This window comes from Musa acuminata, chromosome BXJ3-10 (genome assembly GCF_036884655.1).
Source record: "Musa acuminata AAA Group cultivar baxijiao chromosome BXJ3-10, Cavendish_Baxijiao_AAA, whole genome shotgun sequence".
NCBI lineage: Eukaryota > Viridiplantae > Streptophyta > Magnoliopsida > Zingiberales > Musaceae > Musa > Musa acuminata.
In genome coordinates this window covers 18,790,229-18,860,693 of record NC_088358.1, presented here as the reverse complement: position 1 = coordinate 18,860,693, position 70,465 = coordinate 18,790,229, and the positions used below count along the sequence as shown (strand labels likewise).

Here is a 70,465-nt window from a genome sequence, read left to right as displayed (position 1 = left end):
GCTGCATCCATCATATGGACGGGTATTCAGCACACCAGTCTATCCGGTTATCACAATATCCCTCTCGAGTAACCTATGACCGGGATTATTTAGGATATGTGTTTAAAGGTGAATCGATCTCATTATCGTGATCTCATCACGATCCGATTCCCATTGCACAAATCCAAGGACATCACAATATATATATGCATATATGCAATAGTTATAAAGTGATATACGCCAAAATATAATAAGTAAAAAGATTATGCATCAAGTCACACGTGCCATCACTCACATGATTGGCTTGCTGGGCACCTATGACTAGCACCTTAGGACCTACAAAAGAGAGAACGGGATAGAGAAAACGCCTCATTCGGGATCCACAAGCAAACATTTCTGAAAACACTTCATAAACAAAGCAAATTACAAATAGACTTTACAAGCTCTGAACAGTTACACAACAAAGGGTAAAATGGTCTATTACAGACCAAATAAAATGGGACTATTAAGCCTTCAACTGTCCTTCTACATGCTAGTCAAAGTATGAACATACCAATAGACACGGACATACATAAGCATTACATCAAACATCCTATTTAGAAGTTTGTCCGTGACAAGGTACAGCGCAATGGTTGGGTCTCGAGCTTCGTAGCTTCCATTGACATGTCCCGCCACCAGTTGAGAGTCGCTGAAGGCCTCGAGGTCATCCACATGCATTTCTAGGGCGAGGCGCAGTCCGTGGAGTAACGCCTCATACTCGGCTTCATTGTTGGTGGCCATGAATCGTAGCTGAAGCGACCATTCGTAGGTTTCTCCAGTTGGGCTTCTGAGGATGAGTCCGGTCCCTGCTCCCTCGGTGGTCGCTGACCCATCCACATGTAGGGTCCATGTGCGCTCGCCATGTTCTTATCCAACGGTATTACCCTCGGGGGTTAGTTCGGAGATGAAGTCGGTCAATACTTGAGCTTTTATGGCCGTCTTGGGGGCGTATTAGATGTCGAACTCGCATAACTCAACTGACCACCATAGCATCCGACCTGATGCATCGAACTTTGAGAAGATTTGCCGTAGGGGTTGGTCGGTTATCACCTTGATTGTGTGAGCTTGGAAATATGGTTGTAGCTTTTGGGCCATCTTTATCAGTGCGAGGATCAATATCTCAATCGGGGGGTATCGTACCTCGAGTCCGATGAGAACATGGCTGACATAATAGATGGGTTGCTATGCCCATGATGCATATCGGGTTAACAACGAGTTGACCACCCATTCCGCGGCCGCCAAGTACAGACTAAGGGCTTCGCCCGGCTCTGGTGACACAAGTCAGGGCAGTTGAGCGAGATGCACCTTGAGTTTCCGGAAGGCCCCCTCGCATTCCTGGTTCCATGTGAAGGTGTCGGTCTGTCAGAGTGCTCGGAAGAAGGGGAGGTGCTTGTCTCCTGATCGTGATATGAACCTACTAAGCGCTACCAGCCTCCCGGCGAGGCATTGTACTTCCTTGATAAAGCGCGGAGGCTTCATTTCTATTATGGCCCAAACCTTCTTTGAATTTGCATCTATTCCTTTCTGATGGATGATGAACCCAAGAAATTTTCCCGAATGGACCCCGAAGACACACTTTGATGGATTTAAGCGCATGCCGAACCGCTTGACGGTCCGGAAGGTCTCCGCTAAATCGGCCAGGTGTGTGTTTGCCAACTTGCTTTTTACGATCATATCGTCGACGTACACCTCCATATTTCTCTCGAGTTGTTTGAACAGCTCATTGGCCATTCTTTGATATATTGCCTCAGCGTTCTTCAGACCGAAGGGCATTATTTTGTAGCAATATACTCCCCTATCGGTATTAAAGGCGATGTGCTCCTGGTCTCGCAGTGCCATTCGGATCTGGTTATATCCCGAGAACGCATCCATAAACATCAGAAGTTCATAGCCTGCGGTGGTGTCAACCAACTGATCTACCCTCGGGAGTGGATAGCAATCTTTGGGGCAAGCTCGGTTGAGATCGGTGTCGTTAACACACATCCTTTAGCTTCCATTATGTTTCTTAACAAGGACTACATTTGACAACTACCGAGGATATTTCACCTTGGGTATGAATCCTGGCTCTTTAAGGTGATCGACCTCGTCACTGATTGCCTTTTGTCAGTCGGGAGTGAACTTCCTCGGCTTTTGCTTCACTGATCTAGCCTCGGGGTGGATGTTGAGGTGGTGCTGGGTCACCCCCGGGTCAATTCCAAGCATATCCTTTGAGGACCATGCAAACACATCAGCATTTTCCTTTAGGAAATTAATGAGCTAGAGCTGGTTTACTTCGGGGAGTGTTGTCCCGATTTTCACGGTCAAGTCGGGTCAGTTCCTCTTCAAGGGTACCTCGGTGAGTTGCTCAGGGGGCTGCAAGTGCATCGGTCTCCCGGCTTCCTCACATGGATTCGGGACTTGACGGGGGCATGACTTCTCCAAGAGAGTGACCGCTATAAGGTAGCACTGCCTTGATTCTCCCGCATCACTTCAGGATTCCCCGACCCCTACCGAAGTTGGAAATTTGATGGCTCGGTGGTAGGTGAAAACCACTGCTTTCAGTTTGTTGAGTGTAGGGCGACCGACGATGAAGTTGTAGGTTAAGGGTAGATCGACTACCATGAAGGTAGTCATTATTGTCTTGGCTCTCGGTTCTTCCCCAATAGTGATAGGGAGGATGGTGGTCCCAAGGGGGGAGATGGAATCCCCCATGAACCCGGTGAGCGCCAACCCCATGGGGGTGAGGTCCCCATCAGTTAGGTTGAGCTTTTTGAAGGTGTCGAGGTATAGCATGTTGGCAAAGCTCCCGGCGTCGACCATTACTCTTTTTACCCGTGCGTTGGCGATCCGGATGGAGATCACCAAAGCATCGTCATGGTGGGAGCGTTCAACCTCTTCGGTTCCAAAGGTGATGTCGGGCTCGGACTCGGGTCTGGGGCATTTCTCCACCATGCTGGGGCATAGGCCTTCCTCACATTCGTGCTACTACCGTCGACCGTCGGTCCACCGACGATGACATCGATTTGTTTCTCGACAGGGCCCCTGAGATGCAGGGATGCTTCCATCGGTTCCTTGAGGTAGCGCCCGAGGTGACCTCTCTGGATCAATTCTTCAATCTGATTTTGGAGGTCGTGGTAGTCTTCTGTGTCATGGCCATAGTCCCGATGGAACCTGCAATATTTAGATCGGTCTTTGTGAGTAGCCTTCAAGGGGTTGGGTTGTCATAGGAGACCTTTCTCCCTGATCTGGAGGAAGATCTCGATATGAGATGTGTTCAGGGGGAGAGGCGGAGGCCTCGGGAGTAGCTGATCGGGTTGGTCGGGCCTCCTATAGGGCTATACCGATGGTGTCAAAGTTGCTCCTCGGGCCGACTCCACTCTCGGCCTCTTACTATCCTCGCACCTTCCTATCATCAGGGTTTCGACAACGATATACTGGTTGGCGTGCTGGAGCATCTCAGGGATGGTTACGGGCGGCTTCTTAATCAACGACCAAAAGAACCTAGAGGGTCTCAGGCCCATCAGAAATGCCTACATGATCAAAGAGGGATGAGCATCTGGGAACCCCCAAACTTCAGCGACGAAGTGCACCATGAATTGAGAAAGTGATTCATCTTTGCATTAGGATAATGCAAGCAGTGTGACCATGGAAGGTCGAGGTCGCACGCTAGCTAGGAAGTTTTGCTAGAACTCCCTTGCAAGTTGATCAAAGGATGAGATCGAGGACGGCCGCAGTCGGCTAAACCACGCCCGTGCCAGTCCTCTAAAGGTGGTCGGGAAGGCTCGACACATCAGGGCATCGGAGGTGCTGTAAAGGGCCATTTGAGACCGAAACATGACAACATGCTCCTAGGGGTCGGAGCCGCCATCGTATATTTCCAACACCAGGAGTCTGAAGTTGAGTGGCACAGGCTTATCTTGGATTTTCTGGATGAACGAGGATCCAACCGAGCTACTTTCACCCATTTCGTTGCATGATTTGTGGAACTCACACCGGAACGTGTCTAGGCGGCAATTAACCATGGATAGCCGGACCCTTAATGAGTCATCCATCAAGTCTGATGACAAGGTGTCGGGCTCGAGGACAGGTGTGGCAGCTCGGTGAGGTGCGGGCGGGCTTTGCTCGAGAAGACTCCTTGGGGTTGATGCATGGTCTCAGGCTTCTCTTGTCCCGACTCGTTCCCCGCTTAGCCTTTGCTGTGTCGGGTCAGTTGGGGGAGCTAATAGCTACATGATCTGCGGAATGAGCAGGACGATCGTCTGCATCATTCCCACCAAAGTTTGTACTTGCTTGGCCAGGCCAAGGAACGCCTCGGGCGAAACGACCGAGGGTCTTGTGGTATACCCGGGGGGAGAAAGCCCTAGATCATTGAACAGGCGCTAGTAGTGATCCGACGTCGGGGCCGGGATCCCCCCGTCCCTAAGGACAGGGAGGGGCTGATCTCCAAGTCTGAAAGGGGGGTGACCAGCCGGTGGTTCTCTCTCGGGGTGAACTCCTGTGGGGTGCTCCTACGACATCGACCCTCCTTAATAAGCAGATAAGATTTTCTCAAGGCAGTTGAGGAAATCTCTAAGCAGTTGAGAAAAATCCTCCATGCTGAATGTGTATAACCTCCCTATTGAGTGTGTATAAATAGCTATTAAGAGCTCACTATCAAAATGAACTAGACAATTATATCTTATACATTTCATAGTTTCTTCTACAATTTCTATCTTTCTATATTCTTCGTTTAATTTTTATCATGGTATCAGAGCCTTCTTCCTTGCGGATGTAGGTAGCTCTGCTGAAGCCTTCTACTGCTCCTCTTTTCTATTCAGTTAGAAAGGGCAGTGCTGCTGCTTACCTCTCCTCCGGTGTCGCTGCTTCCTGTTCCGGAGTCGGAGACTGCTCGGCCACCTCCTACCCTCACAAGAACCTCACCTATACTACCATGGTGGCCGTCGTCCTTACAATTGCTCCTCGGCCACCAACGAGTCATTTGCCAATTATGTGATAAAGTCGGACACTCCACAAAAGTCTGTCGGTCTCACCCCAGAATCCCTGCTCCATCACAGTGGCCTCAAGTGAATTTTATGGCTACTCCAACTCCTACCTAACCTAATTGGATTGTGGACTCGGGCGCTTCTCATCACATCATATCTGATCTTCAAAACTTGTCCATCTACAACAACTATGACAAAAATGAAGATATCATCATCAGTGATGGTAAAAGAATTCCTATTACTCATTCTGGTTCCTCAATACTTAGTTCACTTACCATAACTTTTACACTCGATGATGTTCTGTGTGCACCTAACATTAAAAGAAACCTCATTTCCGTTTCTCAATTCTGTAAACAAAATAACACCTCAATTGAATTATTTCCTAACTTTTTTTCTTGTCAAGGATTTGAGCACAGGGGCATTCTTAATCCAGGGCCAGAACAAAGACAACATTTATGAGTGGCCATCCGCTTCGCAAATTACCCTTCCTACTGCTCACTCTTCAATCGTAGCTCCGGTTGATGTATGGCATCGTCGTCTTGGTCATCCCTCCCCTTTTATCCAGCAAAAATTACTTTCTTGTTATTCTCTTCCTACCTTGAAAATCAATAGCACTGTCAATCATTGCGATGCTTATCTTTGCAATAAAAGTTATAAACTGCCTTTTGGGACAACCTCTATTTCTTGCTCTAAACCATTTGAAATCATTTATACCAACGTGTGGGGCCCTGCCTCAATTCGTTCTTTTGACAAGTTTCGCTTTTATGTCATTTTTGTAGACTATTTTACTAAATACATATGGTTATATCCTTTCCACCATAAGTTTGATGTTTCTATAGTATTTACCAACTTTCAAAAGTTGGTCGAGAATTTTTTTCAATCTTCCATTAAAACATTTTACTCTAATGGCGAAGGCGAATATCAAGCCCTCACATCCTGTCTCTCTGCTTGTGGTATACAACACCTCAAGTCACCCCCACATACTCCCCAATTGGTTGGCTCTGCCGAACGCAAACATCGGCATATCGTTGAAATTGGTCTCTCCCTTCTACATCAAGCATCCGTGCCACCACCTTTTTGGTCAGTAGCTTTTCAAACTGCAATTTATCTCATTAATTATATGCTCACTCCAGTCTTACAATACCAATCACCATTTGAAAAATTATTCCACAAGCTTCCAAACCTTCATAAACTTAAAGTTTTTGGCTGTTTATGTTATCCATGGCTCCGTCCCTATGCGTCACATAAGCTAACACCACGGTCTAAGCCTTGCACTTTTATAGGCTACTCTCTTGAACATAATACTTTTTGATGCTATGAACCCCAAACTAAAAAAGTCTTTATATCACGTCATGTTATTTTTGAGAAGTCTGTCTTTCCTTTTCAAAATAATCCTACCATGCAAACTACTCCGATAAACATGCATCACTGGAATATCCCTCCGATCTCATCACATGAATCTCCAATGACACCATCCAGTCCTTACCCTCAAGATCTGCATACTACTATTACTCTAGTTCAACAGCTTCTTACTCCTTCTATTTCTCCACTCCCTTCCTCACAAGTTTCCCATATTAATGAAGTAATACCCTCAGCAACATTGCCACTGGCTTTACCTTCTCCTAGACCTAGTGACATTGTCGTGCCGACGGTTGGCCCGGTCCATGACAGTGACTCGCCCTCGGCTATACCACCAACATAATCTACCACTTCTATCCCCCCTAGACATCCAATGACAATATGCTCCAAAAGTGGTATTATCAAACCACGTCAAGTCCTTGACTTACATGCTATAACAAGTTCCTCCACTGAGGCTAGTGAATCTACTACAATCACTCAAGCTCAAAAATCTTCTTACTAGTGTAAACCCATGTGTGACGAATATGATGCTCTCCTCCATAACTCTACATGGACCTTAGTACCCTTTCATCACACACAAAATATCATCAGGTGTAAATGGGTCTTTCGAATTAAGCGAAACCCAGACGGATCCGTTGCTAGATATAAAGCACATCTAGTCGCCAAAGGGTTTCATCAATGATCTGGTGTCGACTTCACAGAGATATTTAGTCCCATTGTTAAACCCACAATAATCCGTCTTATCCTGAGTTTGGTCATCTCAAAGGGCTAGCACATACAACAATTGGATGTTAACAATACCTTTTTACAGGGGACACTTACTAAAGATGTTTTTATGCAGCAACCTCTTGGTTTCGTTCATCCTCAATATCCGAGGCATGTCTGCAAACTTCAAAAAGCTATTTATGGACTTCGTCAAGCTCCAAGGGCTTGGTATAATGAGCTTGGCTCGTTTTTTACCTCAATTAGCTTCATCAATTCCAAGTCTGATACCTCATTATTCATTTGTCAGCACAATGGAAGCATAATATATCTTTTAGTATATGTGGATGATATTATTGTCACAGGAAATGATCCTTTGAAGACTCAGGCATTTCTAAAGCACTTGGCCGATCGATTCTCCCTAAAAAATCTAGGAACTTTAAGCTACTTTTTGGGAGTGGAAGTAACATTTACATCTTCAGGTCTCTTCCTATCACAAAGAAAGTATATTCAAGATTTATTATCAAAGACAAACATGTAGGATGTGAAAGAGGTTTCAAGATTTATTATCAAAGACAAACATGTAGGATGCGAAAGAGGTTACAACTCCTCTCTCTACCAGTGAATCACTTAAATTATGTGATGGAAGTCTTACTACAGATTCGACTCAATATCGACAAGTCCTTGGCTCCTTATAGTACTTGGCTCTCACCCGTCCAGATATTTCATTTGCCGTCAATAAATTGTCGCAATTCATGCATCGACCATCTACTACGCATTGGTCTGCGATCAAACGAATTTTGTGGTATCTTAAAGGGACTCTTAATCATGGTATTTTTTTTCGCAAAAATACTTCACTCCATCTCCATGCCTTTGCTGATGCTGATTGGGCAAGGAACTTTGATGATAGAACATCTACGTCAGGATACATTATCTTCCTTGGAGCTACTCCAATCAGTTAGAGTTCTAAAAAACAAAAGACGGTTGCACGATCTACAACTGAAGCTGAATACCGTGCCATTGCCACCACCGTTGCTGAACTCAATTGGGTCACAAATCTGCTCAAGGAACTCAACGTCAACTCCACAGTTATTCCTACAATATATTGTGATAATATTGGAGCTACCTACTTATGTGCTAATCTAGTGTTTCATTCCAACTAGCAGACTCACTCACAAAGGCTCTCGCTTGTAAACTTTTTTCATCTCATCGGTCCAAGATCGGCATCCTTGATGGAAGCTCAATCTTGCGGGAGCATGATAAGCAGATAAGATTTCCTCAAGGCAGTTGAGGAAATCTCTAAACAGTTGAGAAAAATCCTCCATGCTGAATGTGTATAACCTCCCATGTATAAATAGTTATCAAGAACTCACTATCAAAATGAACTAGACAATTATATCATTTAATTTTTATCACTTCTAGCGCCAAAAATATTAGTGAACAAATGCACCGTGGCTAGTGAGTCAGCACGACTAGGTCCACGGGTCGATGTCGGGAGTCTTACGATCGATCGAACGGGGATCCGAGGCTGATCACACCCGTGGGTCGGGATACCACGTTCGTCTAAGGGGGGCACCTCTCGGTCTGAATGCCGATATCGTCTTTGGGAGGGCATCGCTTTCGGGGATGATCGCACTCCTGCACAGAAGGCCCTCATTGGGTGGTCCCTGACTTTGGCCCCTCGATGATTAAGTTAGTGCTTCGTCCTCTCTCTTTTTTCTCCTCCTCTTGGCCAGATGCCGGTCATGTGTTTTTATACTATTGTACGAGGGTCAGCCATATGTGGGTTTGGCATGGTGGCCGATCCTCGAGGGGCGAGGTAGTACCTTCATGTGGCCGTCGTCCCGGAATGCATGGAACGGTACCATACGACATTGTCCTGAGTTTTCCGGGATGAGATGTGCCGAGGAGTGCCTTGGTACGGATCCTATTTGGTGCATGGAAGTACTCCTTGTGCTAACTTGGCGAGGGCATGGTGTGCATCGATTGCGACGTGGCTGAGATCTAAAATATTCCTCATCACTGTGATAGAAAGAAGTCCGCATAGTTAAATACTATTCCTCTTAATAAGCAACCCTTTAGTTTTCTCTCCGATGGATAAAACCTCAGAATATGAGTTGCATCCATTTTGCTTGATTAATATAGTTTTCTTTTCCAGAAAAGACAAAAAGGATATCAGACACTCACTAGCAAAAGCAGATGAAGACCATTCTTTCACTTTTCTGTTTGTTCTACCTGTTCTTCAACTGGTCCGTCTTCTAGGCTTCTATCTCCTTCCAGCTTTTATTTTTATGATTCCTCAAGCCTGACACTCCAAACTGTCATTGTCAAAACCATTTTTAAGATGATCTTAGGTGATCGAAAGTTTGAAGCTCCTCTTAGCTTTGATGTTTGCTGACTTAGTTTGAAGATTAGAATATTACTCATATCAATTCAAACTCTGTATGTTGTTTTTGTTCAGTGTCTTTTTCACTTCAAAATATACAAATGATCGACTCTTTTCTTTATATTTTATCCTATCTAATACAAGTGAAGATGATTTTCTCAATCTCATCTCATCTTGTATTTCCGCAACACTTCTAATTTTGTTTCATATAGGAATTGAAAGTAGAATTGAATAATTTTTTAACGACTGATCATAAACTTTGGAGTTGAGTATTTTAAACCAATGATTCAACACTTCTAATTTTGTTTCATATACGAATAATATAGAGGCTTTAGGGTGGAGGAGATTGTGACACTCCAAACATAGTCACATATCAAAGTTGAAGTAAAATTAAATGAATTTGTAAGGATTTGATGAGTCTACTACTATAATATTTTGAAATCTTCGTTAAGATGACTTTAAATTATTCGTTCGGTAAAATTTGCTCAATAGATAGCCTTTGTGAGAAAAAAAATTAGAGGAGGTTAAGAAACATTGGGGTAAAAAGAAGAAAAACAATAATAATTAAAAAAACACAGATCATACATACAGATGTAAAGTCTTAACAAAATCATTACTTCATTGCCAAGCAAGTGCCGTAAGACTTCATTGCCAAGCAAGTGCCGTAAGACTTTGACGAAGCAATAATTTTGTTTCATATAGGAAATGAAAGTAGAATTGAATAATTTTTTAACAACTGATCATAAACTTTGACGTTGAGTATTTTAAACCAATGATTCAACACTTCTAATTTTGTTTCATATACGAATAATATAGAGGCTTTAGGGTAGAGGAGATTGTGACACTCCAAACATAGTCTCATATCAAAGTTGAAATAAAATTAAATGAATTTGTAAGGATTTGATGAGTCTACTACTATAATATTTTGAAATCTTGGTTAAGACGACTTTAAATTATTCGTTCAGTAAAATTTGCTCAATAGATAGCCTTTGTGAGAAAAAAAAATTAGAGGAGGTTAAGAAACATTGAGGTAAAAAGAAGAAAAACAATAATAATAAGAAAAACACAGATCATACAGATGTAAAGTCTTAACAAAATCATTACTTCATTGCCAAGCAAGTGCCACGAAGTCAATCATGTTATTTAGCTATCTTCATCTTTGTTCTTATCATCATTCGGTCTTCCCAATCACATTCAAATAACCAACATGACAGTGTTGATTATGACAGATAACATGGTCAACAAACTTAATTGTTCCTCAAGTTCAAACCTGCTGATGACAAACAATGATGTCTTCACGAAGTTTTCTGATGAGCAACAATAAGACATTTTAATGCATTGCTTTGCATCCAGCATTGTGTGTGAGGGAACCTGTTCAAGAAAACCTTACCCTCTGAGAACATCATGTCCTTCTGCGTTCACAAATTCTTGTACACCGGTGGTTGCAAGTTGTTTAAGCATGTCTACAGACACAGAAGTAAGTTTAATCCTTCTTCTTTTCTTAGCTCAGTGCCAAGTTCACAGTAACATGTGTGCAACTCGAAGGTCATCAAACATAAGTCTCACTCATGAATTTAGTTGAACTTTGATATGGTATTGTCATATAGCATCGAGAAGAACAGAAGAATCAACTGTGGTCGGAAACTCCTCGGGTAATCAAGGCTTAGATTCACAACAATACGATATAGACATCATAAAAGCAGCAACAAACTACTTTGATCATGGGAATAAGCTTGGAGAAGGAGGATTTGGCCCAGTTTATAAGGTACTCTTCATGTTCTCCTTGAGATTACTCTTTTGATGTTGTTAAGCTTGTGATCTTTTATTGGATAACATCTTTCACCAGGGAAGGTTTGCTGATGGACAAGTGATAGCTGTGAAGAGACTGTCAGAGAGATCTGGTCAAGGTACAAAGGAATTCAAGAATGAGGTAGAAGTTATATCCAGACTCCAACACAGGAACCTTGTGAAGCTTTTGGGCTACTGCATCCATGGAGAAGAGAAGTTACTGGTCTATGAATTCATGCCCAACAAGAGTTTGGATTTCTTTCTCTTTGGTCAGTTTGCTAATCTCTTCATCATCATCTTTGCAGTAGAAGCTCTTTTCTCTCGAGCTAGCTTGTGTTCTTGACCTGTTCTAATAATATCTTGGCCAGACGCCACTAATTCAAGAACACTGGACTGGAGAAAGCGCTACAGCATCATCGAGGGTGTTGCTCGAGGACTGGTCTACCTTCATCGCGACTCTCGATTGAGAATAATCCACAGAGATCTGAAAACCAGCAACATTCTGCTTGACGAACAATTTAATCCGAAAATTTCTGACTTCGGGATGGCACGCATCTTTGGAGGAGATCAGATTCAAGAAACAACGAAGAGAGTTGTTGGAACAATGTAAGTCACATCAATCATTGCCTGATGTCTCGTCTTTTGAAGGATCTCATCAATCGATGCTAACGTGCAGTGGATACATGTCTCCTGAGTATGCCATGGGAGGAAAATTCTCCGAGAAATCGGATGTCTTCAGCTTCGGCGTCTTGGTTTTAGAGACTTTGAGTGGTAAAAAGACTAGCTACTATCTCAACGACGACGACGACGACGACGATGAATCGATTGGCCTTTTGGGATACGTAAGTACTCACTCAAAACTACTACTACTTCTTCTTCTTCTTCTTCTTCTTCTGGTGTTCTAACACTCGTATGAAGTGTGGCAATTTGATATTGGATGTTGCAGGCATGGAGGCTGTGGGAAGAGCACAGAATCCTAGAGCTGGTAGATCCATCATTGGGCGATTCATGCAATAGCTCTCAAGTGATGAGGTGCATTAAACTTGGGCTGCTGTGCGTTCAAGAATTCCCAACGGACAGGCCAACCATGTCAATGGTCGTCTCCCTGCTAAATAGTGATGCAGATGATCTCCCTGCACCCAAACCAGTTGCATTCTTTGGGGCGAGAAGCAAACTGGAGAGCTCTGAGAGCTGCTCTGTCAATGAAGTCACCAACACAGAAATAGATTGCAGATGATGTGTGAAGCACAGTGTTCTTCCAAAGTCTGTTTGTTTGGCTGCATCAACTTTCTATTCTAATGTGATGTCACTATGCAATCAAAGCGTGCACAAATGAGAGAAGTAAACAAGTGAGAACGCAAGCACATGAGCTTATACTGCATGTTCTTTGTGCTCCATCATTGGATGTACTGTTGTAAGCTTTTCAATGACCACATTGGATGTTCAATAATGTGCTTTTTTTTCCTATGATGACAATAATTATTGAGCAAGCAAACATGTCGATGCCTGTCTCACACTCAGATCAAACTACTATCTCCTGTAGAACAATGATGAACATGAAGGAAGAAATGTGTCACAAGAACTTGCCAACAAATCTGTCTGTAAGAAGAACACTAAATCCATCAGATCTCAAGTTCATAATTTAGCATGGGTGGGTTTGATGAATGGACTTGTCAACTTTGGGTGACATAGGCATTGACAATGACATCCAAGAATGTCTCATGGGATTGTCAACTTTGTGTGACATTTTGGACAAAGCACATCAAGGGAAAGTACATGGAAGCTTCATTAAATAGAAAACATGATGGCTATGTGACCAATCAATCACAGATTAGAAATCCCATTAGTTTATTGAGTGACATCTTTCAAACTTAGCAGCTTGACTGAATCAACCACCTATCCACTGACTTTGTTGAAGAACTAAAAATGATTGGCTTTATCAGGAATCATGTCTCACCAGTCCAATTCAAATTGCTGGAGGAGTGCATTGAACAGTAAGCTTTCTCACTTTCTGTAGCAGTCAAATTCTAATGATCTCTAATGGAAGGAGACTTGTGAATATGAAATATTTTCCAAATATTATATTTGAGTCAAAAAAATCATTTTCATACTTTTTTCATTGCTCAGCTTGTAATAATAAGCTGAGAATAGCACAGATAATCTACTTCCATATATCAGATACATGGATCTGATTCAAACAATATTTTCTTCCTACAAGCAACCAATTCTGATATAAAATGTCTTTGCAGATTATGACAATAAATTAGATTTCTACTTGAAATTAGAAATCAGCAGAAAGCTCTTGTAATTGATGTTAACTGATGGAGGGATAGCCACAAGAATCAATGTCTCTAATTAGTTACTTGGTCAAAATTTGTTATTTACATTATATAGCAAATAGAAATTTTAAGGTGAAGAAAGAGGTGCAACAGAGAAAGAGAGAGAAAATTATTAGATAGAAGAAAAAAAAGACCAGAGAGATGAAGAGAAAAGTGAGAGGATAGATTTCTATTCATAGTTTTTAGGATAAAAATGGATCCGATTAAGGAACCGGATATAAAAATTTAATTTGAGGACTTTGCTATTAAAAGTGAAGGTCTTCACCAACAAAACTAGTCATATCACTATTAAATTAATATTTTAAATATAAAATTTATCAAATGGGATGCTCATATAATAAAAAATTAACGAATGAGATATTATATTTTTAATTCTTAATAAATGAGTCTGATATATCATCATTATATTAATATTATATATATAAACATTTATCACATTGCAATTCAAACCCTTAACGTAAGAACACAACATTAATATCTTAGGTATTAATTTATATATAATATTATAAATCTTAAAATTTTGATAAGTGAGATTGACACACACCCTTAGCAGTATAAAAAAATTATCAGATAAAATCTAAAACTTCAACATTTGATAAATGAGTAAGTCTACTAACACTTAACCAATGTCTTGATGTTGGACCTTAATTTTGATCTTCCTTTCTAAATAAAAATAAATAATAATAATAATAATAATTTACCATTATCATCATACGTATCTTCGGTGATAGCATGGGTTGAAGATTATTGTGTTATGATGGCTGCGTACGATAAGTTAAAGATGGAGAACACCATGATCAATTCGAACAGAAGAAGAACTGCAACTCACATGAAGCGGCATTTTCATTCTCATTCTTTTATTTACTTACGAAGTATTGTTTACAGATGGTTATTCATCAAACGCTCTTGCAATCCATTCCTAGAGAGGATCCATGATCCAATCCTGATGCGCCAAACCGCATGTTACCGTCAACCTTAGGCCATCATCACTTGTGGGCACAACCACCCTCCCCTATCTCATCCCCTCTCACCACGAGTATGTTTTCCTCCTGTCTATCGTGAACATATGGCCCCCAAATCGCTTGTTCATAATAATATCTATAATTTTTAACAATGGTGGGAGAAAATAATGATCATCTTCGATAGTATAATTAAATATTTTTAATACTTGTATTAATAAATGAGAAATATAGACCTAGAAAATTATATTATTTGTAAGAGTAGGCTAAAAATACATAATCTTAGGACTCCCTTGAACTTAATTCTTTGGAATAGATACTTGTCTTTGTACTTTGTAAATAGAAACTATTCCATGATTCCTTATATTTTGACAAGAATTGTGATGTTACACAATATAAATCATGCACATGAAAGTCAATGTTTGGTTTGGGGTAGGATCTAATTATAACTCGTCTTATGTTCAATCACTAAAATCCAAGCCCTGCGTTTTATACGGCTACACTTTGTGGGGGTAAACTAATACCAAAAAATTGGACTGGTAACTCCCAAAACTTAGCAGTAACGCTGTCGTTCCATCTATCGGAAATCTCTCAAAAATATTTTTATCTAAAATCTATTTTGACTATATGGTCAATAATTTCTTTTATTTGTTTTTCTTGCATTATATTCTGTTTGATTTATTGATTGATAACTTCAATAGTATTAACATTGTCTCACCTCATCTAATGCTCTTGGCTTCATAAAATTTTCTTAAAATGACTTGTTTATTCTTAGGATTGCAACCACTTGCTATTAAAATGATTGATAGGAAATTTAAACATAGAAAACAATAAGTTTGGATATGGCAAATAAAAAAAAACCTTCAATAAGATGTGAATATATAAGAGTTTAACATGTATCATTAAAAATTCAAAGCGTTGGATGATAATCACTAATGTGAGCTTTGTAAAAATTAAAACTTAGATAAGCGTTCTATCAATATATATTGCAAAATAATATATCTAATTTAACTCTTTCATACCTACTCTTACTAGTTATTTCAATTTTTTTTACTTATTCAACTCTATTCATTGGTTCCAACAATATACACTTATTTGAGATGAATTAAATAAAAATTAAAAATATATATATCTGATTAAGATTCTATGTATTCTGTGGCTCTTTCTCACAACAATTGCCATGGAGAATTTAGACAAGCCAAAAATTATTGTTTACAATACTCTCTCTCTCTCTCTCTCTCTCTCTCTCTCTCTCTATATATATATATATATATATATATATATATATGACTTGCAAAATGTACTCATCTAATTATATCTAAATGAAAAACTTATAATCATGTATGTCTATGCACATACCCAACCCATCAATACCCCCAAATGAACATGTTCCTATGTTTGTTTTCCAATTTTTTTGTTCCTCAAAGTAAAAAAAAGGGGGGGGGGGGGATGATAGCCAAAGTGTTGTACTTGGAACCCCAAGCGCCAATTTTGAACTAAAGTGGGATAGTCTAAGCCAAACCCACCACCCAACTTTGGACTCGGAGCTTTAAATGGGGACGTTATTATTATATGGCTCCGACCCCAATTTGTATTTATTTCTTTTATTTAATGCTTTTACCCCTCCTTTTCCCCGTCTTTAACGTCGCCTAGCCGTTGAATGAACCCTGCGGCGCTCGTAGAATTACCAAGATGCACTTCCCATCCCTCGCACGTGCCCACTCCGCGTCCACTCGTGTGGCCCGTTTCTCTCCGACTCCCTTTGAATTCCCACGCGCGAAAGCAACGCAAGTAAATAAAAATGTTTTCTGTTTTATTTTTTGTTTTTTGCTTTTTAAAGCAGCGGCTGATAGCGAGAATCCGAGACATCTTTCTTATCTCGACGAACGGTCACCACATCCCCCTCTTCCTCGCGCCCTCTCTCGGAGTCCACCGAAACAGATCCCACGCGCTTTCCGCCAACCCACCGCAAAACCCCGTCGCCTAGCCAGGGGCATTTTGGGCAGATCAATTTCTTTCTCTCTTCTTCTCCTCTGTCCTTCCCAAAATGACCCGGTTCAGTCCACAAACTCCTCTCGCTCGACAGTCTCATCTCTTTTTATTCATCGCCTTCGTTTGCGATCTCTCTCTTTACCTTCAAAGAGAGAGAGAGAGAGAGAGAGAGAGAGAGAGAAGGGATGGGGATGGAAGTGGAGTTGCCGGATGACTTCCGCTGCCCCATCTCGCTGGAGGTGATGACTGACCCGGTGATCCTACCGTCGGGACACACCTTCGACCGCGCCTCCATCCAGCGCTGGCTCGACTCCGGTAACCTTACCTGCCCGGTCACCAACCTCCCCCTGTCCCCCTCCCCCTCCCTCATCCCCAACCACGCCCTCCGCAGCCTCATCTCCAGCTTCCTCGCCCAGCGACCGACCGCCATCGACGCCGCTGCCGACAACCGCGACGCGCTGCTCCTTGCCCCCCTCTCCTTTCCCTCCGATGCCCCCACCCTCGCCGCCGTCCTCCGCCTCGCCCAGCGCGGCGGCCCCAACTCCCGCCGCCTAGTCGCGGACTCCGGCGCCGCGTCCGTCCTCTTCCGCCACGCCGCCGCCCCCGACCCTCCCGACCTCCAGGACCTCTCCCTCCGCACCCTGCTCCACCTCACCCTCGACGGCGACGACGCCCGCCTCGGCCTTGTCGCCGAGGGCGCCCTCGACCCCGTCATCGCCGCCCTTCGCGGCGGCCCCGCCGCAGCCCTCGCCGCCACGCTTCTCACCAGCCTCGCCGTCGTCGACGTTAATAAGGCGACCATCGGCGCCCACCCCGCCGCGATACCTCTCCTCGCAGCGCTCCTCCGCTACGGCGACGGCCGGGAGCGGCGGGAAGCGGCGACGGCACTCTACGAGCTGTGCAAATTCGCGGAGAACCGGCGGCGGACCGTCCGAGCCGGCGCCTTGCTGCCCTTAGTCCGCCTGACCCGCGAAGGCTCGGAGAGGGCCGTCCGGGTTTTGGGACTTCTCGCCAAGTGCCGAGAAGGTAAGGAAGAGATGAGGAAGTTGATCGGATTCATTAACGTATTATCCGAGGTCCTAAGAGCGGGGAGTCCTCGGGGCATCGAGCACGCCCTTTTGGTGTTGAACTATTTGTGCTCGGATAGCAGAGAGATGGCTTTCACAGCCATCAAAGAAGGGATTCTTGATCTCTGCTCGGTTTTGGCAGGCGATATGAATCCGAATATTGGTAAGAACGCGATGGAATTGGTTCTGAGACTTGAAAAGGAGCAATTTGGTGGCTATTCATGAACGAGGTTTTTTCTCCGTCGTTGCTGTTTTGCACTTGGCGATGCATAGTGGCATACGGAGGTCAGTGGAGCTGCATGCTTAATGGGTTCCGTTATTTTCATATCTCATGGCTACTGTAAAGGAAAGACCATCTTTTTCAACCCTTTCTTTGTTCCTTCATCCTAGTTTTTGGAGTAGCTTTAGAAATAACTAGCCCTGTTTATATCAAAAAGGTTGTAACTTGTTAGCTGAATCTATATGAAAATCCAATCAGATAGTGATATTTTCTCTCTACATAGTAACGGACTGATGCATTCAAGAAATGCATTTTCCATATTTGGTTTGATGTTGTGAATTTGTGTTGTGATCCTGTTTCTTTGAAGAGTAGCCCACTTGGTTGCCATTCAAATGCTCATCGAATTCTGATGAGCAGGCATGTTGTGTTGCCTTGTGCTGATGTAGATGGCTGTGATCCAGTGATAAGTTTAAACTCTTTTACTGTAATGTTTAATAACTCTCTGGCCATCACAGCTGAGAACTATTTTGCAGTTTTGATTCATCAAGATACTGCTAGATGGGTGATCTGAAATGCTAGAGAGTAATCATTGGGAGTTACAAGAAGAAGGTATGTTTTTTTGAGTCAAGTGTAAAGAACATCTATGGAGATATTTAAATTTGCTCGAGTTTTTGGAATAAGGTAACCAATACTATGGATCATTTTATTGGTTACTAGATTATATTTAATTCTTGGTTTATTTGTTTAGCTGTTGATAGTTCAGTACTTGATAACTCATTTTGTTTTGGAGATCTGAACTAGCTCCTCAAATGTCTTTGCATCTTTGAGAATCTTCTATTTGTTTTTTCTTTTTATTCTGTATTGTTTGTGTTATTCGGTGTCAAATTGAAGTTATTTGCACACGCATAAGGATAAGTTGGACACTTTTGATTGATGGTGTAGTTTACCCAACGCACACATGCATTAAAATCTTGTTCATGAGGAAACAAGGAAGTATGAATTCGGTTCATACAGTGCATCTTGCATTATCTGAAAAAGTAAACATACAACACAACATTAGATCGTTCAGTTATTTTTTTGCAGTGGACCAACTCTTAAGAATGTTTTGACTTCATATATGATACTCAAAATCTCCTGAAATATTTTTTTTCTTAGAGATTTTATATGAATTGTATAGTGTAATACTAGTTTGTATATGCTGATGTGTCTCCATCATTATATACACTTATCATTTGACTGCTCTGTATACTGTTATTTTCTTCAGTGGTGAGTACTTGAAAGATCAACTGGAAAACAGGAATAGAGCCCATAATGCAGCTAACAAAAATATGATCCGAACTGTGTTCTAAAGCTGGGAAAAAAGGATCAACTGGAAAACAGAAATAGAGCCCGTAATGCAGCTAACAAAAATATGATCAGAACTGTGTTCTAAAGCTGGGAAAAAAGGAATGAAAATCAAAGGTACAAGTCTGTAATGTTCTAAAGCTGGAGAAAAGGAATGAAAAACAAAAGGATGCAGGATGTTAGGCAGAAATAGGGAGTGGACCACCTTATAACATAAATTGAATTGCATTTATCTCAAATTGGAATATATGAATTATAAAATTGGAATAAGTTCTGTAATGAGGGGAACTGGACTTATTGTAACTATCTTCGACTGAACTTAAATTCTACAAGGAAAGTTGTTGCTGCAGCATTTTATTTTACAACAATCCTCTTCTTGCAAGTCTGATTATGATGGTAATCCAATCATGTTGTATTATTATATGCAGTCTCTTTTAAAATCTAATTATGACTTGTTCCGCAACCAATGAACATGTTGTCCTTGGGACTAGAAAATCCTCAATGTTTGATGATCATTGCTCCACTTTGACTGCATAACAGATTAATCTATGAGAACAATTTACATGCTGATATCATGGCATGAAAGATAAATTTTCAAAATGTCACCTATATTGAGTTAATGCTGCTGGTCATCATGTTATGTAAGTCTTATTTCTTTTTAAAGACAGCTCGATAACAGTGTGCTGACACAATAAAATGTGAAACATGTTACTGAGTTCTATAACTAAATCTAACTGCCTCATGTTGCATGATGAAGAAAGGGTTATGTATACTTTTCTTGGAATCAAATTGTTTGCTTCGGACAACAATTCAAGACCATTGATGTAAACAGGAAAAGTGTCGTTTTCGGAAACCGACACAGACGTGGTTCAATGAAATGAAGATGTTGGTTTTGGCAAGTAAATAATATGCTTGAGATTTATCCAGATTATGGATCAATGCTTTTCTTTTCCAGCTAAATCACTGATATGAATATGTGGATGTGATTCCCTTTTGATGTTGATTGGGTAATGCTTTTCCACGGATGTTTTTAAGATGCAGACCATGGGGGATTATCAGTGCTCCAGACACATTCAATCTTGAGAAATTTCCAGATTGTATATCAATCTGCATGGGCAGATGGCAAGTTCTAAAAATGGTTATACTTTTAGAAAATTACGTGTTTATCAATTGAGACTTTATCTTCTTGTTTAAGCTATTGTTCGAGTTAGGGATTTCTATTGATCTTTGAGCGTTTATATATTGTTGAATGTAGTTCGAAATCATTTTTGTCAGTTCATTTAAGCACATTTGAGCAACAATTTTACTTAAGTCTTTCCTGGAAATGATTGATGACTATTTGAAGGCATTGTGACGGATGGTTGCTGAGTGTTGAAGTCTGTGTGCCAAGAGGTGAATTGTTATTGTGGCTGAATAGTTTCTGGTGATTAAGGTTACAGATTAGTTCTCCCTTCCATTGATTTTTTTTTTTTTTTGGTGCATCCGATAAATTTAATCCAAATTCTTGTTTCCAAACTCTTCATTGCTTTCTCTTTAATTTAGTTTTTTGTGCACTTATTATATCAAGAACTGTCTGATGATCATTAAAATTCTATTCTGCATCGTCAGTTGACTCACTTAGTTCTTCTGCTATATCTTTGTACTACTTGCAGGTCTTCAACACCAAACCTTACGGCGTACTGCATGCAGCATTCACAGGCCATTCAAGTTGTTGCTGCAGTTGTAAATAATCATCTTATATACCTGAGGCTATTTCCCTTTTAGATATGGGCAGATATATACGTCCGACATATCAACCATTTGGTCATTCTATGTCCTCTTTAAATATATAAAAAACTTTCAATTATTCAAAGAAGATTATATGAAATATCTCTAATTATATTCAATGTTTTCTCCTTCAGCATGTGGATCAGAGAGCTCAAATCATATCTTTATATTCCTTCACACGATGCAGCCATGAGCCCTTGTATTATATGACCACTCGCGCATGTAAAAGATTATGAATGTATTTGGTCTTTGATAGGGAATATTTTAGCATCAATAGTAGTTTGCTAATAGGTAACCACCATGGGAGCTGACATTGAAGACACCTCGGCATCCGTCTGACACAGAAAAGAACTAAGATGGAGGGTGAAGCTCTCTTGGTCGTCCCTCGCCAACTTCGCACTGCATGGGACGATATGAATTGGTGTCATGCTACAGGAGCCCGGATAGGTCGACTCGCACCGCAAGAGATATACGAGCCGATCGCCCACATGATTGCATTGTAAAGAAATACGATTGGTCCTCACCAACTACAACTCCTTCTCGTCGGCTCCACAAGTATAAGAATTGACCTGGCAAGTGAGGAGGAGGGGGGTTCGAAGAACAACCCACATGATACAAACTCATCCTTCATCTATTAATTTAAGCATCAGAGGGATCGAGTCGAGAATCCCCCAACATTGACTTGTTGTACAGGACCGTGACAAAGATCAAACCTACTTCAGCCCCACCTCGTGATGTCTCGAAAGGCTCGACAGCAATCTCGTGAACTGTCCTCTTCAGCCCCTACCTCGCTCTCATCGCTTCGTCTTCCCCTAGAGAAGTCACTTAGATGACTTTGCACCTTTAGGATTGGACCAAGCCATAATGACTCACGGTCTATGGCATCAAGTTATATACATGTTAGCACTAGGAGGGTCGAATGTCGCAAGAGCATCCACTGATGAATCCTCTCAATAAGCGCTCCAACGAGGAGGCTCCTCCCCCCACACACAATACATTCGACTAAGGAGGGCAACTACCCACCCTCCCACAAGTAAATGAGTCCACCTCAGCTTAGACCCTGGGGTGCTACTAGCGCCTATTTAATGACCCCGAACTCTCCCCTCCAGGAACTAATGTGGGACAATTAATCATCCTTGCTGAGGCCTTCCTAAATCTCACCCACTAAGTATAGGCACTTGCTGGGATGATGCAAGTCATTGCTCTCCTACTGCCCTAACTAGCCCAACAAATGACACCCATTTTACAACTGTGGCCAATGGTCCAACCATCGCTTGTTCCCACACCCCTCGGGGCTAACCCGATTGATCCACCATCACCAAGACCACCCCTAGTCAGTTGAGGGGCAACTCGAGGATCCACACTCCCCGATGGTGGAGTGCAATGCTCCTCCACTCCGTTGCATTGCCTCGACCTTCCTTAGTCAAACACTCAGTCAACATATTCCATGGACAATTCGCTTAGGGCTCAATTGAGACCGGTGAACTAATGCTTGGACGAGGTGCAACGGGAATTCTAGTAGTCCAAGGGGGAGGTTGGCAACCCCGTCTTGGGCAACTCTCCTTTTGTCCAAGATATCTAAGAGGAGCCCCTACCGACTAACTTTCGCCTCTCGATGCTAAAGGCTTTTGATGGAAATTCATGTTGGGAAATTGCAGAGAGCATCACATGCATAGCGAAAAATAAAAAAATAAAAATTGATTTCCCAAACTAATCTTATAGAATCATCATACGAAGATCGATCGGAAGTGTAAAACTCAAAAGCGACAAAATCACGTAACTACATAAAGTGGTTGAGACGTTCTCACCTAGGGGAGATCATATTGAATCTCGGATTTTGATGATGAAATTAATTGATGAGTTTGTGATCTAATTTATATTTTGAGTGATCCAGGACTAGCTTTGATTAAGGAGAGGCAAATTGATTAAAGTAGGAGGAATCAGATGTTGAGCTGGAGTGATTATGTTAGAAGATTGGACGTCGAGCCAGAGGATCAATCAACGTGTCGCCAAAAGGCTTCGTGCCATGAGTTCGAGCATCGAGCTAAGAAGATCGGACATTGTGCCAAAGAGATCAGATGTTACAGGAAGACAATATACCGATTGGGCAATATGCCAAAAGAGAGGACGATGCATCGAAGGATCGGACGAAGCGCTGAATGAACCAATGACATGTCAGACAACATAGGATTCATGCTTGTAATAATTTGTCTAGATCAAGTTAGTTTAGGTCTAATTGAGTCAGTTAGGATGTTGAGCGGGATGTAATAATACCAACTCAATTAGGGACCAATTAGGACTGAATCAAAATTGAATTTGGCCTATTGTTGGGCTTATTTAATGTCTTGTAGTAAGGTCTGGCGGTAGTATCGCCCAAATATAATCTTCAAGATTGTCTCAAGCAATGGTACCACCCAAATATAGTCTTCAAGACTGTGTCAGGTGGTGGTACCGGTAGATTGGGCGGTGGTACCGCCCAGACACAGTCTCCCAAACTATGTTAAGTAGTAGTACCATCGAACTGAGCGGTGGTTCCACCTAGTGCTGCAGGTGGTGGTACTGCCAAGACAAGGGAAACCTGGGATGAGACCTTTGTTGGCTTCATTTTTTAAGTCATTTGGGGTCTATAAATACCCCAGCTATTCCTGCATAGAATAGCAAGAATTGGGTAGAAAGGGGGAAATAATCCTTGACGAAAAAGAGTTAAAAAAGCTTGAAATGTGTTGAATGTTCCCCTCCACCTCTTAGAGTTTAGAGTTCATTCTAAGAGAGGTGTGAAACTTGTAAAGATCTCCTATATATATTTATTTTATTTTGAATCTCTTGAAAGTCCTTTTGTCGACACGTCGACCGATCCTCTAGCCTGACATACAATCTCCTGACATGTTCAACTCCGGCCTAACATCTAATTCCTCCTACTTCAATCAATTTATCTCTACTTGATCGAAGCTAGTCCTACATCACTCAGAATGCAGATTAGATCACAAACTCATCAATTGATTTCATCATCAAAATTCGAGATTCAACAATCTCCCTCTTTTGATGATGACAATCAATTGATGCCGGAGTTTAAACTAAAATCCTCTTATCAATATGTCATATTGAAATAAGTTATCATTTCTGAAAATAATAACCATTGACTTTCACATTATTGCATACATCATAAAATCATGTGTATTGTATGCATTATTCCAAATCTTCATATATATTTCAAATTATCATGGTATCAAAATATCAAAGTATATTACATCTTACCATATATGATCATCGTAACTTCTTATTGTATGTATTATCATAATATCATAAGTATTTCATTCATAATCTCATATCATCATCATAACTTCTCTCCCTTTGTCATCAATAAAAAGGAGAAAAATGCAACTAGAAAATTGTTGAAGTATGCAAGCTAGTAAGATAGCAAGTTTTGCATCATTTTAGAATATGCGAGCTAGTAAGTTTTAAAGATATGCAAGTTTAGCATGTTTGCTTTTCTTTGTGATGTTCAAGCTAGCAAATTTTTGAAAAAAAATGTAAGATAGTAAATAGCAAGTTTTATATTATTTTAGAACATACAAGCTAGCAAGTTTTTTGAGATGTGCAAGTTAGAACATGCATCATGAGTATTGCCTCTCTTGAGATGTGCAAGTTTTGCTTCTATTGAGATGTGCAAGATAGCACTTCTTGTTTCTCTTTTGAGATGAGCAAGCTAGCAAGTTTTGCCTCTCTTTGCAATGTGCAAGTTTGCAATCTTTGCTTCCTTTCTACATGAGCAAGCTAGCAAGTTTAACCACTCCTTTGTCATTGTCAAATAGAAGAGAAGAATATAATGTTGTAATTCTTTTCCCTTTACATCAATTTTCAAATCATGACAAAAGGTATACAACCATAGATATAAAGGAGTTGAGCAAAAAAAAATTGTAAACATCAAGAAGTCAAGTGACATATCATGGTGTATTTGTAAGTCAAATAATAAAAAGAAAGAATTATAGTAAATGATCTTGATTCATAAAAAAAATTCTCAAGTTAAGATTATGAGAAATCAAGAAAAACTATGATTCATATGGATAATTCTCCTTTTTAGTAAATGGTAAAAAGAAACATAGGAGAACAAAGAAGAGATCTTGATTCATAAAAAAAATTCTCAAGTTAAGATTATGAGAAATCAAGAAAAACTATGATTCATGTGGATAATTCTCCTCTTTAGTAAATGGTAAAATGAAACATAGAAGAACAAAGAAGAGATCTTGATTCACATAAGATATATCAAGTTAAGAAATCAAGAGAAGGTTCATGATTTGATTGGAAAAAAACTCATTTAGATTCAAATAATCAAATCATCAAAATCATTTTCATAGTCCAAGAGATTCATAAAAAAATGATACAAATAGATTCATCAATCCCTTTTTGAAAACTCGATAAGGCATAGATTGAGAAATTTTCAAGAAAAATACATTCCTTTTTTTTATTTCAATTTCAGTGATTGATTTCATACAAGCATGTCTTTGTTTTATATACTAAATTGATGCATCATTGATTAAAACAAAAGCCAGAAAATCATAAAAAAAAAGTCATCAAAATCAATAAGCCATAAATCATAAAAATCAATATGATCAAAAGTGTAACATATAATTCCAAAATATAAGATTTTAAATCATCATTATATCATTATACCATTAAATCATTAAACATGATTTTGTTGAACGAAAAGCATCTTTAATTAAAATTATTTTTTTACCGATAGTTCTAATCTAATGATCTTTCCTTTATTGTTTTGGCTAATTAGCTTTTATGAAGTATTTTGGATCTCCGGTCATAAGCCTTGAGCATCCACTATCAAAATCTCATTTTACTCCTAGCTTTCAATTTTAGAGATGTCTACAAAAAGGGTGAGTTTGTTCTAGGTACCCATTTAGCTTTGGATCCATCGTGATTAGATCTATCTATTCTAATTTTTGGCACTAAGATATTCATGGTTTCTTTAGAAACCCAAACTAATTTATGTGAGTCATACTTTTTAAATAAATATTTAAAAGTAAAATGACCACATCTACTATAAAAATTATACTTAACCTTAGGGGTAACATGCAATATGGGTCCGTTAATAAAAGTAGTTGGCTTTTATTGAGTATAATTACTCACAAAGTCGATTCCTTCCTTTCTATGAACATAACTCTTATTGGCAAGAATCATGTTTAAAGATTTTCTATCAATTTTAATTTTTTCTAAAGTTTGTTGTAATAGAAAATTTTTTATTTTGTATGAATCTAACTCTTCACATTTAGTGCAAGAGCTTAACATACAATTATCATACTTATTTTTTAATTTTTTAAATTTATTAGAAAGAGAAGCATGATCCTTTTTTAGCAACTTATATGTTTACCAACAAATTTAAATTTATCAAATAAATTATGGAAAGCATCAAGCAATTCATTGTAAGGTAAAGGAGTTTCGGTTGAATCATTTACCTCATCGTCGAGTGCTATCAAGATGTAGTTTGCCACTTCATCTTCGGATGCACTCGATTCATCCCAAGTAACCTTGAGTGCTTTCTTCGTCTTTAATAGCTTCTTTTTTTTAAGTTTATTTTTATTTTTTGATTTTTGTTTTATGAACATTTTAAATTTACTTGTAAGGAGTTCAAAGTCATCATCACTTGAGCTTTCGCTCGAGTAGTCTTCTTTTGTTCGAAGTATCAAATCTTTCATGTTTATTGGAAGGTAGTTCTCATATTCATCATGTTCAATACAAGTCATTTCATATATCATTAAAGACCTGATAAGTTCTTCCAGCGGAAAGTTATTTAGGTCTTTTGCCTCTTGTATTGCAGTTACTTTCGAATCTCAATTTTTAAAAAGAGATCGTAAAACTTTATTAGCAAGTTTAAGATCCAAAAAACATTTGTCAAGAGCTTTTAAGCCATTGATGATATCCGTAAAATCATGTATCAAAATATTAATTTTAAAATCTTTAACTCTACTTGTGCCTTCATGTGTCATTTCAAGTGTGTGCCAAATGTCATGTGCAATTTCATAAATTGAAATACAATTAAATTCATTTTAATATAAGTGTAAAATAAAACATTCATATCTTTAGCGTTCAAAGAAAAAGTCTTCCTCTCCAAATCATTCCATTCGTTTGTTGGTTTAGAAGACATTTCAAAACCACTTTCAATGATATTCCATAAATCGAAATTCATAGAAAGCAAGAAAATCCTCATTCGAGTTTTCTAATAAGTGTAGTTTGTCCCATTGAACATAAGAGGATGAATGATAGAGTGACTCTCTTGAAAGCCGAAAAAAGCCATATCTCTTGGGTGTAAAACCAAATAGAGAGAAATATGGCTCTGATACCAACTGTTAGGACCAAAATCAGCACTAAGAGGGGGGTGAACTAGTGCTTACAAAAAATTACATCAATTTGAAAATATCATTCGATAACGCTTGTATCGAAAAGTTGGGTTTAACTTGAAAGCATATTTGTAAGCATAGTAAATGTAGTAAGCAAGTAAATTAGTTTGCAATATGAGAATGAAAAGTAGAATAAAAATGTAAACTGAGTACACATAGGATTTATAATGGTTCGATCGTCGTAACCTATGTCCGCTCCCGATTCCTCCTCCGTTGAGGTCACCAGTATCCACTAACAGTCTTTCAATGGGCAAAGACTAACTACTCTCTTACAACCCTTTTCTCCTTTTCACAGATTTAGAAGATAACATTTATAATCACTCAATCCTTCCTTAAACAAAAATTATACTCTTAGAGAAGAGGAGAGGAACTCTCAAGATTGCAACAGTGTTTTCCCCAATTTATGTTCTCAATTCTTATATTTACTATGCAGGGATGAGTGAGGTATTTATAAGTCTTAAATGGATTCAAATTTAGAGTCAAAAAGAGTCTCATCCCGGGTCTTCGGGGTACTAGCGGTACCACCGCCTAACATAGTCTTGAAGACTATGTTTGACGGTACCATCGTCAGACCCTACTACAAATCACTGAATGAGCCAAACAACAAGCCTAATTTAACCTGATTCAGGCCCAATTAGCCTCTAATTAAGTTGGCATTGTTTCACTCCAATATCAACTCAATTAGACCTAAACTAACTTGATCTAGACAAATTATTACAAACCACAAATCATATGTTGTCCGACATACCATTAGTTCTTTCGGTGCTTCGTCCGATCTTTCGACGCATTGTCCTCTCCTTTGGCGTATTATCCAATCAACATGTTGACTCTCGTAACTTATGATTTTCTTGGTGCAATGTCCAATCCTTCGGCCGGATGCTCGAACTCACGGCATGAAGTCCTTCTATCGGTATGTCAATTGATCCTCCGACTCGACGTCCAATCTGTTGAATCTCGGATTTTGATGATGAAACCAATTTATAGTATTCATGATATGATCTATGTTTTGAGTGACATAAGAAGCTTCAATAAGGAAGAGACAATTAAAAGTAGGAAGAATCATGTTGGGTCAAAGTAGAACATATCAGAAGATTGGACGTTGAGCTGGAGGATTGGTCGACGTATCGGTAGAAGGCTTCGAGCCATGGGTTCGGGCATTAGGTCAAGAAGCGTAGAAATTATGCCACGGAAATCAGAGTTGCGGAGTTTAACTAGTCGATTGGGCAATAGGTCGCAAGCAAGGACGATGCGTCGAAGAATCGGACGAGGCGTCGATGAACCAATGACATGCCGAACAATATTTGATTATCTTTGTAATAATTATTTAGATCGAAGTAGGTTTTAGGCGTAATTGGGTTGGAATTAGGCCAACTCAATTAGGGGCCAATTGGGCCTAAGTTTGGGCTGTGTTAAGCCAAGTGAAAGGCCCAAACAGTGACCCAATAGATGGAACCATCGGTGGCACCGTCTCTGAGAATATGTCAGGCGGTGGTACCGCCCAGACTCAGTCTCCGAGACTGTCAAGCGATGATACCACCCATACATAGTCTCCCAAGCAGTGGTACCACCCAATGTCAGTGCAGTACAAGCGGTGGTATCGCTCAAGAACCGGGAAACCTGGGATGAGACCATTTTTTGCCCCATTTTTTAAGCTAATTGAGGTTTATAAATACCCCAGCTATTCCTGTATGGAACAGTAAGAAAGTTGAGCAAAACTTTATGATTCTAAGGTTGTAAACCCTATTCGAAAGTTGAGTTCCCTCCTCCTAAAGCTTAGAGAGAGTTCTAAGAGAGGTGTGTAAGAAATAACTTATAAAAGAGGACTGTAAAATGTTGTCTCCTAAACCTGTGAAAAGGAGAAAAGGAGTGTAAAAGGGTAGTTGATCTTCGATCGTTGAAAGAAGATCGTTAGTGGATGCCAATAGCCTCAACGGAAGAGGAATCGGGAGTGGATGTAAGTCATGATGATCGAACCACTATAAAAATCTAGTTTGCATTTCCTTCATGCTATTTTTTTATATTACAAACTGAATTCTTACATTCACTATGCTTCCATATCTTTCAATTTAAACTCTTTTCTGATATGTTTTCATCAAATGAAATTTTCTGAATCAACGTGATTTTATCACTACACTAATTCACCCCCCCTCTCTTAGTGCTGACTCGATCCTAATAATTTGTATTAGAGCCACATTTTTTCTCGTTTGGTTTAACAACAAGAGAAATGGCTCTTTTTGGATTTCAAGAGGGACTTTATATCATTCGGCCTCCTATGTTCAATGGGACGGACTACACATTGGAAAACTCAAATGAGAGTTTGAGTTTTCTTGCTTTCTTTGGATTTGAATTTATGGAATATTGTTGAAAGCGGTTTTCAAAAGTCTTCTAATCCAATAAATAAATTGAATAATTTGGAGAAGAAAATTTTTTCTTTGAATGCTAAAGCTATAAACGCTCTATTTTGTACTTTAGACAAATATAAATTTAATCGAGTTTCTATTTGCGAAACGGCTTTTGACATTTGGCATACACTTGAAATTGCACACGAAGGCACTAGTAAAGTTAAAGATTTGAAAATCAATTTTTTTATGCATGATTTTGAATTGTTTCGGATGGAACCAAGTGAGACCATTGGAGACATGTACACCCGATTTACGGATGTCGTCAATGGTTTAAAAGCACTTGGTAAAAGTTTTTCTAACTTTAAACTTAGTAACAAAATATTAAGATCCCTTCCAAAGAGTTAGGACCCTAAAGTCATGGTCATTCAAGATGTCAAGGATTTGAACTATTTTCTACTTGAAGAACTTATTGGGTCTGAAAACGAAGAGCAAACCGATGAAGACAAAGTGGTGAACTATTATGCCTTAGTGGCTTTCGACGATGAGGTAACCAAAACTCCTTTACTTTATTTTGAAATTACTTGATGCATTTCATAAATTATTTTTAAATTAATTTAAAAAAATTATATATAAATTGTTAAAAAATAAAAAATTGAGACAATGCTTATCTTTCTAGTGATTTTGAAAATGATCATGAAAATTATATGTTTTATGATAAAGGAACAAAATGTTAGATCTAATGCTTATACATATAATAAGATTAATCTTATGTATATTTTTAAGAAGCAATAGTGTATATATTAATGATTTTAATATTGCTTTTTGATTTCATTTAAAATATTTTATGTTTAATGAAATCATTTGATGATGCATAATGATTTGAAATCTTATGTTTTGGAATTATGTGTTACACTTTTGATCTTATATCTTTCATGACATAATTCCTTTGTATTTATGATTTGTATATCTCATGATATGATTAAATCAATAATGCAAAGAAAGAAAATGTATTACTATAACAAACAAAATGATTTTGATTAAAAATGCTTTATGAAATCATGCTTGATGAAATAATGTAATTATGATTTGAAATCATGCTCAATGAGTTTATATTTCGAAATTATGCATGATGATCATTGTGATGATGAACTTTACTTTTAAACAATGATGCATATTTTTGATTTAGTATAAAAGAGAAAGGCATGCTTGTGTGAAATAAATCATATAAAATGAAACACCTAAAAAGGAAAATGTATTATCATTGAAATTAAAGTGATAAATCAAATCTCTTGTTTAAAGAAGCCTTATATTTAATGCATTATATTTTTTGTCATGATGACTTTGATGATGAAAATTATTTTTCGGTTTTAAACGATGATGTATATTTTGATTTGACGTAAAAATGTGGGTATGCTTGTAAGAAATCAAATCACTTAGATTGAAACAACTAAAAGGAGGAAAGCATTTTTCTTGAAATTTTTTTCCTCTATCTTATCGATTTTTTAAAAAGAGATTAATAAATCTATTTATGTTATTTTATGAATCTCATGAACTATGAAAGTGATTTTGATGATTTGATAATTTAAATTGAATGAGGAATAGTTTGATTTTATTAGAAGAGAATTAGGCATACTAAATCTTCCAAATGCATGAATTCCTTTTTCGGATTTCTTGGTTCTCCACAACTTGAATTTTCTTTTTAAATCGAGATCATCTTTCTATTCGCAAAAGAAGAGTCTTGATTCATAGATTTTTGGATTAATGACTTAATTAATTCTTTTGAATCCTTCTTCCTTCTATTTACAAGAAAATAGATTTGATTTATGAAGTTTTATTCATGGATTTTTTATCCTTTATTTAATTATCACTTCCCATGAATTCTTCCTCACTCTTCTCATGAAAGAAGAATTTTTATTCATGGACATTTAGTATGTGATGATCATTCGCAAAAATAGGGATTTGATTTTGTATAGACATCTTAAACCTTTTAATGAATCCTTTCTCTTTGCTAAAATAGAAGCTTGATTCAATGAAACTCATTTATTATGGATTTGACTTGGTTCAAATCCTTTCATGAATTTGGTTCTTGATTTTTTTTTGGAATGAATTTCTCTCTTACTCTTCTTCCTCTTCTTCTTATCTTTTAATGACAAAGGAAGAAAGAAACTTGCACATCTTAAGAAGAACCAAAAAGCTCTTAAGCAAAAATGCTAGCTTCTTTTTTTTCATGCAAAGTTTTTGCTTAACTTCTACACTCGCATTGTTGAATGATTCTCCTACTTGATGACAAAAATGGAGAAAATAAATGATGAATGTTTGGTATCATGATCAAAATATTGATTTAATGCATGAAGAGATAAATGATTAAAAATTTTAATATCTTAGTATCATGAATGTTAGCCCAAATCGATGTATCATGAATGCTTGAGTATCATGTATGATATACCTATAATGATAATTGATTTATTTTTGGTATCATGCATGAAGTAAGGATGATATTTATGGTTTTGAAATTATACATGTTTTAATTTGAAACTATAATGATGCACAAACATATTGAATTAAGAATAATACTTTATATTTTAAAATTGTATTCTTCCCTTCTATTTGACAATGACAAATGGGGAGTAAAATTTGTTAGCTTGCATGATGTAAAACTTGCTAAATTTGCTAGATTACAAATTACAAGAAAAAAACTTGCTAGGAAGCAAAATTACCAACTTGCACTTCTCAAAAGAGAAGAAAGAACTTGCTATCTTAAACATCACCAAGAATTACTAGCTTGCAATCTCACCAAAGTGCTATCTCAAGAAACATAATTTGCTAACTTGCAAAGGAAGCAAAAATTTCACTTCTCAAAAAAGAAGAAAGAAAATTACTAGCTTGCATGATGATAAAACTGGAGATTATGTTTATAATACAATGATTTGAAATTATATAATACATACTGTTACGGTAAGTAACTTTTTTAGCCGTGGCCTCGGGGCCGTCGCGGCTTGGTTCGGGTCCGGAAGGCGGTGATCTCCGTGGGGGCGCTCCTCGAGGTCTCCCGGCGGCCGAGCTCGGTGGTTCGGGTCGGGAGGTCGGTTCGGCAGTTCGGGTCGGCGGTTCGGATCGGCGGCTCGGGTCGGGAGGCAGCTCCGCCGCAGCTTCGGGAAGAGGCGACACCGTCTCGCACCTGCACACAGGTCGGGCCGGGAGCTCGGCCCGACCCCTCCGACGATCAAGTTAGAGAAAGATGTGGAGGGGATTGTGGATGAGGCAGAAGAAGAGCCTCTGAGTGTTTTGTGTCTGAGTGAGTTCCTCCCTTTTTGCTTAGGACTCAGGGGTATTTATAGAGGAGGTTTGATGTTACTACTGGGGTTGCGTGGGAGGCCGAGCTGCTACAGGGTATGGAGAGCCTCGGGCAATGTGTCGCTCAGGGGGTTGCTGCCATGGCGTGTCACATCGCCATTTTTACCCCTATCATATGCCCCCCCCCGAAAGGAGCTATGCGTCGGTTCTTGCATGCAAGGGATCCGATGCATAGCTTCTTACTTCAGGTGGGCTGGTCATGCGGACCCGAGGCGTACGACGCAGGCGGGCTAGCCGCGCGGACGCGTCTCGTGCAACATGGGATCGAGGTGCGCAACTCAGTCAGGAAGCCGAGCAAGGTTGGACTCGAGGCAGATGGAGCCGATGAGGGCCGAGGAGCACAACGTAGGCGGGGTGACCGCGCGGGTGTGGTCCCAGGATGGCGTAGAGCCGAGGGCCGAGGAGCACAACGCAGGTGGGGTGACCGCGCAGGTGTGTCCCGGGCGGCGTAAAGCCGAAGAGCCGAGGAGCACGACGCAGGCGGGCTGGCCGCGCAGGCGTGGTCTCGGGCGGCGTAAAGCCGAAGAGCCGAGGAGCACGACGCAGGCGGGGTGACCGCGCAAGCGTGGTCTCGGGTGGCGTAAAGCCGAAGAGCCGAGGAGCACGACGCAGGCGGGCTGGCCGCGCAGGCGTGGTCTCGGGTGGCGTAAAGCCGAAGAGCCGAGGAGCACGACGCAGGCGGGCTGGCCGTGCAGGCGTGGTCTCGGGTGGCGTAAAGCCGAAGAGCCGAGGAGCACGACGCAGGTGGGCTGGCCGCGCAGGCGTGGTCTCGGGTGGCGTAAAGCCGAAGACCGAAGAGCACAACGCAGGCGGAGTGACCGCGCAGGTGTGTCCTGGGTGGCGTAAAGCCGAAGAGCCGAGGAGCACGACGCAGGCGGGCTGGCCGCGCAGGCGTGGTCTCGGGTGGCGTAAAGCCGAAGAGCCGAGGAGCACGACGCAGGCGGGCTGGCCACGCAGGCGTGGTCTCGGGTGGCGTAAAGCCGAAGAGCCGAGGAGCACGACGCAGGCGGGCTGGCCGCGCAGGCGTGGTCTCGGGTGGCGTAAAGCCGAAGAGCCGAGGAGCACGACGCAGGCGGGGTGACCGCGCAGGCGTAGTCTCGGGTGGCGTAAAGCCGAAGAGCCGAGGAGCACGACGCAGGCGGGCTGGCTGCGTAGGCGTGGTCTCGGGTGGCGTAAAGCCGAAGAGCCGAGGAGCACGACGCAGGCGGGCTGGCCACGCAGGCGTGTCCCGGGTGGCGTAAATCCGAAGAGCCGAGGAGCACGACGCAGGCGGGGTGACCGCGCAGGCGGGGTGACCGCGCAGGCATGGTCTCGGGTGGTACGGAGCCAAAGGGGGTGTCCTCGAGCATTAAGCGACCGAGGAGGCCTCGGGCATTATGCGACCGAGGTGGCGGCCTCGGGCATTACGCGACCGAGGTGGTGGCCTCGGCAAGCATGGAGCCGAGGCACTCGGCGCAGGTAGGCTACGGCCGAGGGATGTAACCCAGGTGGGCAAGGTAGTGGATATGGCCGAGGAGTTCAGCGCGGGCAGGCTGGCCGTGCAGACGTGTCTCGGGGTTTATGGAGCCGAGGGGCACGACGCAGGCGTACTGGCGGCACTAGTCTGTCTCGGGAACATGGAACCAAGGAGCACGACGCAGGCGGCTGGCGGCGCAGGTGTGGTCTCGGGCATTACGCGACCGAGGAGCACGACGCAGGCGGGCAGACCGCGCAGGCGTGGTCGCAAGGGCCATGCGACCGAGTAGCATGACGCAGGCGGGCAGGACGTGAGGACGTGGACTCGGGCACCATGCGGCCGAGGTACACGATAGAGGCGGACAGGCCGCGCCGAGGTAGATCTCGGCAGTGATTGGCCGAGGTGCTCGGTGCAGGCAGGCTGCGACCGAGGGACACCGCTCAGGCGGGCAGGCCGCGCTGAGGTGGGATTTCAGCAGAGAGTTGCCGAGGTGCTCGGTGCAGGCAGGCTGCGACCGAGGTACACCGCTCAGGGGGGCAGGCCGCGCTGAGGTGGGATTTCGACAGAGAGTTGCCGAGGCGCTCGGTGCAGGCAGGCTGCGACCGAGGTGGTGGGCTCGGCAAGCATGGAGCCGAGGCGTTCGACGCAGGCAAGCCGTGGTCGAGGGGCGTGGACCAGGTGGATAGGGCCGTGGAGTTCGGCACGGGCAGGCTGGCCGTGCAGACGTGTCTCGGGGTTTATGGAGCCGAGGGGCACGACGCGGGCGTACTGGCGGCACTGGTCTGTCTCGGGAACATGGAGCCAAGGAGCACGACGCAGGCGGGGTGACCGCGCAGGCGTGGTCGCGAGGGTCATGCGACCGAGTAGCACGATTAGGCGGGTAGGACGCGAGGACGTGGCCTCGGGCACCACGCGGCCGAGGAACACGACAGGCGGTCGGGCCACGCCGAGGTGGGTTCGGCGCAGGCAGGCTGCGGGCGCTGCTCAGGTGGGCAGACCGCGCTGAGGTAGGCTCGGCGCAGGCAAGCTGCGACCGAGGGGCGAGACCCTGGTCGGTAAGCCGCCCTGAGACAGACTCGGCAGTGAATATGGCCGAGTAGCTCGGCGCAGGCAGGTTGGCCGCACATGGGGCCGAGGAGCCGAGGCAGCGTGCAGCGTGTTGGCTGCGCATGAGGCCGAGGGGCCGAGGCAGCGTGCTGGCTACGGCGTGTTGGCTGCGCATGGGGCCGAGGAGCCGAGGCAGCGGGCTGCTTGCTGCGCATGAGGCCGAGTGGCCGAGGCTGCTTGCTGGCTGCGCACGAGGCCGAGTGGCCGCGGCAGCGAGGCTGCTTGCTGCGCATGAGGCCGAGTGGCCGAGGCAGCGAGGCTGCTTGCTGGCTGCGCATGAGGCCGAGTGACCGAGGCAGCGAGGCAGCTCGCTGGCTGCACACGAGGCCGAGTGGCCGCGGCAGCGAGACTGCTTGCTGTGCATGAGGCCGAGTGGCCGAGGGCCGAGGGGCCGAGGCTGCGCATGAGGCCTAAGAGCCGAGGCAGCGAGGCAGCAAGGCAGCGTGCTATTTGCTGCGCATGAGGCCGAGTGGCCGAGGCAGCGAGGCAGCAAGGCAGTGTGCTGGCTGCGCATGAGGCCGAGTGGCCGAGGCAGCGAGGCAGCTTGCTGGCTGCGCACGAGGCCGAGTGGCCGCGGCAGCGAGGCTGCTTGCTGCGCATGAGGCCGAGTGGCCGAGGGCCGAGGGGCCGAGGCTGCGCATGAGGCCTAAGAGCCGAGGCAGCGAGGCAGCAAGGCAGCGTGCTACTTGCTGCACATGAGGCCGAGTGGCCGAGGCAGCGAGGCAGCAAGGCAGTGTGCTGGCTGCGCATGAGGCCGAGTGGCCGAGGCAGCGTGTTGGCTGCGCATGTGGCCGAGGCAGCGAGGCCGAGGCTGCGCATGAGGCCTAAGAGCCGAGGCAGCGAGGCAGCAAGGCAGCGTGCTACTTGCTGCGCATGAGGCCGAGTGGCCGAGGCAGCGAGGCAGCAAGGCAGTGTGCTACTTGCTGCACATGAGGCCGAGTGGCCGAGGCAGCGAGGCAGCAAGGCAGTGTGCTACTTGCTGCGCATGAGGCCGAGTGGCCGAGGCAGCGAGGCAGCGTGTTGGCTGCGCATGTGGCCGAGTGGCCGAGGCAGCGAGGCTGCTTGCTGGCTGCGCACGAGGCCGATCAATCCCGAGGTAAGTGGGGAGCACGCTTGAGCCTGTCGGATAATACCTCGACATTCGGGTGCCGCCCGTTTCGCGTTCTTGGCAACAAGAGCAGTGTATCGCGCGGTCTCTGGCATCTTCATCCGCCAGTAGTAGGTTAAGGCAGCCGGGAGGGCGCCCAGCATGAGAGTTGTGCACCAGATGTAGTCGGCTTCCGGGACGGTGGAGCCGGCGCGGTTGTCCCTGTAGGCCGGATAGTCGAAGCGCTCCTTGAAGGCGGCGGAGATGATGATGGAGACGATTCCGCCTGTGAGGATGCCGAAGCCCTGCGTAGTGAAAACGACTGCGATGAAGGCGCCACGGGTCTTCTTGTTGGCGTACTCCGACATGATGGTGGCGGAGAGCAGGTAATCGCCGCCGATACCAAAGCCGAGGCAGAAGCGGAAGAGGCAGAGGGTGGCCATGACGCCCTTGGCGGTGTGACCGAAGGAGAGGCCGATCGCGATGGAGCAGATGACCATGAGCATGAGCGTAATGCCATACACCTTCTTGCGGCCGAGCTTGTCGCCGAGCCACCCGACGAAGAGCTGGCCAGAGAGGGCACCACAGAAGGCCACGCGGGTGATGGCAGCGGACACGTTGGGCGGGAGCGTCCTGAGCGATTGGGGTCGAAGGAATAGATGCGGCCAAGGAGCTTCGTGACGAGGGAGATGCAGAAGAGATCATAGGCGTCGGTGAAGAAGCCCATGCCAGCAATGACGGTGGCCGTGAAGTGATACCACCGCGTCTTGGCAAGGTCGAGTGCCCCGAGCACTTGGAGCTGACCTCCGGCCATCGTTGCAACGTACTTTCCTCTGCTTGTGCAACCGCTCTATAAGAAGAGGAGGAGGAGAAGAGGGAAACCAGAGCTTGGTCGAAGGAAGGAGAAGCCGAGCAGGGAGGTCTAGAGGAGAAGGCGAGGTAGGCTCTGAGAACAGCGGGAGGGGCCGAGGCCGCGCAAAGATCTCGGCTGTAGCCGAGGAGCCGAGGAACTGAGGCACGCGGGTTGGCTGCGCGCGTGGGACCGAGGGGCCCACGAGGGGTCGAGGCGCGTGGGACCGAGGCGTCGAGGCACTCGGCACGGTCGGGCTGGCCGCGCGCGTGGGACCGAGGGGCCCGAGGCGCGCGGGTTGGTCGCGCGCGTGGGGCCGAGTGGCCGAGACGCGCGGGCTGGTCGCGCGCGTGGGGCTGAGGCGTCGAGGCGCTCGGCGCGGTCGGGCTGGCCGCGCGCGTGGGACCGAGGGGCCCGAGGCGCGCGGGTTGGCCGCGCGCGTGGGGCCGAGTGGCCGAGATGCGCGGGCTGGTCGCGCGCATGGGGCCGAGGCGTCGAGGCGCTCGGCGCGGTTGGGCTGGCCGCGCGCGTGGGACCGAGGGGCCCGAGGCGCGCGGGTTGGCCGCGCACGTGGGGCCGAGTGGCCGAGACGCGCGGGCTGGTCGCGCTTGGGGCCGAGGCGTCGAGGCGCTCGGCGCGGTCGGGCTGGCCGCGTGCGTGGGACCGAGGGGCCCGAGGCGCGCGGGTTGGCCGCGCGCGTGGGGCCGAGTGGCCGAGACGTGCGGGCTGGTCGCGCGCGTGGGGCCGAGGCGTCGAGGCGCTCGGCGCGGTCGAGCTGGCCGCGCGCGTGGGACCGAGGGGCCCGAGGCGCACGGGTTGGCCGCGCACGTGGGGCCGAGTGGCCGAGACGCGCGGGCTGGTCGCGCGCGTGGGGCCGAGGCGTCGAGGCGCTCGGCGCGGTCGGGCTGGCCGCGCGCGTGGGACACGAGCGGGTTGGCCGCGCGCGTGGGACCGAGGGGCCCGAGGCGCGCGGGTTGGCCGTGCGCGTGGGGCCGAGTGGCCGAGACGCGCGGGCTGGTCGCGCGCGTGGGGCCGAGGCGGGCGGGTTGGCCGCGTGCCGAGCCGCGCGCGTGGCCGAGGAGCCGAGACCGGCCCTAGAAGTCGCTGCTGCTGGTGCAGGTCGGCTGCAGTGGAGCGACTAAGGAGAAAGCTAATGTATCGTCGTTTCCGGGGCCCTCCTTCTAGCGCCATTATGTTACGATAAGTAACTTTTTTAGCCGTGGCCTCGGGGCCGTCGCGGCTTGGTTCGGGTCCGGAAGGCGGTGATCTCCGTGGGGGCGCTCCTCGAGGTCTTCCGGCGGCCGAGCTCGGTGGTTCGGGTCGGGAGGTCGGTTCGGCAGTTCGGGTCGGCAGCTCGGGTCGGGAGGCAGCTCCGCCGCAGCTTTGGGAAGAGGCGACACCGTCTCGCACCTGCACACAGGTCGGGCCGGGAGCTCGGCCCGACCCCTCCGACGATCAAGTTAGAGAAAGATGTGGAGGGGATTGTGGATGAGGCAGAAGAAGAGCCTCTGAGTGTTTTGTGTCTGAGTGAGTTCCTCCCTTTTTGCTTAGGACTCAGGGGTATTTATAGAGGAGGTTTGATGTTACCACTGGGGTTGCGTGGGAGGCCGAGCTGCTGCAGGGTATGGAGAGCCTCGGGCAATGTGTCGCTCAGGGGGTTGCTGCCATGGCGTGTCACATCGCCATTTTTACCCCTATCACATACCATTGGTTCTTCCGGCGTTTCGTCCGATCTTTCGACGCATCGTCCTCTTCTTTGGCATATTGCCCAATCAACATGTTGACTCTCGCAACTTATGATTTTCTTGGTGCAATGTCCAATCCTTCGGCCTGATGCCCGAACTCACGGCATGAAGTCCTTCTATCAGTATGTCAATTGATCCTCCGACCTGACGTTCAATCTGTTGAATCTTGGATTTTGATGATGAAACCAATTTATAGTATTCATGATCTGATCTACGTTTTGAGTGACATAAGAAGTTTCAATCAAGGAGAGGCAATTAAAAGTAGGAAGAATCATGTTGGGTCAGAGTAGAACATATCAGAAGAATGGACGTTGAGTTGGAGGGTCGGTTGACGTATCGGTAGAAGGCTTCGGGCCATGGGTTCGGGCATCAGGTCAAGAAACATAGAAATTATACCAAGGAAATCAGAGTTGCGGAGTTCAATTAGTCGATTTGGTAATAGGTCGCAAGTGAGGACGATGCGTCGATGAACCAATGACATGCCGAACAACATTTGATTAGCTTTGTAATAATTGTTTAGATCGAAGTAGGTTTTAAGCATAATTGGGTTGGAATTGGGCCAACTCAATTAGGGGCCAATTGGACCCAAGTTTGGGCTGTGTTGGGCTAAGTGAAAGGCCCAAACAGTGACCCAACAGATGGAATCATCGGTGCCACAGTCTCTTAGAATATGTCAGGTAGTGGTACCGCCCAAACTCAGTCTCCGAGACTGTTAAGCGATGGTATCGCCCATACATAGTCTCCCAAGCAGTGGTACCACCCAATGTCAGTGCAGTACAAGCGGTGGTATCGCTTAGGACCCAGGAAACCTAGAATGAGACATTTTTTTGCTCCATTTTTTAAGCTAATTGGAGTTTATAAATACCCCAGCTATTCCTGTATGGAACAATAAGAAAGTTAAGCAAAACTTTGTGATTCTAAGGTTGTAAACCCTATTCGAAAGTTGAGTTCCCTCCTCCTAAAGCTTAGAGAGAGTTCTAAGAGACGTGTGTGAGAAATAACTTATAAAAGAGGGCTGTAAAAGATTATCTCCTAAACCTATGAAAAGGAGAAAAGGGGTGTAAAAGGGTAGTTGATCTTCGACCGTTGAAAGAAGATCGTTAGTGGATGCCAATAGCCTCAACGGAAGAGGAATCGGGAGTGGATGTAGATCACGATAACCGAATCACTATAAAAATCTGGTTTGCATTTCCTTCATGCTATTTCCTTATATTGTAAACTGAATTCTTACATTCACTACGCTTCCATATGCTTTCAAGTTAAACTCTTTTCCGATACGTTTTCATCGAACGAAATTTTCTTAATCAACGTGATTTTATCACTGCACTAATTCACCCCCCTCTCTTAGTGTTGACTCCATCTTAATAGTTTGTATTAGAGCCACGTTTTTTCTCGTTTGGTTTAATAATCAAGAGAAATTACTCTTTTTGGATTTCAAGAGGGACTTTATATCATTCGGCTTCCTATGTTCAATGGGACAGACTACACATATTGGAAAACTCGAATGAGAGTTTGAGTTTTCTTGCTTTCTTTGGATTTGAATTTATGGAATATTGTTGAAAGTGGTTTTCAAAAGTCTTCTAATCCAATAAATGAATTGAATGATTTGGAGAAAAAAAAATTTTCTTTTAATGCTAGAGCTATAAACGCTCTATTCTGTGCTTTAGACAAAAATGAATTTAATCGAGTTTCTATTTACGAAACGGTTTTTGACATTTGGCATACACTTGAAATCGCACACGAAGGCACTAGTAAAATTAAAGATTTGAAAATCAAAATTTTTATGCATGATTTTGAATTATTTCGGATGGAACTAAGTGAGACTATTGGAGACATGTACACCCGGTTTACGGATGTCATCAATGGTTTAAAAGCACTTGGTAAAATTTTTTCTAACTTTAAACTCAGTAACAAAATATTGAGATCCCTTCCAAAGAGTTGGGACCCTAAAGTAATGGTCATTCAAGATGTTAAGGATTTGAACTATTTTCCACTTGAAGAACTTATCTGGTCTTTAATGACCTATGAAATGAGTTGTATTATACAAAATGAACATAAGAACTACCTTCCAAAGAATAAGAAGGATTTGATACTTAGAACAAAAGAAGACCACTCGAGCGAAAGCTCAATTGATGATGAATTTGAACTTCTTACAATAAAGCTTAAAAAAATTTTAAAATATGAAATTAAGAATAAAAATGAACTTAAAAAGAAAAAACCGTCAAAAAATAAAAAAGCACTCAATGTAACATGGGATGAAATGAGTGCATCTGAAAACGAAGAGCAAACCGATGAAGACAAAGCGGTGAACTATGTCTTAGTGGCTTTCGACGATGAGGTAACCAAAACCCCTTTACTTTATTTTGAAATTACTTGATGCATTTCATAAATTATTTTTAAATTAGTTTAGAAAAATTATATATAAATTGTTAAAAAAATAAAAAATTGAGACCATGCTTATCTTTTTAGTGATTTTGAAAATGATCATGAAAATTATATGTTTTATGATAAGGGAACAAAATATTAGATCTAATGCTTATACATATAATAAGATTAATCTTATGTATGTTTTTAAGAAGCAATAGTGTGTATCTTAATAATTTTCGTATTGCTTTTTGATTTCATTTAAAAATATTTTATGTTTAATGAAATCATACTTGATGATTTGATGATGCATAATGATTTGAAATCTTATGTTTTGGAATTACGTGTTACACTTTTGATCTTATATCTTTCATGACATAAATCCTTTGTATTTATGATTTGTATATTTCATGATATAATTGAATCTTTGATGCAAAGAAAGAAAATGTATTACTATAACAAAAAAAATGTTTTTGATTAAAAATACTTTATGAAATCATGCTTGATAAAATAATGTAATGATGATTTGAAATCATGCTCAATGAGTTTATATTTCGAAATTATGCATGATGATCATTGTGATGATGAACTTTACTTTTAAACAATGATGCATATTTTTGATTTAGTATAAAAGAGAAAAGCATGCTTGTGTGAAATAAATCATATAAAATGAAACACCTAAAAAGGAAAATGTATTATCATTGAAATTAAAGTGATAAATCAAATCTCTTGTTTAAAGAAGCCTTATATTTAATGCGTTATATTTTTTGTCATGATGACTTTGATGATGAAAATTATTTTTCGGTTTTAAACGATGATGCATGTTTTGATTTGACGTAAAAATGTGGGTATGCTCGTAAGAAATCAAATCACTTATATTGAAACAACTAAAAAGATGAAAGCATTTTTCTTGAAAATTTCTTTTTCTCTATCTTATCGATTTTTTAAAAAGAGATTAATAAATCTATTTATGTTATTTTATGAATCTCATGAACTATGAAAGTGATTTTGATGATTTGATAATTTAAATTGAATGAGGAATAATTTGTTTTATTAGAAGAGAATTAGGCATACTAAATCTTCCAAATGCATGAATTCCTTTTTCGGATTTCTTGGTTCTTCACAACTTGAATTTTCTTTTTAAATCAAGATCATCTTTCTATTCACAAAAGAAGAGCCTTGATTCATAGATTTTTGGATTAATGACTTAATTAATTCTTTTGAATCCTTCTTCCTTCTATTTACAAGAAAATAGATTTGATTTATGAAGTTTTATTCATGGATTTTTTATCCTTTATTTAATTATCACTTCCCATGAATTCTTCCTCACTCTTCTCGTGAAAGAAGAATTTTTATTCATGGACATTTAGTATGTGATGATCATTCGTAAAAATAGGGATTTGATTTTGTATAGACATCTTAAACCTTTTAATGAATCATTTCTCTTTGCTAAAGTAGAAGCTTGATTCAATGAAACTCATTTATTATGGATTTGACTTGGTTCAAATCCTTTCATGAATTTGGTTGATTTTTTTTTAGAATGAATTTCTCTCTTCCTCTTCTTCCTCTTCTTCTTACAAAGGAAGAAAGAAACTTGCACATCTTAAGAAGAATCAAAAAGCACTTAAGCAAAAATGTTAGCTTCTTATTTTTCATGCAAAGTTTTTTATGATAAAAGGAGAGAAAATAAATGATGAACGTTTGGTATCATGATCAAAATATTGATTTAATGCATGAAGAGATAAATGCTTAAAAATTTTAATGTCTTAGTATCATGAATGTTAGCCCAAACCGATGTATCATGAATGCTTGAGTATCATGTATAATATGCCTATAATGATAATTGATTTATTTTTGGTATCATGCATGAAGTAAGGATGATATTTAAGGTTTTGAAATTATGCATGTTTTAATTTGAAACTATAATGATGCACAAACATATTGAATTAAGAATAATACTTTGTATTTCAAAATTGTATTCTTCTCTTCTATTTGACAATGACAAATGAGGAGTAAAATTTGTTAGCTTGCATGATGTAAAATTTGCTAAATTTGCTAGCTTACAAATTACAAAAAAAAAACTTGCTAGGAAGTAAAATTACCAGCTTGCACTTCTCAAAAGAGAAGAAAGAACTTGCTATCTTGAACATCACCAAGAATTACTAGCTTGCAATCTCAAGAGAAGCCAAAGTGCTATCTCAAGAAACATAATTTGCTAACTTACAAAGGAAGCAAAAATTTCACTTCTCAAAAGAGAACAAAGAAAATTACTAGCTTGCATGATGATAAAACTGGAGATTATGTTTATAATACAATGATTTGAAATTATATATCAAAAACTTGCTAATTGTACTTCTCCTTTTTATTGATGACAAATGGGGAGAAGATAGGATGATGTATCATGCATAGGATGATGTACTTAGATATTTTAATTATGCATGATTTTATATTACATGCAATGATATAATTGATTGGTTCTTTCACTATTCATGAAGCATGTAATGTATGAAATATTCTTGATGAAATATTGCTTTGACTTGAATTCAACTTTAATTCAAGGTTCTGTCAATATAGCATATTGAAAGGGGGAGTTAAGATTAACTCCGTCATCAATTGGTTATCATCATTAAAAAGGAGGAGATTATTGAATCTTGAATTTTGATGACAAAACCACTTGATAGTATTTATGATCTGATCTGTGGTTTGAGTGACGCAAGAAGCTTCGATCATGGAGAGATAATTAAAGTAGGAAGAATCATGTTGAGTCGGAGTGGAATATGTCCAAAGATTAGTCGTCGAGCTAGACGATCGGTCGATATATCAGCAGAATGCTTCGGGCCATGGGTTCAGGCATCAGGCTAAGAAGAGCAGAAATTACGTAAGGAAATCGGAGTTACGGAGGTCAACTGGACGATTGGGCAATTGGCCGCAAGAGAGGACAAGGCATCAAAGAATCAGACAAGGCATCGAAGAATCAGACAAGGCATCGATAAACCAATGACATGCTAGACAATATTTGATTTAGCTTTGTAATAATTGTCCAGATCGAAATAGGTTTTAGGTGTAATTGGGTTAAAATTGGGCCAACTCAATTAAGAGTCAATTGGGCCCAAGTTTGGGTTATGTTGAGCCAAGTGAAAGGCTTAAACAATGACCCAACAAATAGAATTATCGGTGGCACAATCTCCAAGACTATGTCAGGCAACGGTACTGCCAGATCGGGTGATGGTACCTCCTAGTGATAGGGTGTTAAGCAGTGGTACCACTAGATTGGGCGATGGTACCGCCCAACACTGACAGTGATATCGCTAGTACTTGGAAGACCTAGGATGAGACTAGTTTTGGCTCCAAGTTTAAATCCATTTGGAGCCTATAAATACCCCTCTCATCCCTGGTTAATATATAGAACTTAAAAGTGGGAAAATGCTATAGCAATCACTTGAGAAATCCCCTCCTCTAGTTTTAAAGTTTAGAATTATGTTTAGGGAGGAGTGAATGCTTGTAAAAGGTTATCTCCTAAACTTATGAAAAAGAGAAGAGAGTTGTAAAAGGATAGTTGATCTTCACCCATTGAAGGAAGATCGATAATGGAAGCCGGTGGCCTCGAGTAAAGAGAAATCGAGAGTGGATGTAGGTCACGACGACTGAACCACTATAAAAATCTAGTTTACATTTACTTTAAGTACTTTTCTTTAATTGCAAACTGATTTCTTACTTTTATTACACTCATAAATGCTTTCAAGCCAAGTATCTTTCCGATATATTTTCATCGGACGAAAGTTTTTTGAATCGACATGATTTTATCGTTGTACTAATTCACCCCCTCCTCTTAGTGCCGACTCGATCATAACAGCACAAAGAAGAGGAAATATCATGTTGCGAAAGAGAAGCATCGTCATGTCATATGTTGTGTGGATCATCACTAGAGAGGAGAACATCTGACCTCCTTCATAGACTTGGATCTGCGATTTCGAAAATATACGATCTCTCCTAAGTAAATCATCTCACATGTATTACGTGATTTTTAATTTTACGATTTTTCATACACCAATCTTCGCACAATGATCCATATTAAATTTTTTGGAAACATGTTTTATTTTTCTGTCTAAGGTTTCCCAACAATCCTGGTAAATATCAAACCTACTTCAGCCCCACACCCACATCAGGACATCTCGAAAGGCTTGCAATCAATCTCTCGTGAACCATCTTCTTCAACCTCGGCCTCCCTCTCACCGCTGTCTTTCCCCCGGAAGCCACCTAGATGACTTTGTGCCTTCGAAATTGGACCAAGCCATACCGATTCTAGGTCCACATCATCAAGTTGCAAACAGTATTGCTTTCAAATGTTTTAGTCATCGAGATTATGGATTTATTGTATGAACATTGAGTACTATATAACAAATAGTAATATATATAATCGTGAGAGAGAGAGATTATATATATATATATATATATATATATATATATATATATATATATATATATATATATATATATATATATATATATATATATATATATATATGGCCATACGGTCTGACTTCCACTTCCACATCCAAAATCAAATAAATAGGCAGGAAAAAGTTGATGTTTCTGATAGATTTTATGACAGCAAATTTTATGTTAGAAAAGAGAGAAAGAAGTGGCGCCAACTCTTATCCAACTCACACACACACCACACCAAACTTGGGTATCTAACAACAGTGACCACACGCTTCTAAACAATTCCTGCATTCCCTGCCATATTCCACCACCTGTTCCCTGTTCCCTGTTCCCTGTTCCCATTCGCTGAGCCACCTTCCACTTCAATACTACTAGGAATTATTCCCTCCCAAAGCTGTTCTCCCAAGTCCTGCCTCACATCATCTCCAAAATACCGTCTTCGTTGGGTCACCACCAGTTTTCTTTCCTTCCTCTTTACTCTCTCTCTCTCTCTCTCTCTCTCTCTCTCTCTACTGCAAGTTCTTCCCTACCTGCCCGTCGTTGAAGGAATGTTTTGTCTACCTAAAGGTTCCTGTAAAGGTAGGTGTCCAGCAATCAGTAGGGATCTCGTTAGCAACAGCAAATGTGCTCGAGATCGGAATAAGGCACAGCCCTCGACTTCTAAGGTTTAGGTTTCGCCCTTCGCAATCCTTTGGTTTGTCCGAAGCCTGCAAGCCAGTTCATAAGCTCTTAAGATTGTGACCTAGAAAGAAGAGAGAGCAGGAGTTCATCAATGTGAAGTTTAGTCACCTTTGTTTGCTGCGTTTGATGATCTTTCTTTAAATATGGAGCACTTAAAACCTGAAGCACGTTTGATGTGTGTGAGGTTGGAGATGAGGATAGGTTATCGGTTTGCCTGAAAGAAAGGGTGGAGAGACTTACACGAACTTGGTCGTGGAGGAACTTGATGTATTCGATGGTTTCATGGAGTACTGATGCGGTATCGGTCTGTGAAAAGGAGTGCAAGTAAGTTACAAAGGGAAAGATCAAGCTGACAAAGGATGGGGAACTCGGTTCGAAAGCTGAACGGAAAGCTTCACCTTTCCAAAAGGCGAAACCAGTTGCTGGAGTGCAGTGATTCTGTCTCCCAACTTCTCCTTCCTCACCTGGATGCATAATAATTTGATCCTCTCACCAAAGGTTTAGAAAGTAAAGGCGAGATAGAACCTCAAAGCTTCGTTGATCAGCTTCAGTTTTACCTTGAAGGTCGGCAATGGCGATGGGGTCTCTGTCCTTGGCTTCTTGGCCGCCGGCTCGCTGTCACTCCTCTTCTCCAAGGTTGGGCAAGAGCCCCGAGCTCCTGAAGCAGTCTACATCCGTGCAGAACATGAACCAATTTAGTGAAATGATCACTTCAAGAACCTGCAGAAGAAGGTAGAAACAGTTCCTCACTGACCTTGACAACAGGCTTGCTGTGACTTGAATTCTCGTTGTGGAATGGTTGAGGAGGCTTCGCATGGTGGAAATTTGAGTGTGCTTCGTTTACGCTGCTTGCTGAAGGATTCCAAAAGGGAGTGTCGTTGGAGAATTGCAGCTGCTGCTTCGGCGGTGAAGCGTTCATGAACTGCGGCAATGTACCTACTGAAGTCTGCAACGAGTCGTTCGACGCTTCGCGGCAGTCGACTGAAGACTCATACTTCATTGTACGCGCATCGTTAAATGAGCCTTGAAGTCTGCTCTCGGGCTCGAGGTGGCCTTGCAACAGCGTTGAAGGTAATCCATGGGAAGCTGAGAGGAGCGGGATGCTATTAATTCTGGAGCTCAGAAGTACATGGTGATCTTGTAAGGAACAGTGGTTCAAGTTCTTCAAGGGAATATGGGTTTGATTGGATTCGACCCCCCAATCTCGCTGAGCATATGGCCTAGAGATCACGTCTTCTTGGAGTAAAGCATGGAAGCTGTTTTGACCTCTTCCGCTGCTGCTACTACAGAAGAACTCCATTGATGTGATTCAGCATCTCAAACTGCGCAACAAAGCATGAACACTATACATTACCATTAACGCACTTACAAGAAAGATTGGCTCCACTCGACGGTAGGAGACGACAGGCCGAAATCCATGGCCTGTGAAACGCTGTCCAACATCGGTGCAGCGATCACCGGAGCAGAAACATGGGAGTTCTGGATATCTTGGAAGGTCACGGAGCTGTTCGAGATCGACACCGGCGACTCATCACATGATCTCGACTTGGGCTCGAACATGTCGCTGGCGGTCGCCCAGTTGAAGCTCCCTGCGACGCTAGTGAGCTCCGTCGAGCAGGATGCCGACGCGGACATGGTCGGGCCGCCGCCGAAGCCGCTGCTCCTTGCAGTGCTCCACCAGGTCCCACTGCTACCGCTGCCTGCTTGGAACTGATCTGCCATGAAACTCGCCTTTCCAGGTCTACTATCTCGTCCTGGGAAGTGCTGCTGCTGCTTGCCACGGTGTGTAGTTCTTCCGAGGCTTGGTATGCTATGATGGGGAAGAAGTAATTGGATTGTGTTGCCTGCCACTCATATAAAGAGTTGGTGCTGCTTGTGGAACGGGTTGTATGAGCCAGAATAAGAGTGGCTGAGATTACATTCTCAGTAATGCAATTTACCATCTGTTGGTCAAACCGTGTAACATGACTAATAACTCGAAATGTTGAGGTTATTAAACCCATTTATCATCACTAAAATTGGAGCTGAAATGAAAACTATAAGCAGTTGACTCGCAGTCATCTCTGACCAAGGTGCGTTCGCTGCCACACAACTTTCAACCTACTTTCTTCCACATCATGAGAGTACACCAACTTCTTCAAGCAGAAGATTCTCTGTAATCCAGAATGTCATGAGTGTATAGTTCCGTGGTAAAACACCGTCTCCTCCTCTATGATCTAACCGCTGTTAGCCCATCCAGGTCATCCCCTTATTCTTCTGGTTTCCGATACGTACACCCCTCTTTATCCTTCCACTAGTGTTATGGATCGACAAATGGAGCAACCGCGATACGCAAAGGAGTGAGAAATATGGCCGTGAGGTTATCAGATCGTCTCTCTTTTGCTGAGCCAATCGCCGGGAGGCGATAACGTCAGCGGTTGCGTCCGCGGGGTCAACGTGGGACCCACGCCGGCGCACGCGTCCCAGGAGTCAAAAGGCCGACAGCGACGGCCTCCCGAATCCCGTGTCGTATCCTGCGCCGCACACGTTACCGACAAAGGATTTGACCGCCACGTCCCGTTGATTTCGTGAGCGCGGTTGGTCAAATCATGTTCGATTCGTCTTGTTACGATATCGAATTATAAGATGATTTAATTGTTCATCTTGCACAAGAGCAACCGATCGATCTCACTTCGGATGTATATTTGTGTGGAAAGGTTAGAAAAAGATCGTTTTAGAAGAGGCGAATACGCGGCTACAGCGTAGGGAAGTGTATACGTGGCCACCTCAGGTCTACAATAATGGCAGCGGAATCATTTGCCACCAGTATGTGCGAGGTGGAGGAGTTGACCCCACGCGCATCATGCACCACGTATAGATGTGGACAAAGAACAATAAGAATACACCACAAGAGTTGGACATTTGTCAATGCTTAATTCGTGTAGGTCAAAGATTTGATCCACCTCGGGGTCAACGCGGTCTCCACGAGACCATCTTCGACGACACCAGAAGAAGCGCTCAACTTCGTCACGCCAAATGTCAAAGCGAGTCTCCGCTCCACAGAAGAAAAAGTCAAAGCATGTCATGATTAGTGTTAGATACGTACGTTAAAGCAGTTCAGGTTGGCATCCACTTGAGGTGGCATGTAATCTCATCCTCGGAGAGGGTTAGATTCTGCTTTGACATCTGCGTTGTTTGGTATGCAAGACTGTGGTCAACAAGTCAACTACTGTGACGATTGAATCCAGTGAGCAGCTCCAACCTGAAGTCGTAATATTATGTAGCAGCAATCGGGTTGTGACTGATAAATTTGTTCCAGATGGAGACACTCAACCAAGAGTTGATCAATTAATTTGATCTATCTTGCTTTTCCAAGTCAGTTGTTCTAATCTAAAAGAGCCTTTCGGCATTAAGAATGCCACAGTCTGGTTGAGTCCATGTGATCTACGCAACATTGCAACACTCGTGGACAAAAAGTTGTTCTTCACAGCCCTCATACTGCTTCTCTCTTTGTTCTCTTTATTTCTGGAAAAATAGTTCAAGGATTCCTTCTAAAGATCTCATTTTATCCTTAAGTTTGCAAAGATTGAGCGAAGTTTTGTTTCTAGCAGCTATTGAATCTTCATCTGTTGACAATTCAAATCATATGTCTGAGAACAGTGCAACAATAGATTGGGGAAGAAAACACTCTTATATGTGGTCACAACCTTTTTTGCACTAAATCCAGTACGATTGTACTTAGGAGGGGGCCAAGTTTAGGCTCATTGACCTCATGATCCTGTGTCAGAAATAACTCATTCTTTGAAGCGAGGAACCACTTGGGCTTTTCAGGCAAGTCAGAGAAGCTGAAATTGATTTGCATGTGAAGGAAGCTGGCCATTAAATATCAAGATGAATGTGTTTTATTCACCCATTAAACTAAGTGCATGATTCGCTCGGATCATCTTTGGACATGGACTAAAAGATGTGTGGCATTTGTATCATGGTTCAATTAATCTGGTGATAAAGGGACTTTGAATGCACAGGTTTCATGGAGAAGAAAGAAGAGGTGGTTGAGCTATAAAACAAGCTGATGCTGCATGATGATAGATACATTGATTCTTAGGAATAGGTTCTGTTGAGTTGGATGGAGATGATTCATGTCAGCAAGTAACCTACGTTTGTGGAGGTTGATTCAGGAGAAGGATGATTTGTTTTGAAGAAAGTAAGGGAGATCGAAAACATTTTCGTGATTCTGAAATCATTGATCAGATCTACAATTCCTGTCAAATATCAGTTTCTTTAGTTCACTATTTCACTGCCCAGATTGTGATTAAGGGCACCTAAATGATGCTCATTTGGCTACTAATTTTCCTTGAAAGGATTCACTATCTTAGAAAATTCAGATGCTAAGATCTACTTTTCATTGCAGCTTGAATGGTTTTATTTCTTCTCCTTTCTTTTCTTGCCTGATAGCAAAGACAAACTGAGCAGTAATCTCAGATTCATTGCTACAACTTCTGATGGTCATCATTTATGGTCTTGATATCATGAACCTGATGTCATGAACCTGCAGAAGGGGAGAATGAAATGGGAAAATAGATGGGCAAATATATATTTTAGCTTTGCCCCGACTTCTCCTCCGATTACCATATCAAGTCAACAAAGAACCGTAGGTGCGCTAATGCATGTAGGTGAAACATTTCTACAGTGCAGACTATTGATCTTAATGTTTGCTGGAATTCTAATTGTTAAACTTGTTGATCTACAGAAAAATCCAACTTCGACATCAGAGCAGGGAAAGAAAAGATCCTACAAAATCAAAATCGGGGCTTGGTGTGTTTTTATCTTAGCAAATCAAGAATGAGGATGGCATGATTCACCCCAACATGAATATTTCTGTTCTTTATTGGAGGAAAACTGTCAGAATTGATGAACACACAGTGGTAGGCATCTTTTGACCTGATAGCTGCAGAATTTTTGGTTCATCATTTACATTCATTGAATAGCTTATTAAGCAGACTCATGTTACTATTGATTCGATTTTGCTTACCTCTATGTTGAGATATGATTCATAATTATCTAGATTGTTATCATGATCTAGTGGTTACGTGATGATTTCAATAACCACTTGATCATGATCTAGTAGTTTCAATAACTACCTTATGATCTAGTAGTTATAGGGTGGTTGTCATTAGGTCCTATAAATAGGACCGTAGTTCATCTAGCAAGACATTGAGATTGAGGAGAGGAAGATAAAGAGTCTGTGTGCATTTGGTATCTGGTATCTTGTAAGTGTTCATCCTGTTTTTAATACTACATCAGTTTTCTTGAGTCAAAAGGATTCTTTTTACTCGTATCGTAGTATTCTGTTTCTTCCTTGCTCCTCTATCCCCAACATTTGTGGTATCAGAGCCTAGTTTCAATCTGAACTGGGCATTATGGCTTTTAACGGCAATTTCATGTCTCAACCCCTTATCCCCATCTTCTCGGGCAAAAGTTATGAAGTTTGGAGTATCAAGATGAAGACTCTATTCAAGTCTCAAGATCTTTGGAACTTAATAGAGAATGAATATGCAGATCCAGATGACGAAATCAGGCTGAGGGAGAATAGAAAGTCGTCGTGAGTTTGAAATTTTGTTCATGAAAAGCAATGAATCGGTACAAGATTTTCTTTCTCGAGTGATTGAAATTATTAGTCAAATGAAATCTTATGGTGAACATCTTCCTGATGAACTAATGGGTTCCTTGCAAGCACATGAAGTAAGGTTGAACAGGTCACTTGAAAAAAGTGAAGAAAAAGCATTTCAGGTTAAGGGAGAGTCTTCTACTTCAGAAGAAGACAAAAAATCAACAGGAAGAGGACGTGGCAGAGGAGGATTTCGTGGTAGAGGAAATGGAAAAGGAAGAGGACACTTTGATGAACAAGGGCAATCAAATTATGATCAAAAAAATTACAAAAGTGGAATTCAATGTCACTATTGTAAAAAGTTTGGTCACATGAAGGCAGATTGCTGGAAAAGAGAAAAGCAAGCAAGCTATGTGGAGAAAATTGAAGAAAATAGTAAGTTGTTTATGACTCATTCACAAATTCATAACATCTCAAATGATATTTGGTTTTTGGATAGTGGATGTTCTAATCATATGTCAGGCATAAAATCAATATTTAGAGATATTGATGAGACTCACAAGTTGAATGTTAGACTTGGAGATAACAAGCAAATTCAAATGGAAGGGAAAGGAACAATTGAGGTGAAGACAAATCAAGGGAAGGTAAAATACCTTGATAATGTTTTCTTTGTTCCTACTTTATCACATAATTTGTTGAGTGTTGGACAATTAGTAAATGATGGATATCAAGTAATATTTGATGATGGTTCATGCACTATTAGAGATAAGAAATCTGGTTTGATTATAGTAAATGTTTGCATGACACAAAACAAGATGTTTCCACTTGATGTGTCAAATATTGAAAGACATACGCTTATCACAACTCAAAAGAATGAGTCTAATTTATGGCATTTAAGATATGGATATCTTAACATTAAAGGTTTAAGGTTGTTAAGTCAAAAAGGAATGGTTTTTGGATTGCCTAAGATTAATACGCTTGATGTATGTGAAGGATGTATTTATGGCAAACAAAGTAGAAAACCATTTCCTATTGGAAAAGCATGGAGAGTATCTAATTGTCTTGAATTAATTCATGCTGACTTATGTGGACCTATGAATACAAAATCATTTGGTGGAAGTCAATATTTTTTATTGTTTACGGATGATTATAGTCGCATGAGTTGGGTATATTTTTTGAAATTGAAATCAGAAACATTTGATAATTTTCAAAAATTCAAGGCACTTGTAGAAAGACAAAGTGGTAGATATATAAAGACACTTCGGACAGATAGAGGTGGTGAATTTTTATCTAATGAGTTTAGTTCATTTTGTGAAGAAAATGGTATTCACAGAGAATTGACAGCACCATATACACCGGAGCAAAATGGTGTAGCTGAGCGTAAGAATCGGACTGTCGTTGAAATGGCAAGAAGTTTGCTTAAAGGAAAACATCTTCCAAATCAGTTTTGGGCAGAAGCAGTTGCAACAGCATTTTATTTGTTGAATATTTCACCAACAAAGGCTGTTATGAATCGAACTCCTTTTGAGGCTTGGTATGGTATGAAACCAAGTGTTAGACATCTAAGAATTTTTGGCTGTATTGCTTATGCTTTGGTGAATTCATAAAATCATCACAAGCTTGATGAAAAATCAGAGAAATGCATTTTAATTGGTTATTCTTTACAATCTAAAGCATATCGATTATATAACCCTGTTAGTGGCAAAGTTATTATTAACAGAAATGTTATGTTTGATGAAAGGGCAAGTTGGAATTGGGAGACCAATAAAGGTGAAACACAAATGCAGATTCCAGCAGAACTAGACACTCCGCAGAATCAAGTGACAGATCCTACTCCAACAAATTCATCGTCAACCTCACCCAATAGCAGTTCAAATTTGGATTCCTCAGATGAAACCCCTCCAAGAAATTTCAGATCACTGACAGAAATTTATAACTCAACATTTGCTTTGTTTATTTCAGATCCGACAACTTTTGAGGATGCAGTTAAAAAAAAGGAATGGAGAAAAGCAATGAAGGAGGAAATCAAGTCAACTGAGAAGAATGAAACTTGGGAGCTAATGGATCTACCGAAAGAAAAGAAAGCGACTGGGTTAAAATGGATGTTCAAAACAAAATTTAAATGCAAATTATTTGGTTTCACTGATAGTGATTGTGTAGGAGCTTTAGACGATCGAAAGAGTACTTCAAGCAAGTGGAGCTATCACAATGAAGTATTGTGGAACGGATGAACAAGTTACGGATATCTTCACCAAATCACCGTCATTTCGAAAGCATATTTATTTTATGTCGCAAATTGGTGTATGCAACTATGAATCAAGGGGGAGTGTTGAGATATGATTCATAGTTATCTAGATTGTTATCATGATCTAGTGGTTACGTGATGATTTCAATACTTTACTTTTTTTTCCTTACATCACTACTTTTTTTGGTCACTCTTACTAATAGCTAAAAGTTGTAGTGCCAATATATTATTCTGTAGAATGAATCTCTACAATCAACACGAGCATTAGCTAATCATTTATCATAAGTGTTCAGTTCAACATGATAAGGTTATTTAGTCCCCATATTTATTGTGGGGTATAAGGGCTCATAAATCCATCTGGTCTCCCTCTTTTTTAGAGGTGTCTTTTGGAATTCACGAACTTTAAAAAGATAAAATCATGCAAGTATATCCATCGTCCAAAGAGAATAATTCTTCGTAAGTTTATGGACTGTACTAATAGCCGACTGACCAAATGATCTCTTATCATATTAGCTCCAGAAGAAGGGCTCGAGGTCTACATCTCGATCGAACAAACTTAATTTCTAAATCATACATCTTAACTATGAGCCATTGGCTCTCCTATGGGAGAGAATATTGATAAGATCATTTGGTCTCATATTAGTTAAGGATTATGGAAACCAATGACTCATATATCCGTCGAATTTTTTTTGTCTTTGAAGGCTTCAAAAAGGTAAAATTATATTATCGTTTAAAACAGACAATTCTCGATGAGCCTAAGGGACAAACCAATTACCGACTAATCAAATGATTTCTTATCACACTTCACCCATATATTAATTACAACTTAGAAGTTGCAAGGATAAATTGCCTTCAAGCATCAATTATTAAGCAACAATAGAAGAAACGACAAAAAATAAAAAAAGACTGGTGAAACAATGCTCGCAAGCTAATATGAGAAATTGATGAATCATGAACAGAGAATATAACAATGTTGACATTGACAAAAGCAAAAAGGGCCAAAGAACATAATTCTTTTTTCTAAAGGAAGTTATCCGCCTCCTGTGAAAGACATATTAACTAAAGAAGACACATCACCTGCATCTGACTTCTTTTTTCCACCACAGCTCCTTTACTTCCATCAAGTTGTCTTGGAGGAGGACAGATGCATGTTGTGAAGATTAAGGCAAAAAGCATATTTTTCCCACAACTGTAGAATGAAGTAACATTCAAACTTCCAACATTAAAAGGAGCTTTTGGATTTACGAAACTCATCACCTGGCATTGTATGTTTGTCGCACACTAATGCTGATTTCTAAAGATACAAATACACTAGAATTACTCGGCATTAGATCTTGCAGAAACTTTAGGCCAGATGAAGCCTTGATTCTAACACCACAAATGAAGACCATTCCACCAACACTGAGCTGGGATCCTCTCAAATGATTCCATAGAATTAATTGAGGTTGTATCTCTTACAGTATGTCGTCCTCGATGAAAAGGAATCTCTTCTGCATGCCGACACAATTATCGCCATTTGCAAGAACCGTAATCCACTTCCATGTGTCGATTAGAATTTGTAAGAAGACGCACCCAATCAAAAGCATTTTTCAGAGGAGTCAATGGTGATGAATCACTGTCATTGCCAACACTGGTTTCCAACACCTCACGAGGCTACTACGCCTGCAAACTCCAACCAAAGAAGGATTAGTAGCAGATCACATCAAAGCATACGTTCTTTGGAAGATTAGTCCTCCATGTCCATCTCATTTGGTTGGACAACTCTCCCTATCCCCCACCCAACACCACACAAAAATATATAATTGGATTTGTCCATAGTTAGGGGCAGTAAGCTTTGGGGTTCAGAGATGAACAGAGACGCGGCCTTTGTAGTGTTAGAAAACTAAGCATCCCCCACCTCCCCGGATAACGAAAGATGAACCGCTTCTCGACGCATGAAATGGCAAGTAGGAAGTAGTTTTCATTCTGATGCTGTCAGGCTTTGGAGGTGGAGAAATTTTTGCTATTAAGTGAGATTATATATATATATATGATGAATATAATATAATGAGAAACGAAGGCACAATCCTTTAATAGGCATCGAAACAAGTGCAGGTTTGTAGTGGCAGCAATGAAACGTACATGTCGCAGTTGCTGGCAGCCAAATGGTTCGGACAAAGTTTGCGCCTTGTAAATCCTTCGATTTACGACAAGATTCGCATGCAGATTCGTGCGGTGTGATGTCGGATCACAGCTACCTATCTCGATGGGTACACAAGTAATTTACTGTTTTGGGGCTCTTCACGCTTCGAGGCATGGGGGTATTTTGGTCACATCACTTTCCCTAATCGCCACACCCACCCGCTCCCCAATTCAAACTACTTCAAATCTCTCTCATGTGAGATCCGGAACAAAGAAGAGCTGCTCAAGAACCCTAACCCCATTTCCGACCACCTAAGCGAGCAGATCGAGAAAGGAGCCATTTTTATCCCGATTGGCTTTCCTTTAACCCTCCTCATTGTCTGCTCCTCTCTGGTCGTTGAGGTGACGGCTCGCGTCCCTCCTTCGCCTTTCCTTACCATCAAGAAACCAGTCCACAGTCTTCCCTCAAATCCATGTCCTCCCGGGTCCAGAGCAAGCCCCCCTTGCCTGCCCACCCAAATTTATCGCGGAGCCCATCGAACGTGAGTTCTTCCGGTGTTCTCCTTTGTTCCGGTTTCTAGGGCTTTCAGTTTGATCTCCGATTTTGGTTGTTGCAGAAGAAGGAGAATCTGGGTGAGACGACACCCATCGACAAGCGGCGGAAGATGGTCAGCCCCGCGTCTAACGGCCGGGCGCCGCGGCAGGTGCTGTCGTCCGTCAATGCCGGCCCCAACCCTGGCGATCAGGCATCGGATGGAGGGAGCTCATCTGGGGTTGAGTTCGGGTCCAGGGAGGACGTGGAAAAGCTCTTGGGTGAGAAGATGAAGGGGAAGAACAAGAACGATTACAAGGTTGTGCACCTAGGAATTTGTTTCCTTCTTTACGAAATCTTATCGGCGTTTTTTGGGTACTGATTTTTTCAGCTGTTTATATCTTGTCATTTTTATAGGGCAAGAGCGAGCAGATGATAGAGTACATTAAAAAACTTCGGATTTGCATCAGATGTTACATGGAGCTTGAAGATGGCTACTTGGCAGAGCAAGAGAAACTTCGAAATATGTTGGATTTTGAAGAGAAAAGGCACGGAGAGATTGGTAATTACCAATTTTGATTTTTAAAATGGCACAAAAAATGAGAAAATCTTGTTTTATTGAGATTTATAACTCCCATGTGCACTTGTCATCCTTATGTGTTGATGTCCTGGTGGAACCTCATATTTTTGCAGAGACCCAGATGAAGTTTAAGATTGATGAACTGGATTCAACACTAAAGGAAATTCAAAACCAGTATTCTTTGTTGCAGAAGAACTTCCAAAAGGAAGAATCTGAGAAATTGGTAAGAGTGATGAAGATTCTCGATTTGATTAGCGGATTGAGTTTTGAAGCTTCTGACTATAACTTGAAAAATTCTGCAGGATGCTATCAAGTCTTATGTGAATGAAAGGGGAACAAGGGTTGCAGTTGAGAATTCTCGAGATGCTCTGTCAGCAGGCCTTGAAAGAGTCACCCAGGAGAAGAAATGTGTAGTTGACCAGGTATGTTACTTTTTTTATTAAAATTAAGCAGTTCTTTTGATGATCCAAGTGACATCTTGTTTCATGCAATTTGCCAGTTAAAAATGTTGCAAGAAACTAATAGGAGATTACAAGATTACAATGCCAGTTTGCAACAGTACAACAGTAATCTTCAGACTGAGGCCAACAAAAATGGTGAAACAATCTCGAGGCTGCAGAAGGAGAAGAGTGCTATAATGGAAAGCCTGACTAGTGCTAGGGACCACTCAAACTCACTCAAAACTCAATTGGATTCCTCCAGGGTTAGCGTTCTATTTAACATTTTTTAATACAGGATGAATTATTGGCACTTGTCAATCATTTTTTCCCCTTTCTCTAAAATTTATTAGCTCAATGGCAGTTGTACCTTAATTTTTTTTGGTGCTCAAAGAACTTATCATTTTATCAGTTTTATTTTATTTTTATTGTTAAATAGCGTTGATGTCCTATTGCTTTCAGTATGTGCAACTTACAGAGGTTGATGTATCTTGGTTTACAAGGTCCTTTTTTCTACTGATTCTTGTTAACTGATTTTATGTTTCTTATTTATTCTGCTTTATGAATTGTATTAATACAGTCAAAATTGTCTCATCTTCACAGAAGGTAGTAACTCATCTTGTACAAATCTCATTCTTGTGTCTTGGCTATAGGAAGGAACTCATGTTGCATAAATTCCTTGATCTGATCAGCAACATTGTATCCTGGTCATTTGCAAATATTGACACTTGATAGTCATATGCATTACTTTCTATGAGATATCTCATTCCTCCGCCTGTGCCCACCCCCACCCCCCACCCCCCACCCCCCGCCCCCGGGGAAAAAAGAGAAACTAATGTCAGCTTGAGGAGGCAGTTCAACTATATAATAAACTGTTTTGGTAGATTCAAGGAATAATGATTTTGCAACTAGAATAATATCTTGAAGTTTGACTGAACACAATAACACACTTGACCTTTTTCATTGCCCATCATGTTTCATTCTAGATGAAGTTGCTGTGTGGTTGATTATTTTTGGTGCTATTGCTGTTATATAAGTTATAACATTCAATAATTCATGTAATTTTAATGTTTGATTGCTTCATCAGTCTTCTCAGCAAGAGGCCATGAAACAGAAAGAAGAATTAAAAAAGGAAGTCAGCTGCCTTAGAACTGAATTGCAACAAGTACGAGATGATCGTGATCATTTATTAGAACGAGTGCAGAGTTTGACTGTAGACGTTGTTAACTACAGAGAAATTAGTGGAAAATCATCAAAAGATTTGGATGAAATGACTACAAAGAATGTTGCTCTAGAGGTTTGTTTTCATATGCGCTAACATCTTCATACATTCTGCTAGTTTTTACAGTAGCATGGTATATATTTGTTCTTTATTAATTTCAGGAGACATGTTCTTCCCAAAGAGAACAAATACAACTATTGCAGCATCAGCTTGGTATTTCTAATGAGAAGCTGAAGGTTGGTAGCTATAAAGCATTACAGATAGTATTATCATATTGTGGCAATTCATTTTCTTTTGCCTGAATGTGAGATAAACCAGTGACTTACCATTGGCTGCAGAATAATATGAATAATCTAGGACTAAGTAATTTTTTGTTCAGTTTTTGACATCCTTGTTGCTTTAATAGAGAGCCGACTTGACAGCTACTGAGACGATGACAGAGTATGAAGAGCAGAAGAAAACTGTTAAAGATTTGCAAGGACGTCTTGTAGATGCCGAGCTTCAGATAGTGGAAGCTGAGAAATTGCGCAAAAAACTGCACAACACCATATTGGTACTTGTGTTAATTTAGTTAAATATATATTATAAAATTTATGTAGTGCTGAACTTCTTTTTGACAGGAACTTAAAGGAAATATTCGCGTGTTCTGTAGAGTTCGTCCTCTTTTACTTGATAATGATTCAAGTGACACAGATGGAGCAGTTGTTTCTTATCCAACATCCTTTGAATCTCTTGGTCGTGGCATTGATTTAACACATAATGGTATGACAAGCCTTTTGTTTGTTTTAGATACTACATTTGCATTGTTTCTTTTGATGACTACTATGGGTGATATAAAATATTGATCAAACCAAGGAAATTATGAACAGCCCAGATGTACTCCTTCACGTTTGACAAAGTATTTAATCATGAAGCTTCACAAGAAGATGTTTTTGGAGAAATCTCTCAGTTGACTCAGAGTGCACTTGATGGCTATAAGGTGCTTCAGTTAATCTTTAAAATATGTTGTCTCTGTTGAAATCTATACACAACAATTATTTCATTTATACTGACTTATTGATTTTGTCGATTCTCTTTTATTGAGATGTTTCTTCTAACCTTTGTACTTTGATTTAGCATTCCTAGTATACTGTTCTCATTGAACTTCTTTTTGAGTTGATTTGTTAATCATAAAGTCATATTAGTTCCGGGATTCTTTTTTGAGTAATGGTTTTTGAAAACACACATTGCCTTTTTATGCTTATCCTGGTTCTCTTTTACCATAAAAGGTCATAGGGTGAATATAGCTTTAGAATGTGTATATAATCTGCTGCAGTATGATCGTGTGACTGCTTGTGATCAATTCTTGTATTTTTGACTAAAAAAGTTTGTTGTCATCAATTGTAGGTTTGCATATTTGCATATGGGCAAACTGGCTCGGGTAAAACTTACACTATGATGGGCAACACTGAATGCCCTGAAGATAAAGGTCTTATACCACGGTCATTAGAGCAAATTTTTCAGACTAGTCAATCTCAGCAATGTCAGGGTTGGAAATACAAAATGCAGGTGACCTTTTACTCTTAAATTGTTTTTGCTTAGTCTTCACTTTCACCACCATGCTTGATTCATTCATTTCTTTTTTAGGCATCCATGCTCGAAATATATAATGAAACAATTCGTGATTTGTTATCACCAAGCCGTCCTTGTAGTGTAGACACATCTGGTGGTCCAGGCAAACAATATTCAATCAAGCACGACTCTAATGGTAATACGGTTGTATCTGATCTTACCATCGTAGATGTTTGCAGCATCAAGGAAGTCTCGTTCCTCCTACAACAAGCTGCACAGAATAGGTAATACTTGCTGAGCTAGTTGGTTAAAGGGTTTTCTTTCTGAGGCTGACATTATGAAGAAATCCTTTTTCATTCTATTTGTTGTGTTCAAAACCATTCATGTTAATATTCTCGTTAGTTTCATGTTTTAAACGGTTTCCTTTTGTATTCTACTTTCATACTAACATACTAGTTGGGGTTAGTGGGTGTTTCGTGTTCCATAACTAGTTGAACTCTGATGAGATTTCTGAACTTGGAGACCAGGTCTGTGGGTAGAACACAAATGAACGAACAATCTTCAAGAAGTCATTTTGTCTTCACTTTAAAGATTTTTGGTGTTAATGAGGTCAGAAACTCATCATTATCTGTGGCAAAACTGGTTTCTGTTGTGTTAGAAACATACGTCAAGTGATTACTTCATTTTTCATTTTTCAGAGAACAGAACAACAGGTTGAAGGGGTTCTGAACCTAATTGATCTTGCTGGAAGTGAACGTCTTGCTAAAAGTGGCTCTACTGGCGAGCGCCTAAAGGAAACTCAGGTGGATACCGTTCATCTATGTCAATTAAATCATGAAATAGTTCATATTTTTGACTCTTTTGCCACATCGATGCAGGCAATCAACAAAAGTTTGTCTGCCCTAAGTGATGTAATATTCGCAATTGCAAAGAAAGATGACCATGTGCCTTTCAGGAACTCTAAGCTAACGTATCTTTTACAGGTACCGTTGTGCACCCATCTCCATACATTATTCCGCTTTGAGATTAAATTAAGTATTTGTTTGATCATTAGTCTTGTTACATCATGTAGCCATGCCTTGGTGGGGATTCGAAGACATTAATGTTCGTCAACATCTCGCCTGAGACCTATTTTGTTGGGGAGTCTCTTTGTTCACTTCGGTTTGCTGCCAGGGTCAACTCATGCGAGATTGGGATCCCACGACGCCAAACCCAGTCACGATTGACCTACAGTTGATTGTACCACCAACTGATGTCTGTAATTTCTTTATGTGTCCTCATGTTGCTAGTTAATGGCAATTAGTCTTCTAACATTGCCTTCCCGTTATCTGTACAATAATGAGTCAGATCAAACATGCTATTATATGTACAAGTACATTGGCTCATTTGGTGTATGAGTCGGATCAACCATGCAATCATATGTACAAGTGCATTTTGCTCATTTGGTGTATCTTTCCGTTCATTGTCTTCACAAAAACATTGTAATATCTTTTTCTTTGAATAGATAATTCAAGAGGTGGCAGAATCACCTGCTACAACTTCCATCCGAAAGCTAAAAGCTAAAAGCTTTATTCATTAAGCTCCAAAACTCAAATACATTACAATGTTCTATGGTATCAATAAATAACACAATCGACGTATGTCTTAGAGGTTTGTTTCGCATACACAATAGAAACACAAGAGCACAAGAAAATACAACGCAAGAATTGATTAAACTGGCGATGTAAGAAATATCAAACAGAGAAAGAACTACATCAGAGACAAAATATGGCCATACAAAAAGAGTATGCAAAGACCAGAAGTTACCGAAAACATTATTGCCACACATTAACATGAGTTCCAGCATAACATTGTCAACCGACGAGGACACTTCACCACAGACAACATTATCAACATACGAGACACCACACATCAAAGCAGCAAACGAGCAGGACAAGGGTTCACTGGCCACCACGAAGGCGGAGCACCAGGTGGAGGGTGGACTCCTTCTGGATATTGTAGTCCGCAAGGGTGCGACCATCCTCTAATTGTTTCCCAGCAAAGATTAACCTTTGCTGGTCTGGTGGAATACCCTCTTTGTCTTGAATTTTAGCTTTCACATTATCAATAGTATCGGAAGATTCAACCTCAAGGGTGATGGTCTTGCCGGTGAGAGTCTTAATGAATATTTGCATCCCTCCCCTGAGCCTGAGAACCAAATGAAGGGTAGATTCCTTCTGAATATTGTAGTCCGCTAGGGTGCGACCATCCTCTAACTGTTTCCCAGCAAATATCAACCTTTGCTGGTCTGGGGGAATGCCCTCTTTGTCTTGAATCTTGGCCTTTATATTATCAATGGTGTCAGAAGATTCGACTTCAAGGGTGATAGTCTTGCCGGTGAGAGTCTTTATGAAAATTTGCATCCCTCCCCTAAGCCTAAGAACCAAATGAAGGGTAGATTCCTTTTGGATATTATAGTCTGCTAGGGTGCGACCGTCGTCTAGCTGCTTCCCAGCAAAGATCAACCTCTGCTGGTCTGGGGGGATGCCTTCCTTGTCTTGAATCTTGGCCTTTACATTATCAATGGTGTCAGAAGATTCAACCTCAAGGGTGATGGTCTTACCGGTGAGGGTCTTAACAAAAATTTGCATTCCTCCCCTCAACCTGAGCACCAAATGAAGGGTAGATTCCTTTTGGATGTTATAGTCTGCCAGGGTGCGACCATCCTCCAGCTGCTTCCCAGCAAAGATCAACCTCTGCTGGTCTGGGGGGATGCCCTCCTTGTCTTGAATCTTGGCCTTTACATTATCAATGGTGTCAGAAGATTCGACCTCAAGGGTGATGGTCTTACCGGTGAGAGTCTTAATGAAAATTTGCATTCCTCCCCTCAGCCTGAGCACCAAATGAAGGGTAGATTCCTTCTGGATGTTATAGTCTGCCAGGGTGCGACCGTCCTCCAACTGCTTCCCAGCAAAGATCAACCTTTGCTGGTCTGGGGGGATACCCTCCTTGTCTTGAATCTTAGCCTTTACATTATCAATGGTGTCAGAAGACTCGACCTCAAGGGTGATGGTCTTACCGGTGAGAGTCTTAATGAAAATTTGCATTCCTCCCCTCAGCCTGAGCACCAAATGAAGGGTAGATTCCTTTTGGATGTTATAGTCTGCCAGGGTGCGACCATCCTCTAGCTGCTTCCCAGCAAAGATCAACCTCTGCTGGTCTGGGGGGATGCCCTCCTTGTCTTGAATCTTGGCCTTTACATTATCAATGGTGTCAGAAGATTCGACCTCAAGGGTGATGGTCTTACCGGTGAGAGTCTTAATGAAAATTTGCATTCCTCCCCTCAGCCTGAGCACCAAATGAAGGGTAGATTCCTTTTGGATGTTATAGTCTGCCAGGGTGCGACCGTCGTCTAGCTGCTTCCCAGCAAAGATCAACCTCTGCTGGTCTGGGGGGATGCCCTCCTTGTCTTGAATCTTGGCCTTTACATTATCAATAGTGTCAGAAGATTCAACCTCAAGGGTGATGGTCTTGCCGGTTAGTGTCTTAACAAATATCTGCATCTGAATAAAATAATAAAAATGAATTAGCATACGGCCGAATAGATCATGAATTAGAAATATAACTAAGAAATCCAGGAACAAATTAGACCACTGATCAATGATGCAGACACAAGTTAAGGTAAAATCTAGCAATCCAACATAAAGCTCATATAAAAGCACAAATATTTTATGATGAAGGGTTCCACATATATGCCACCAACAAAGATCCATTAAGGAGCAGATGATGCAAAGCATGTTATTACTCTAGAATAATCAAAACCAAACAATATATTTTGTAGATCAAAGGTAGAAACATCGAGATAAATCAAACGTACTCTTCCCCCAAAGGAATCAAATCAATGACGAATCCCTAAAAGAAGTTGCAAAGGTGCCAAGAACACCAAAGCATCAAGAAAGAAACGTTGTAGCCCACACAATAATATCCAAAGCAAGAAATAAACAAGAGGAATTAAAGAGAATTACAAGAAAAGATGAAAGGGAAGAAGACATACCTTGAGAGAAAAAAAGCGGTTTGGTCGAGCAAAGAGGGAGGGAGAAACTTACAAAGCGGCTTTAACAAGATGAGATGAGAACTGGTTGGGTTGACAGGGTTCATATTTATAGTGGCTTCCTTGTTTAAGAATACCCGACGGTGAATTTACCGTCGATAGACCCTCTCAATATAACTTTGCATCGGGATGGTCAATGTTACTTACATACATATCCCACATCCCACCTTTGTCAAAATTGTCAAAAGTGCTTCTCATTCCCATACGAGACCTAATTGAACGTATCAGGAATTTTATTTATTTATTATCCTAAACGAATGCATTGCTGTAAATGAGGACACCCTGGATTTTAATATATAATGGGAGGGCACAAATATACCATTTTTATATTTATGTTAGCTTGAAATCAAGTTGGCTATCATGTTATTACCATCATGTTATTATATTTTCACTTGTGTTAAATCAAAAACACCAATACACAAAAGACGTAGTTGAAAACTTTCCCTTTGTGCATAATATATTCATCTATGACAAAAAATTAAATGAGATATTTGATACAAGCTAAAGTGTCCCTATTGAACATGATGCATGTATCCAAGACAAAAATATTTGATGTGATCTAAAATATTTCTCTTGGATACAATGCATACGTCTCACATGATTCAAAGCATCCCTCTTGTGCATGGCATGTTCGCTTAGGTAAAAGTGTATTCAAAGCATCTATATGACCAAAGTATCCTCTTATGCCCGATGCATTCATTTAGAATGAAAAAAATATTTAAAATATTATTTAGTCATTTTTTAAAACAACTAATTGTCGATGTCTCGATGCCCTTGCCCATCTCGTGTTTGACACTATAGTTTAACTCAGTATGATCGATCGCCCTCGTGCATCACTTGTGTTCGATACAACTTTTGTGAGCAATTCAAATTCACACAAATTGCATTTAAAACTCCTTACATGTTAATTAAAGTTGATACTTTTTGATACACTCATGAATCTTATATAATTGATACTTTTATATAAGTAATTCAAGTTAGCACACATGAACGCCCTTCGATATCTTACATTGTGATCACACACTACCAAGCCTTTTCCCTAAAGCATAATATAGGGGCAAATAATATAATTAGAATTGACAGCCGATCAAAACTTAACATATGACATCTAGTCCATCCAGTAAGCCTAACGATGACATAATACCATCTAAGCATGCTGAATATGCATGACATCTAAAGCCAAATATTCCTTGTTGATACCCCAAGCTGGAGACTTATAAAAGGAGGGTCCCCGCAAATATGCACATACCACTCAACTCTCCGGGTTAGGCTGATGCTTGAACTCCACAGATTGGTCATGGTGGTAGCATCCTCCTGCATCATTAGCAGGTCCAGTCATCGTCTGCAATGTCATCTCCCATTTGTGACTTCTTCGACTGTCACGATCTTGACCATTATCTACAACGACATCGGTCATCTGTGGCCATGATTGTAGTCTATACTTCATCCATCGTCCATGACCTTGACCCATTGTCGATGACTTCATCCAACTCCTATGGCCTTGAACATTGCTTGCAATTTCATCCATAGGTCTATCGTAACTTCAAGATAGCCCAAACTCGCCACAACTTTAAGATGGCTCTGATGTCTTCATTCGCCACATCTTCAGGATGGTCGCCACGACTCTACTCATTGGAACATCTTTATTCATCACTACTTCATGATGAAAAAAATAGAAGATAAGAATAATTACTGAAGAAGCTTTATTGAAGAAATGAAAAATACTTTAATACATTAACATGTTCCCTCTCCTATTTATACAGATTACGAGAAAATATTTCCCTCAACAGAATAGAGGAAGTCCACCGATTGTTGGCAGATCAGCGAAGGCAGCAAAGGCTACCGCGATGAGGAAGATGAGGATTGGCCGTGGAACCTCTTAGGAATGTGGCTGCAACGACGTTAGTCGCTGGCCAAAGACAAGAGTGAAACTTCGCTTTTCTCACTGCTCTGATACCATGATGAAAAAAATAGAAGATAAGAATAATTATTGAAGAAGCTTTATTGAAGATTTCCTCGTATAGTTGGGAAAATCTTATCTTCTATCACTTCACACTGCCATGACATCCTCGCTCGTTGCAAGCGTGGTATATCTGCCCGCTACATCTTCAAGATGGTTATGATGTCTTCGCTAATTGCAACATCAAGTTGGACATTTCAGTCCTACCACAACTTCAAGACTACCATTATGTTTTTGTTAACTACAACATCAAGTCGATTGCGATGTCTCTATCAACAACTTCAAGACAACCGTGATGTCTCCACTCCCTATAACATCAGGTTGGTTGTGACGTATAAGTTCACCACATCTTCAATACACTTGTCATTTCTCCATCCATCATAATTTTGAGACATTTCTGAGCTCGTTGCAACGTCAAGTTTGGCCACAATATCCTAAGTCTGCTATATCTTACATCTCTACCTGTTGTATCTTCAAGATAGCCTTAGCTTCTCCATCTAGCAGCCCCGCTATACTCACGTGTCTAATGTATTTGATACTTCCTACGTAAGTAGTTCAAGTTGACATATCCTGATAGGCTCGCATGTTTCAAACTTCTAATATTCTCAATTGGATAATTGAAGTTCACATGCCTTGACACCTATGTCCAACATTTTCTACATGAGCAAGTCTAGTCAACATGCCCTAATGCCCTTGAATGCATCCTATATCTAACACTTCATAGGAGGCAGTTAAAGATGGCACTCAACACTCTCGTGTGTGTACTGTGTCCAACATTTCATAAATAGATAGTTTAATTCTGCCAATTTGAATGCCCTTGTATATTTACTACATCCGACACTCTCAACCAAGGAATTCAAGTTGGCATGCTACGAGGCTTTCATGCTTCTCCTATATTCAATATAGAGATAGTTTAAGTCAGCATACTCGGATACTCTCCGGCATGTTTTGCATTCAATACCTCGTATGTTAGGTTATTCAAATCGATATGCCAAATACCCTTGTGCCTCTCCTACATTTGATAGTATCAATAGGAGTTCAAATGATGAGGGCTTAAAGGAAAGTAAAATAATCGTTGGATGAGGACAATGTTGAATCCTGAATTTTGATGATGAAATCAATTAATGAGTTTATTGGACTAATATGCTTTTGAGATAAGTGATATAGGAAATATTTTGATCATGAACTAGGACCATCGAAGGGCCAACTATCGAGCAGGAGAGTTGAATATTACATCAAAAAATTATCGTGTCAAAAATTGAACATCGAGCTGAAGGATTGGTCGATGTGCTAAAGATTAGATTTTATGCTATAGGTTTGGGCATTATGCTGGAAGGATCAGATACTGCGTCGAAAGATTAGATGTTATGAGAAAGTCGATATGTCGGTGGAATGAGCGATATGTCAAAGAAAAGTGTGATATGTCAGAAAATCGAATGACATGTTGAATGATTGTACAATATACTGAAAGCTTTGTAAATGTGTCGGATATATAATTGATTTGTCAAAGTCTTGATCGATGTCATTTTAGGTCAATATAAGTTGGTATTGAGCTGAAACAATATTAACTTGTCAAGAAAGTCATTAAGCTTGAAACTGGACTAAATTGGATCCATTAAAAGGCCAAACTAGTGGCCTAAAGTAAACCTAGGTGATAGTACCATCAGACTCAAGCAATAGTAAAATGATCATTGGACGAGGACAATACTAAGTTCTCCATATGAGTACTATTAATAAGTAAGGAAGCAATGATGGAAGTGAAGAAGCAAGTAATTGAGGCTATGGGTAGTGAAGGCTCACAGTTGAGGGTGAGTAAACAAGCATGCTTGATGCCCGAGCATGTCTCTTACATTCGATCCTCTCTTTCACGTAGTTGAAGTTGGCCACTTACACTCTCGAGCATCTCTATATCCATGTTCTTGACGTGGGCAAAGAAAGTGGAGTAAATTATTTCTTGATGCAAGTAAATATTGTTGAGTTTGAAATTATGATCCATGGGGACAAATGATATAGTTAGAATTGAAACCAATCAAAACTCTATAGGTGACATCTAGTCCAGCCATGGGCATGTAATACCATTATCTTCAAGTTGGTCATGTGTCTCCACTCACCATAACTACGAGCATGCTATGATGTTTCTATTTGTTATGACATGAAGTCGATTGCAACATCTCTACCGCTGCAATCTCAAGATGGCTTTGACATCTCTGCTAGCTATATCATTAGGTCAGCCATAACATCCCAAGTCTACTAAATTTTCAAGATGGTCGTGACATGTCTATTTATTAGATTTTCAACATAGTCGCTATAACTAAATCCAAGCAACCGCAATTTCTTCGTTTGTCTCTTGCATTTGAAATTCTTTACGTGGATTGTTCAAATTAGCTATCTTGATGCTCTCCTGTGTTTGTAGCTTTTGATACTCCCTACACAAGCAATATAAGTTGGCACACACTAACACTTTTGTATATCTTTTACATCTGACACTCCCTATGTAGAGTTTAGTAAGCATGCCATAGTACCCATATATGTCTTCTATATTCAAAACTTCTTATGCATCAACTAAAGTTGGCATGCCCTTGTGTAATCATTTCTTTTGTGTTAAATACTCTATGAGTACTTCAAATCGGTTTCTTTTGTGTTTGCATCCAAGGCACCAAATGCAGGTGAAGAGTGTGGATATTACTCGACTATTTATTGATGGTTGCCCATAACTTCATCCACAAGTTTGTTGTCTATCTAAGACAACCAAATCGTTCCTAAGTCCGTAGCATTTGAGTCTGCTATGACCTCCCAACCTATGGGAATTTCAAAATGGTCATCATATCTCATTTGGCACATCTTCAGAATAGTTCCTTCTCATTGCTCGTTGCAATGATATTGCTCATCGCAACATAAAGTTGACTATGATGTCTTCATTCATTGCATCTTTGAGATGAGGGCTAATTATATATTATCCCCTATAGTTAGCTATATTTAGCATTACAGTCCTTATACATTAAAAAATTATATTGATATTCTTGTAGTCACAAAAGTGAAACATCTATGTCTATTTATCTTAACGTTGTCAGTTTTATCAATGGAAAAAATAAACATAAAAAACAAAAAAAATATAATTTTAATATTCTAATTAGTGGTGGTGGAGAACGTCGATCGTGGCAGACGATGGTGCAATAGGGCCTGCGGGTGGCTATTGTGGATGAGGATAGCAGCAACGAGAGATGAGGGCCACTCTATATCTGCGTCGATGTCGATGCCGACATAGTTACCGAGAGGACTTTTCACTGCCTTACATCTATGTTGATGTTGATGCAGTTGCTAAGTGGTAAAAGGGCTGGTCGATATCTACATTAGCGCTAATATAAATGTAGAGCAGTGTTGCTTGATAACTACATCGATATC

The 70,465-nt window shown here is 41.3% G+C and overlaps 6 protein-coding genes across 9 annotated transcripts; 3 read left to right on the top strand and 3 right to left on the bottom strand.

Annotated features, from left to right (window-relative positions):
• Nucleotides 1-10,739: 10,739 nt before the first annotated feature.
• LOC135650638 (cysteine-rich receptor-like protein kinase 19) lies at nt 10,740-12,656 on the top strand. Its single transcript, XM_065170131.1, has 6 exons — nt 10,740-10,903; nt 11,034-11,191; nt 11,273-11,483; nt 11,583-11,820; nt 11,891-12,056; nt 12,161-12,656. The coding sequence occupies exons 1-6, from the start codon at nt 10,831-10,833 to the stop codon at nt 12,449-12,451; spliced, it is 1,137 nt and encodes a 378-aa protein (XP_065026203.1). The 5' UTR covers nt 10,740-10,830; the 3' UTR covers nt 12,452-12,656.
• A 3,797-nt stretch (nt 12,657-16,453) lies between these two features.
• LOC135581806 (U-box domain-containing protein 8-like) lies at nt 16,454-21,021 on the top strand. Of its 3 annotated transcripts, none has more exons than XM_065169724.1 (3): nt 16,454-17,856; nt 18,325-18,400; nt 20,788-21,021. In XM_065169724.1, the coding sequence occupies exon 1, from the start codon at nt 16,690-16,692 to the stop codon at nt 17,794-17,796; it is 1,107 nt and encodes a 368-aa protein (XP_065025796.1). In that variant the 5' UTR covers nt 16,454-16,689; the 3' UTR covers nt 17,797-17,856; nt 18,325-18,400; nt 20,788-21,021. The 3 variants fall into 3 exon arrangements, with proteins under 3 accessions (XP_065025796.1, XP_065025795.1, XP_065025794.1); XM_065169723.1 differs by having other exon boundaries at nt 19,056-21,021; XM_065169722.1 differs by having other exon boundaries at nt 18,325-21,021.
• On the bottom strand, nt 18,798-37,469 carry LOC135650622 (probable inorganic phosphate transporter 1-4). The gene is made up of 3 exons (XM_065170109.1): nt 37,330-37,469; nt 36,702-37,288; nt 18,798-18,820 (listed from the first exon to the last, which is right to left on the bottom strand). The coding sequence occupies exons 1-3, from the start codon at nt 37,467-37,469 to the stop codon at nt 18,798-18,800; spliced, it is 750 nt and encodes a 249-aa protein (XP_065026181.1).
• Nucleotides 37,470-46,145: 8,676 nt separating this feature from the next.
• LOC135651145 (transcription factor bHLH112-like) lies at nt 46,146-48,603 on the bottom strand. 2 transcript variants are annotated; one of them, XM_065170998.1, is made up of 7 exons: nt 48,108-48,602; nt 47,493-48,021; nt 47,296-47,406; nt 47,137-47,202; nt 46,979-47,044; nt 46,847-46,897; nt 46,146-46,764 (listed from the first exon to the last, which is right to left on the bottom strand). In XM_065170998.1, the coding sequence occupies exons 1-7, from the start codon at nt 48,458-48,460 to the stop codon at nt 46,615-46,617; spliced, it is 1,326 nt and encodes a 441-aa protein (XP_065027070.1). In that variant the 5' UTR covers nt 48,461-48,602; the 3' UTR covers nt 46,146-46,614. The 2 variants fall into 2 exon arrangements, with proteins under 2 accessions (XP_065027070.1, XP_065027068.1); XM_065170996.1 differs by having other exon boundaries at nt 46,847-47,044; nt 48,108-48,603.
• An 8,327-nt stretch (nt 48,604-56,930) lies between these two features.
• On the top strand, nt 56,931-62,454 carry LOC135651573 (kinesin-like protein KIN-14N). The gene is made up of 17 exons (XM_065171756.1): nt 56,931-57,233; nt 57,309-57,542; nt 57,641-57,785; nt 57,917-58,026; nt 58,106-58,225; nt 58,303-58,506; nt 59,328-59,537; nt 59,624-59,698; nt 59,869-60,015; nt 60,083-60,224; nt 60,332-60,441; nt 60,849-61,010; nt 61,089-61,297; nt 61,541-61,622; nt 61,712-61,816; nt 61,892-61,996; nt 62,086-62,454. Exons 1-17 carry the CDS (start codon nt 57,165-57,167, stop codon nt 62,248-62,250), a joined length of 2,394 nt encoding a protein of 797 aa, XP_065027828.1. The 5' UTR covers nt 56,931-57,164; the 3' UTR covers nt 62,251-62,454.
• Nucleotides 62,455-62,719: 265 nt separating this feature from the next.
• Nucleotides 62,720-65,125, bottom strand: LOC135651574 (polyubiquitin-like). The gene is made up of 2 exons (XM_065171757.1): nt 65,047-65,125; nt 62,720-64,555 (listed from the first exon to the last, which is right to left on the bottom strand). Exon 2 carries the CDS (start codon nt 64,553-64,555, stop codon nt 62,954-62,956), a length of 1,602 nt encoding a protein of 533 aa, XP_065027829.1. The 5' UTR covers nt 65,047-65,125; the 3' UTR covers nt 62,720-62,953.
• Between the last annotated feature and the right edge of the window lie 5,340 nt (nt 65,126-70,465).

What these genes read in the sequence shown, in the direction of transcription:
- LOC135650638 (XM_065170131.1), top strand. Translation starts at nt 10,831, where the DNA reads ATGTCCTTCTGCGTTCACAAATTCTTGTACACCGGTGGTTGCAAGTTG. An exon ending in AAGAGAGTTGTTGGAACAAT is followed by an intron (nt 11,821 to 11,890) that starts GTAAGTCACATC and finishes GCTAACGTGCAG; the next exon opens with TGGATACATGTCTCCTGAGT. An exon ending in CGATTGGCCTTTTGGGATAC is followed by an intron (nt 12,057 to 12,160) that starts GTAAGTACTCAC and finishes TGGATGTTGCAG; the next exon opens with GCATGGAGGCTGTGGGAAGA.
- LOC135581806 (XM_065169724.1), top strand. Translation starts at nt 16,690, where the DNA reads ATGGGGATGGAAGTGGAGTTGCCGGATGACTTCCGCTGCCCCATCTCG.
- LOC135650622 (XM_065170109.1), bottom strand. Translation starts at nt 37,469, where the DNA reads ATGGCCGGAGGTCAGCTCCAAGTGCTCGGGGCACTCGACCTTGCCAAG. An exon ending in TGCATCTCCCTCGTCACGAA is followed by an intron (nt 37,289 to 37,329) that starts GCTCCTTGGCCG and finishes CCAATCGCTCAG; the next exon opens with GACGCTCCCGCCCAACGTGT. An exon ending in GGCGGCACCCGAATGTCGAG is followed by an intron (nt 18,821 to 36,701) that starts GTATTATCCGAC and finishes TTACTTTTTCAG; the next exon opens with ATAATGCAAGATGCACTGTA.
- LOC135651145 (XM_065170996.1), bottom strand. Translation starts at nt 48,460, where the DNA reads ATGGCAGATCAGTTCCAAGCAGGCAGCGGTAGCAGTGGGACCTGGTGG. An exon ending in GAGTGGAGCCAATCTTTCTT is followed by an intron (nt 48,022 to 48,107) that starts GTAAGTGCGTTA and finishes GTTCTTCTGTAG; the next exon opens with TAGCAGCAGCGGAAGAGGTC. An exon ending in ATCAAACGCAGCAAACAAAG is followed by an intron (nt 46,765 to 46,846) that starts GTGACTAAACTT and finishes ACTGGCTTGCAG; the next exon opens with GCTTCGGACAAACCAAAGGA.
- LOC135651573 (XM_065171756.1), top strand. Translation starts at nt 57,165, where the DNA reads ATGTCCTCCCGGGTCCAGAGCAAGCCCCCCTTGCCTGCCCACCCAAAT. An exon ending in CAAAGAATGTTGCTCTAGAG is followed by an intron (nt 59,538 to 59,623) that starts GTTTGTTTTCAT and finishes TATTAATTTCAG; the next exon opens with GAGACATGTTCTTCCCAAAG. An exon ending in GTTGGAAATACAAAATGCAG is followed by an intron (nt 61,011 to 61,088) that starts GTGACCTTTTAC and finishes TTTCTTTTTTAG; the next exon opens with GCATCCATGCTCGAAATATA.
- LOC135651574 (XM_065171757.1), bottom strand. Translation starts at nt 64,555, where the DNA reads ATGCAGATATTTGTTAAGACACTAACCGGCAAGACCATCACCCTTGAG.